This window comes from Microtus oregoni, unplaced genomic scaffold, assembly GCF_018167655.1.
Source record: "Microtus oregoni isolate MIOR12 unplaced genomic scaffold, Mior012 000045F_ref0000178, whole genome shotgun sequence".
Lineage (NCBI taxonomy): Eukaryota > Metazoa > Chordata > Mammalia > Rodentia > Cricetidae > Microtus > Microtus oregoni.
Window position 1 is genome coordinate 4,927,505 of NW_024543219.1, and position 70,314 is coordinate 4,997,818.

At 42.6% G+C, this 70,314-nt stretch overlaps 5 protein-coding genes across 5 annotated transcripts in view; all 5 read left to right on the forward strand.

Moving 5' to 3' along the window:
• Window positions 1-2,377: 2,377 nt before the first annotated feature.
• On the forward strand, window positions 2,378-7,289 carry LOC121435007 (granzyme C-like). The gene is made up of 5 exons (XM_041634038.1): window positions 2,378-2,485; window positions 4,629-4,779; window positions 5,226-5,361; window positions 5,526-5,786; window positions 7,042-7,289. Exons 1-5 carry the CDS (start codon window positions 2,431-2,433, stop codon window positions 7,183-7,185), a joined length of 747 nt encoding a protein of 248 aa, XP_041489972.1. The 5' UTR covers window positions 2,378-2,430; the 3' UTR covers window positions 7,186-7,289.
• A 12,869-nt stretch (window positions 7,290-20,158) lies between these two features.
• Window positions 20,159-24,222, forward strand: LOC121435028 (granzyme C-like). Its single transcript, XM_041634077.1, has 5 exons — window positions 20,159-20,222; window positions 22,310-22,460; window positions 22,901-23,036; window positions 23,198-23,458; window positions 24,079-24,222. Exons 1-5 carry the CDS (start codon window positions 20,165-20,167, stop codon window positions 24,220-24,222), a joined length of 750 nt encoding a protein of 249 aa, XP_041490011.1. The 5' UTR covers window positions 20,159-20,164.
• Window positions 24,223-33,481: 9,259 nt separating this feature from the next.
• On the forward strand, window positions 33,482-36,497 carry LOC121435022 (granzyme C-like). Its single transcript, XM_041634065.1, has 5 exons — window positions 33,482-33,536; window positions 34,592-34,742; window positions 35,181-35,316; window positions 35,478-35,738; window positions 36,354-36,497. The coding sequence occupies exons 1-5, from the start codon at window positions 33,482-33,484 to the stop codon at window positions 36,495-36,497; spliced, it is 747 nt and encodes a 248-aa protein (XP_041489999.1).
• An 11,136-nt stretch (window positions 36,498-47,633) lies between these two features.
• Window positions 47,634-50,491, forward strand: LOC121435031 (granzyme F-like). The gene is made up of 5 exons (XM_041634082.1): window positions 47,634-47,726; window positions 48,764-48,914; window positions 49,358-49,493; window positions 49,699-49,959; window positions 50,348-50,491. Exons 1-5 carry the CDS (start codon window positions 47,672-47,674, stop codon window positions 50,489-50,491), a joined length of 747 nt encoding a protein of 248 aa, XP_041490016.1. The 5' UTR covers window positions 47,634-47,671.
• Window positions 50,492-69,791: 19,300 nt separating this feature from the next.
• LOC121434873 (cathepsin G-like) overlaps window positions 69,792-70,314 on the forward strand; it is a 2,480-nt gene continuing 1,957 nt past the window's right edge. The window contains exon 1 of the mRNA XM_041633891.1: window positions 69,792-69,846. Coding sequence (XP_041489825.1) covers window positions 69,792-69,846 — 55 coding nt within the window. The remainder of the gene's footprint in view (window positions 69,847-70,314) is intronic.

A 70,314-nucleotide genomic window follows, 5' to 3' on the forward strand; every position in this document is an offset into this window, starting at 1 on the left:
GTGTGTGTGTGTGTGTGTGTGTGTGTGTGGTGTGCGTGTGCGTGTGCGTGTGTGTGTCTGTCATTACCACAAGCCAATGTCTCCCCAGAGGAGGCACCCACTTTTGTCAATGTTCTGGTCCTCCATGCTCATATCAAGTCCATTCACCTGTCCCCATGTTCTTAACAATAGCCTGGAGCTGAGAGTCCCACACATATTCATAGGGAGTGGATCACAGTGGAGAAAGGGCGGAGGCCGGGCTCAGGAGGGAGGTGAAGCAGTAACCCTGACCAAAATCAGAGTGGGAAGCCCAGGGGTCACAGGCCTGCCCTCCAATCTCCCACAAACGAGTGCACAAGTCATACTCATCATTTCAACTTAGTCCCTGTGGTCTCTCTTTATTCACAGGGGGATTCTGGAGGGCCTCTCCTGTGTAACAGTGTGCTTGCAGGCATTATCTCCTATGAGAATAAAGATGGTTATGCACCAGGAGTCTTCACCAGTGTAAAAAAGGGTTGGGGAAACCTGGGAGGATCTAGAGGTATGGATATATAATAATTTTTCTACTAACTTGTGCTAAGTATACTAACAGAAAAATTAAAACCAAAATATTTAGTTCCATCTTAGAAATTCACTGAGACCGCAGCTCTGTCCCTCAAGCCAGTCGTGTCCAACAAGTCCACTGTTTCTCAAAAGCTATGTCCAATAGCTCACAAAGGTCATGTTGTTCTCATTCATTCACTATTTTTGTTTGTTTTTTTTTCTGAGACAGAGTTTCTCTGTGTAGCTTTGAGTGTCCTAGAACTCACTCTGTAGTCTAGTCTGGCCCTGAACTCACAGAGATATGTCTGTCTCCAGAGTACAGGGATTAAAGTGGCATACCACAACTGCTCTCCCTACTTTTAGGATGAAAGCACACTAAAAGAAATCCTACTATTTAGAGGTGTTCAATTTCTTTATTAGATATCACTAAATTGGAGCTTGATCCATGGTTTTTAAAGATTCCCTCCAAATGGGAACCATATAATTAAGATCATTGTATTCTAAGGATTTTGTTGCTTAACTGTATGTGCAGATATTGTATCATTTATATATGGTTCCTTTTCAGAGAGGAATTATCAATCTTCATTATGGTTTATATAGTAGTGTGCAGTCCCAAACAGTTATCCCTGTGGCCCAGAAATGCCAAATGGTTACAACCAATAAACAGGATGATTAATTTTGATACAATTAATATCAGGACTGCAATTCACAGCAATGATATGAAAGCTTCTATGGAAACAAAATATGAAAGGAGAAAATTTAAAAATATTTAAAAAACCTTAAGCTGTGGGAGTTCAGCAGAACCTTGGTTGCTCTGTCGTTATCTGCATGTACATGCTTACACACACACACACACACACACACACACACACACACACACACCTTGTTCTTAAGCCAAGACCATCCTGTCTCACCTCCTAGAGTTGATCTCACACAGCTCTAACAGCGTTGTGCTCTCAACTCAGATCCTCAGCCCACTCCTGTCAATATCAGCCTTTTCAAGGCTGGAACCCTGTCTGTCCTACTTCTGAATCTAGCCCTCTAAATAGACATTCAGGATCTTACCAAGGTCTTTGTTTATATACAGTAAATCCTAGGCAATGCTGTAGAAATTACCACGACAGTACTCCCTCAGCAGGGAAGCCAGTTATGACCTTAACTTATTAAACTTTAAATTCAGTCCTGAATCTCTGGTTTAGAGATAAATGCCAATACATAATAAACAAGTAAACGATGCATGTCATTTGTGATTCGTTATTGTGCTTAAGTATATATGACGGTAAGACATGATCGTTGGCCACAGGGAAAACATTGAGATTTCCATGGGACACCCTAGCAGTTTAAGAGAGTCAGAGTGAGTTAAGATTAAATCATCAAATGACTCCAACAGATGATTCCTCAGTATGATCAGAAGTCTAAGAGGTTAATGAGAAGATGTACTGAAACTCCACCTAGCCAAATATGGCTCTGCAAAACTCTCACTAAATACTGTATAACTTTGTCTGTGTATTTGTAGTGCTATAACTGTTGAGTGGTAAATTGATTGTCTGTATTATTTAAAACAGAAAGAAAGAAATCAAAAAAGAACTTACCAGAATACAAAAGGATGTAAGAGATAAAAAGGACACACTTTGGCTCAGTGCTGTTACCGTAGGTTTCCTGTGGTCTCAGGACCCCAACCACAACCTCCACACCCTCTGCTCTCTTGGTTTTTATCCCAGCTTAGCTTATGTCAGTGCGGTGATACTGACATTTTACCCAAACCAGAAAATGTCCTTAAGGACTGTAGCCAATCAGAGCAGAGGTGCACAGGTTTAAAAGGCCTGTGAGGTCACTGAGCGCTCACCTCCTTCTTCCTTCAAGGGCTGTGTCCACTCTGCCCTCCAACCTGAGAGCCTTCCTGGCAAGATGGCAGCAGTCCTGATTCTCCTGACTTTTCTTCTCCCGCTTGGAGCTGATGCAGGTGAGTGAACCCCCCTGTCCCAGAGAGATTCCATCCCATAATACCTCTGTGGAGTCTCTGCCCAGCTCTAGTCAGGAACTTCCTGCACTGAACCAGGAGCTTCCTGAGCCTCAGGTCCCAGGTCAATCCAGACCTGGAAGACTGTCACTGGCTAGATCCTTAACAAGGTCTGAAAAAGGGCGATGTCCTCATACGACATGGTGGGCACTAGCTTCTCCCTGCTCTTTGTGCCACCTGGGGAATGGATCATCTCATAAAAGAAAAGTAGCAATGTCCTTTATTTATGGCTAGAAACCAAATATGAGTGAGTACATCCCATGTTCCTCTTTTTGGGTCTGGCTTACTTCACTCAGGATAGTGTTTTCTATTTCCATCCATTTGTATGCAAAATTCAAGAAGTCCTTGTTTTTTACTTCTGAGTAGTACTCTAATATGTATATATTCCATACTTTCTTCATCCATTCTTCCATTGAAGGGCATCTAGGTTGTTTCCAGGTTCTGGCTATTACAAACAATGCTGCTATGAACATAGTTGAGCATATACTTTTGTTGTATGATAGGGCCTTTCTTGGGTATATTCCCAAGAGTGGTATTGCTGGTTTCTAGCCATAAATAAAGGACATTGCTACTTTTCTTTTATGAGATGATCCATTCCCCAGGTGACACAAAGAGCAGGGAGAAGCTAGTGCCCACCATGTCATCTGAGGACACAGCCCTTCTTCAGACCTTTTTCCTAGAGAAGCTAAATAAGAAGGTGAATCCAAAGACAAACATATAGGCATCCTCCTGAATATTAACCTTCATCAGGCGATGAAAGGAGACAGAGACAGAGACCCACATTGGAGCACCGGACTGAAATCTCAAGGTCCAAATCAGGAGCAGAAGGAGAGAGAGGATGAGCAAGGAACTCAGGACCGCGAGGGGTGCACCCACACACTGAGACAATGGGGATGTTCTATCAGGAACTCACCAAGGCCAGCTGGCCTGTGTCTGAAAAAGCATGGGATAAAACTGGACTTGCTGAACATAGCGGACAATGAGGACTACTGAGAACTCAAGAACAATGGCAATGGGTTTTTGATCCTACTGCACGTACTGGCTTTGGGAGAGCCTAGGCAGTTTGGATGCTCACCTTACTAGACCTGGATGGAGGTGGGTGGTCCTTGGACTTCCCACAGGTCAGGGAACCCTGATTGCTCTTCGAGTTGATGATGGAGGGGGACTTGATCGGGGAAGGGGGAGGGAAATGGGAGGCGGTGGCGGGGAGGAGGCAGAAATCTTTAATAAATAAATTAAAAAAATTAAAAAAAAAGAAATAAAGAAACATGCAGGAAAATCATGAAAAAAAAAAGAAAAAAAGTAGCAGAGAACGAAATAAAACTAAAAGGTACATCATTAAACTTATCTGAGCCCAGACCAAGGACAGCTTTAATGACCATCCTGCCATGGAGTATGCCATCAGCTCAAGAATATTAGCATTATTTAGTAACCTGTACCCTCAGGTTGCTGAAGAAAGAGGCTCATGATGAAAGATGCCAGCATTTCACACTCCACTAGCTTTGAAGTCCAGTTTTGGTTGGCTTCTCCACTTCTTTCTTCAGGTCAACAACTATTCCCTTTATGCCAGCACACTCCTCCACTGTCCCCTAGGCTCTGAATCCCATGAGCTCTGAACCACCAGTCCTCTAGCTAAGTAGAAATCATTCTTCCAAGCAGGCTAAGCATTTCCTGGGAACCTTGGATATGATGGGCAGGAGAACTTTAGAAAATCCCTCTCTAAAGAGCTTGGAATAAAAGGTGACAAATTGGCAGAAATCAAGACATGAGAGGTCTCCAGAGACTCACTAACAGAGAAAGACTAACATGAGCCACCCAGCATCCCCTTGGTCTCTAGCATCATGAAGAAAGAAGTTTGTTCCTCCATGTTTTTGTAAAGCAGGGGCTGGAGGACAAGTCCCACCCACCCCTTCTCAGAACAGAGCACTGAGGCTTCAGCCTCAGCAAAGATCAAACTATGTGCAAGAAATTCTGTCCACAACAGTCTTGGGGAACTGTAGATCTCAGCCCATCACCCCTCCCTATATCTTCTCTCCTATCTCATCTGCTGCTCCCAGACACTTCATATTCTAGCCTTTTCTCTCAGAGGAGATCATCGGGGGCCATGAGGTCAATATCCACCACCGCCGGTACATGGCATTTATTAAATCTGTGAAAGATGATGGCAGAAGTTATAGATGCGGAGGCTTCCTGGTAAAAGACAACTTCGTGCTGACAGCTGCTCACTGCATGGGAAGGTGAGAAGGAGCTAGGCCCATGATTTCTGAGACCCCAACAGGAGTTTCCATCCTCTACTTTTGGTCAATCCTCTGAGAGCTCACTAGAGGGCAGGACTGTGACAATGGAAGTCTAACAACAGGGAAACTGAGTTCAAAGGGTGAGAGGTCAGAGCTAGAAGCATACTTGGGTTGAAAGCAACTACACTGGTCAGACTAAAGCAGTAGCTGAGGTTGAAAGGGTGCATTCAGAGTCACTGCAAACTTTGTGTATTGCCTAGAAGCAAAAGGAACCCTCAGGAGTCTAGTGTTCTTGTAACGGAAGAGCAGTAGGTCACACCCTGAGGCCCTTCTGTCCCCTCAGTCCCCCTCAGCTAGAGCCACACCCTGCCCACCCAGCCTCTTACAGCTCCTGCACTGCGTCCTCTCTCACTCCACATCTCCCATCTGCACTCTGCTCTCTACAGCTCAATGAAAGTCATTCTAGGAGCCCACAACATCAGCTTCCAGGAGGAGACCCAGCAGACCATCCCTGTGGCAGTACACATCCCACACCCAGACTACAATCCTAAGGATGGCTCCAATGACATTATGCTCTTAAAGGTGAGAACTGCCCCCACAGTTCTCTGTGCTCTGCTTGCTGCAGGGATTGCCCCTCCCCTCCTGCTCTCATTCTGTTCCTTCCCTACCTGCCATTGGGATTCTCAAAGGGTCCCAGGCCAACAGGCTTATGGTTGAGATGCTCTCTCTTGCTTCTTCACTCACAGCTGGAGAGGAAGGCCAAGAGGACTAAAGCTGTGAGACCTCTCAACCTGCCCAGGAGCAAGGTCCTTGTGAATCCAGGGGATGTGTGCTATGTGGCTGGTTGGGGAAAGTTGGCTCCGAAGGGTAACCTCTCAGATACATTGCAAGAGGTATTGCTGACAGTCCAGAAGGATCAGGAGTGTGAGTCCCGCTTTCCACATCGTTACAACAAAACCATTCAGATCTGCGTGGGGGACCCAAAGATCAATCGTACTGCTTCTAAGGTAAGTTGAATTGTCCTCCTCTCTGGGTTGCATGGGAGGGAAAAAGCAATCTGGGACCTTCAGACCAAACATCAAAATATTCCGTTGCCCACTGGTTATGATTTTACTCCCTGGGAGCAGCAGTCACAGTAAATAGCTAGGGTTTCAGAGCTGACAAGGAGCCTTCGTGAAGGCAGCTGGTACAAAGCAGGATTTGCACAGCCCTCCGGACTCCCAGGCCCAGGCTTTAGAAAGCAGAGCTCCCTCTGTGTGTCGTCATTATAAGCAGGGGTCTCCTCAGAGCAGGCACCCACATTTGTCAATGGACTGCTCCTCCATGCTCACATCGGGTTCACTCACCTGTCCCCATGTTCTTTAATAATAGCCTGGAGCTAAGGGTCCCACACACCTTCATAGGGAGTGGATCACAGTGGAGAAAGGGCAGAGGCCAGGCTCAGGAGGGAGATGAAGCAGTAACCATGTCCATAATCAGAGTGAGAAACCCAGGGACCCCAGGCCTGTCCTCTGATCTCCCACAAGCAGAGCTCACAATTCATGCACTTTGAAGAGGAGCCTTGACGTGAGAGGGAGGCTGGGACTACGGTGAACTGCTCAGTCCCTGTTGTAGTGGCATTTTAATTATATTTTAATAAATAAAGACTGCCTGAAGAGCTGAGAGTGAAACATTTCCACTGGTCAGCCTTACAGACAGGGTAACACACACCTTTAATCCCAGTAGCCACAAGAACATGCACCTTTAATCCCAGTCCTAGAGAGGAATATAAAACGGGAGGAGACAGCTCTCAGAGGCAGTCTCCTTCTGAGATTCCAGGAGGTAGGATCTCCATTTCAGACAGAGGTTGAGGTAAGAGCCTGTGGCTGGCTTCTTTCCTTTTTGGATCTTCAGGTTGAACTCAAATTTCTGAGTCTGTGTTCTTAATAATCATGCATTGAGAAGCAGGTTTGGCTGTTGGCTTAGTAGAGAGAATAAAGCCAAATCCAAGCCGAGATATAGAGTGAAAGTCGGCAGAGTCAGGGAGATACCATGTAGCTGCCACAGGAGAAAGATGGCAGCCACCAGTAGGCCACAACCTCATGGTCATACAAAGATCAATAGAAATGGGTTACTTTAAGATATATGTGTAGCTAGAAATACACCTAAGCTATTGGCCAAAGAGTGTTGTAATTAATATAGTTTCTGTGTTATTATGTGGGTCTGGGCGGCCAGGAAATGAATGGTCTCCACTTACACCCTGTGACCCTTCTCGTTTCACAGGGGGATTCTGGAGGGCCTCTCGTGTGTAAAAAAGCAGCTGCAGGCATTGTCTCACTTGGGGATAAAAATGGTTCAGCTCCATGTGTCTTCACCAGAGTGTCAAGTTTCCTATCCTGGATAAAGAAAATGATGAAACACAACTAACTACAGAGCAAACCAGATCTCTCCCTGACTCACCATCTTCCCTAAGGCAGAGTCCAGGATTGTCCTAGGACAGAAGTCAGCATCTCAATAAAGGTCTCTTTGCAGAATCAAAAAACTGGTTTCATTTCACGGGGATTATCTCTGTGCTTAGCCAGCCAATGTCACACTTTTGCTCTTTGCTCACCCTAACTCCATACACACACCTTGCCCAAAGCTCAGGCGAGGCCACTGAGCAGCTCCTTTTAACTTGTCTCACTGTGCAGTGCCTGCCCTTGTGACTGGCTCAAAGCTGAGCGTGGGTTTCTCTTGTCTTGCGTCTCAGGGCGAACTCTTTTCCTCCTCTGTGTCATATGGAAGAAAGGTGAGGGAAAGAACCATGGGTACTGAAGAAGGGAGCCTGATCTGAGCCTAGGATTTCTTGAGCAAGTGACCTCAATGACATCTAATCTCCAAACAGTACTTGGTGGCATCTCATACAAAAGATGAGCCCATGTTCAGACTCCCCCTGGAGAGAAACCCTTGGGCTCCTCCCACAGCTGCACGGTGAAGGTGTTCAAAATCCCCCTGCTTTGCTCCCTTGAGCACATATTGGAGTAGAATCAGAGGCAGTAAATGCCTTAAACACAGACTGCTTTAGATTCCTCTAATCTATGGAGGTATCTCCCACCCCTTACTGTTTCCATAGAGCTTACTGGGCTCCCTAACATCTGTACTGATGTTCAGTATCTGGGAAAGGAAGTGCTTCAATTCAACAAGATTCAACTTCTCTGCTTCTCCAGGACATTGCTTTCCACCAAGCCCCGAAAAACACAGACCAGACACAAGAACACAAGGTCTTCTTGTTCGTGTTGGGGAATCCTACTGGTATTCCTCCATTGTCCTGTACTATGTCAGACATCTGCCATCACCATTCTCTGTGGACTTAGGGAATATAGAGTTTCTGTTCTGTATTTGTGTCCCATGCCACCTTTCTGTGGTGGTTTTTAGTGACTATGTCCCCTCTAGGCTCATGTATTTGAGCACCTGGTTCCTGGTTGATGATGTTGTTTGGGGATGTTAGGAAATATGGCTTTGATGGAGCAAGTCCATTGCTAGGGAAGGAATTGACTCACACCACTACCAATCTTCTCTCTCTGCTATTATTCCGTGTGTGTGTGTGTGTGTGTGTGTGTGTGTGCATGTGTGTGTGTGTGTGCATGTGTGTGTGTGTGTAACTATATTTTATAGCTCTTGAGCATGAAGTTTGTTGATGACAACATGTTCCAGTACTGTGCAAAATGAATATGTGTGTGTTCTTGGAGTTGTGAAACATGCCTGACTGCAGTGTGATGCTGCCAGTGTTTTATCTTCCAAGTGAAGACAGTCAAACTGGCACCACCCTATTTTCACGTGCTCCTGGTGACTTAGCAAAGCAAAGAGATGTTATCAATGAAATTTTAATCTACATGGCAGAATGGGTTTTTAATGGTATTTGGAAAACAAGTAAGCATTCCTTTGATCATTAAGACACACACACCACAATCTTGCCTCACACACCACCATCCAGCCACCGTTTTACAGTCAGCTCTCACTCTGCATTGCATCCGCAGCTGATGTGTAGAAATACTCAAATCTTTCTATTTTCTTTTCAATTTTCATAATAAAAATAAATATAGTTCCTTATCTATTATTATTTTTAATTGCAGCATGGTTTCTATACCATGATAGAACATAATACAACTCAAAAAAGAGAGAAGAACACTCAACTGAAAGGGGGCAGACAGCTACTTCTTGTCAGGTAAATACAACACTCTGTCAAACCTTTCAGAATTTGCGAGTGTTCATAAAGGTGATAACAGAGAAGGCATTACATGCAAACCGTGCTACCTGACATAGCAGCTGTCAAGGATGGTGACACAAGGACAAAGCAGTGGAACTGAGAAGAGACTTCTTCTCAATAACAACAAACACTTAAAGTTTTATTTTAGGATGGTGAGGATATGGTTCAGTGGGTGTGAGCACTATCTGAACAAGCAGGAGAATCTGAGTTCAGATGCCAGCACCAGCATAAAGATGCTGAGTGCGGTGGATGCACCTGCATCCTAGTGTAGACACAGGAAGACTGCTGATGCTTGCTGCTAGCAGCCTCAACCAAACAGTCTGTTCCAGGTTCAGGGAGAGACCCCATCTCAAAGGACTAAGATGGAAAACAGTAGAGGACCCTGACATCTTTCTCTGTACTCATACAGGCACGAGACACATACTCTGACATACATGTGTACACAAAGCACCACACATTTAAAGAGATAGTCACACCTGGTCTAGTTATGTTCTGGTACTCTGATAAAAACACTTTCCCAAAGTGCTTGGCCAGGAGAGGGTTGATTTGACTCACATGTCCCACCTACACTCCATCACTGATGGAAGTCAGGCCAGGCAGGCTTTCAAGAAGGAGCAGAGGCAGGAACCTCAGAGGAAAGCTGCCTGCTGGTTCAGCTTGCTTTCTTACCCAATCCAGGACCTCATGCCCATGGATGGCACTGCCCACCGTGGGCTAGTCCCAGTTCCATCCATTAGCAACCAAAAAGTACCCCACAAACATGCCCACAGTCAATCTAATGGACACAATCCTCAATTGAGGGCTCCTCTTCCGGTGTTTCTAGTTTATGTCGAGTTGACAGAAAGTACCCAGCACAGCTGGTTAGATAGGCTCTGTGGTAAAAAGCTAGACATGTGGTTATGTGGTTATATTTAAAATAATAAAACAAAACAAACTGTGAAAACCGTTTCATGATAGTGAGTGCACTGAGAGGTGAACAAATAGTATTCCAATTCTGATATGCCCTAAGGAGTGAGGAATATTTATTAATAAACTCATTGGGGTTCACCAGACTACAACCAAGAGATAGAACAAACTGAGAAAAAATTCCACCAAAGAACTTTGGAGACCAGAATTACTCATGTTAAATCTTATTCTTTGGGGATGGATTGCAGTGCTGATGTTAAGAACAGCCCAACATGACGTTTTGGTTCCAGATAGTAATAAGGGAGCTAAAGTCATCGAAGAAATAACACCATTGAAAGAAACTAATAAATTTTTTTTTGTATGGGGCAGTGGAAATTATATCGAAGTTGTTTTCTTTGTCCATAATCAACCTAACTTGTACAGCTACTGCTGATGCCCAGCGATGGTGCTTTAAAGAGACAGACCAGCCTGGCAGTGGTGGAGAAAACTTTAATCCCAGCACTGGAGAGTAGAGACAGCTGGGTCTCTGAGGTAAAGCACAGCCTGGTCTACAGAAAAATTTCCACAACAGCCAGCGATACATAGAGAAACCCTGTCTCAAAAATAAGTAAAGGAATGAACAAATCAAATAAATTAAAAATGTAAATCAAAAGAAAATAAGAGGAACTTGTAAAGCAACAGAAGACAGTGCAATTACCACTTGTTACTCATGATTAATGATGTGTCCTTGCAGATGTCATCAAGAAAATTTATGAAAAAGGAAGAAGGTCTCAGTGGGAATTGTGCGGGATGAGAGGGGATGAATTTGAGCAAAAATGACTAAAAACATTGGACACATATATAAAATTGTCAAAGAAGACAAGCTAAGTTCTTTTTTTTTCTTTTTTAAATTTATTTATTTATTAAGGATTTCTGCCTCGTCCCCACAACCGCTTCCCATTTCCCTCCCCCTCCCCCCGATCAAGTCCCCCCCCCCTCATCTGCTCGAAGAGCAATCAGGGTTCCCTGACCTGTGGGAAGCCCAAGGACTGCCCACCTCTATCCAGGTCTCGTAAGGTGAGCATTCAAACTGCCTAGGCTCCCACAAAGCCAGTACGTGCAGTAGGATCAAAAGCCCACTGCAATTGTTCTTGAATTCTCAGTATTCCTCATTGTCCGCTATGTTCAGCTAGTCCGGATTTATCCCATGCTTTTTCAGACCTAGGCCAGCTGGCCTTGGTGAGATCCCAATAGAACATCCCCATTGTCTTAGTGTGTGGGTGCACCCCTTGTGGTCCTGAGTTCCTTGCTCGTGCTCCGTCTCCTTCTGCTCCTGATTTGGACCTTGAGATTTCTGTCCGGTGCTCCCGTGTGGGTCTCTGTCTCTGTCTCCTTTCATCGCCTGATGAAGGTTAATATTCCTGAGGATGCCTATGTGTTTGTCTTTGGATTCGCCTTATTTAGCTTCTCTAGGAGCATGAATTATAAGCTCAATGTCCTTTATTTATGGCTAGAAACCAAATATGAGTGAGTACATCCCATGTTCCTCTTTTTGGGTCTGGCTTACCTCACTCAGGATAGTGTTTTCTATTTCCATCCATTTGTATGCAAAATTCAAGAAGTCCTTGTTTTTTACTGCTGAGTAATACTCTAATATGTATATATTCCATACTTTCTTCATCCATTCTTCCGTTGAAGGGCATCTAGGTTGTTTCCAGGTTCTGGCTATTACAAACAATGCTGCCATGAACATAGTTGAGCATATACTTTTGTTGTATGATAGGGCCTCTCTTGGGTATATTCCCAAGAGTGGTATTGCTGGATCCAGGGGTAGGTTGATCCCGAATTTCCTGAGAAACCGAAACACTGCTTTCCAGAGTGGTTGCACAAGTTTGCATTCCCACCAGCAATGGGTGAGTGTACCCCTTTCTCCACAACCTCTCCAGCAAAGGCTATCATTGGTGTTTTTTATTTTAGCCATTCTGACAGGTGTAAGGTGGTATCTTAAAGTTGTCTTGATTTGCATTTCCCTGATCGCTAAGGAAGTTGAGCATGACCTTAAGTATCTTTTGGCCCTTTGAAGTTCTTCTGTTGAGAATTCTCTGTTCAGCTCAGTGCCCCATTTTATAATTGGGTTGATTAGCCTTTTACGGTCTAGTTTCTTGAGTTCTTTATATATTTTGGAGATCAAACCTTTGTCAGTTGCAGGGTTGGTGAAGATCTTCTCCCAGTCAGTGGGTTGTCTTTTTGTCTTAGTGACAGTGTCCTTTGCTTTACAGAAGCTTCTCAGCTTCAGGAAGTCCCATTTATTCAATGATGCCCTTAGTGTCTGTGCTGCTGGGGTTATACATAGGAAGTGGTCTCCTGTGCCCATGTGCTGTAGAGTACTTCCCACTTTCTCCTCTATCAGGTTCAGTGTGTTCGGACTGATATTGAGGTCTTTAATCCATTTGGATTTGAGTTTTGTGCATGGTGATAGATATGGATCAATTTTCATTCTTCTACAGATTGACATCCAGTTTTGCCAGCACCATTTGTTGAAGATGCTCTCTTTTTTCCATTGTATACTTTTAGCTCCTTTATCGAAGATCAGGTGTTCATAGGTTTGTGGGTTAATGTCAGGGTCTTCTATTCGATTCCATTGGTCGACTTCTCTGTTTTTATGCCAATACCAAGCTGTTTTCAATACTGTAGCTCTGTAATAGAGTTTGAAGTCAGGGATGGTAATGCCTCCAGACAATCCTTTATTGTATAAGATTGTTTTGGCTATCCTGGGTTTTTTGTTTTTCCATATAAAGTTAATTATTGTCTTCTCCAGATCTGTGAAGAATTTTGATGGGATTTTGATGGGGATTGCATTGAATCTATAGATTGCTTTTGGTAGAATTGCCATTTTTACTATGTTGATCCTCCCGATCCAAGAGCAAGGGAGGTCTTTCCATTTTTTGGTGTCTTCTTCAATTTCTTTCTTCAAAGACTTATAGTTCTTGTCAAGTAGATCTTTCACTTCCTTGGTCAGGGTTACCCCAAGGTATTTTATGCTATTTGTGGCTATCGTGAAAGGTGATGCTTCTCTGATTTCCCTCTCTGCTTCCTTATCCTTAGTGTATAGGAAGGCAACTGATTTTTTGGAGTTGATCTTGTATCCTGCCACATTACTAAAGCTGTTTATCAGCTGTAGGAGTTCTTTGGTAGAATTTTTGGGGTCGCTTATGTACACTATCATGTCATCTGCAAATAATGAAAGCTTAACTTCTTCCTTTCCAATACGAATCCCCTTGATCTCCTTATGTTGTCTTATTGCTATTGCTAGAATTTCAAGCACTATATTGAAGAGGTATGGAGAGAGTGGACATCCTTGTCGTGTTCCTGATTTTAGTGGGATGGCTTTGAGTTTTTCTCCGTTTAATTTAATGTTAGCTGTTGGCTTGCTGTAAATAGCTTTTATTATATTTAGGTAGGACCCTTGTATCCCTATTCTCTCCAAGACCTTTATCATAAAGGGGTGTTGAATTTTGTCGAATGCTTTTTCAGCATCTAGTGAAATGATCATATGGTTTTTTTCTTTCAGTTTATTTATATGGTGGATTACATTGATAGATTTGCGTATGTTGAACCAGCCCTGCATCTCTGGGATGAAGCCTACTTGATCATAATGGATAATTTTTCTTATGTGTTCTTGGATTCGGTTTGCCAGTATTTTATTGAAAATTTTTGCGTCGATGTTCATGAGTGAGATCGGTCTGTAATTCTCTTTCTTGGTTGGGTCTTTTTGTGGTTTTGGTATCAGGGTAACTGTAGCTTCATAAAAGGAATTTGGCAATGACTCTTCTGATTCTATATTGTGCAATACATTAAGGAGTATAGGTATTAGTTCTTCTTGGAAGTTCTGGTAGAATTCTGCATTGAAACCACCTGGTCCTGGGCTTTTTTTCGAAGGGAGATTTTTGATAACCATTTCTAATTCTTCGCGAGAAACCAGTCTATTTAGATCATTCACCTGGTCTTGGTTTAGCTTTGGTATATGATACTTATTTAAAAAAATGTCCATTTCTTTTGTATTTTCCAGTTTTGTGGCATACAGGCTTTTGTAGTAAGATCTAATGATTCTCTGAATTTCCTCTGTGTCTGTGGTTATGTCCCCCTTTTCATTTCTGATCTTATTTATTTGCGTGTTCTCTCTCTGTCGTTTAATTAGTTTGGATAGGGGTTTGTCGATCTTGTTGATTTTCTCCAAGAACCAGCTTTTTGTTTCATTGATTCTTTGGACTGTTTTCTGTGTTTCTATTTTGTTGATTTCAGCCCTCAGTTTTATTATTTCCAGTCTTCTACTTCTCCTGGGCGCGTCTGCTTCTTTTTTTTCTAGAGCTTTCAGGTGTGTTTTTAAGTCCCCAATGTATGCATTCTCCGTTTTCTTTAAGTGGGCACTTAGTGCTATGAACTTTCCTCTTAGCACTGCTTTCATTGTGTCCCATAGGTTTGAGTATGTTGTCCCTTTATTTTCATTAAATTCAAGGAAGACTTTAATTTCTTTCTTGATTTCTCCCTTGACCCAGGTGTGGTTCAGTAGTTGACTGTTCAGTTTCCATGAGTTTGTCGGTTTTTTGGGGGCAGCGTGGTTGTTGCCTTCTAACTTTAATCCGTGATGATCTGATAAGACACAGGTGGACACTGATATTTTTTTGTATCTGTGGAGGTTTCCTTTGTTACCAAGTATGTGGTCAATTTTTGAGAAGGTTCCATGAGCTGCAGAGAAGAAGGTATATTCTTTCCTATTTGGGTGGAATGTTCTATAGATGTCTGTTAAGTCCATTTGCTTCATTACCTCCAATAATTCTCTTAATTCTCTATTAGGTTTCTGTCTGATTGACCTGTCCCTTGGAGAGAGAGGTGTGTTGAAGTCTCCTACTACTAGTGTGTGTGGTTTGATGTCTGCCTTGAGTTCTAGTAATATTTCTTTTACATAAGTAGGTGCTTTTATATTGGGGGCGTATATATTCAGGATTGAGACGTCCTCCTGATGAATTGTTCCTGTTATGAGTATAAAGTGACCGTCTCGGTCTCTTCTGATTGATTTTAGTTTGAAGTCAGTTTTGTTAGAAATTAGTATGGCCACACCTGCTTTTTTCTTAGGACCATTTGCTTGAAACACCTTTTCCCAACCCTTTACTCTGAGTAGGTGCCTGTCTTTGTGGTTGAGATGTGTTTCTTGCAAACAGCAGAATGTTGGATCCTGTTTTCGTATCCAATCTTTTAGCCTGTGCCTTTTTATAGGTGAATTGAGCCCATTAATATTAAGTGATATTAATGACCAGTGGTTGTTTACTCCGGTTATTCTTATTGCTTTTGGTAGTAGAGATTGTGTGTCTCCCTTCTTTGAGATGTGCTCGTGAGGGGTCATTAGATGCCTGGGTTATTGTAGGCAGTGTTGGCAGTGTTGGATTCCTTGGGTTGCGATTTTCCTTCTATTACTTTCTGCAGGGCTGGATTTGTGGCTACGTATTGTTTAAATTTGTTCTTATCCTGGAATGTCTTGTTTTCTCCGTTGATAGTGAACGATAGCTTGGCTGGGTATAGTAGTTTGGGTTTGCATCCATGGTCTCTTAGTTTCTGCAGAACCTCTATCCAGGACCTTCTGGCTTTCATAGTTTCCATCGAGAAGTCAGGTGTAAGTCTGATCGGTTTTCCTTTATAAGTTACTTGCCATTTTTCTTTTGCAGCTCTTAATATTCTTTCTTTAACCTGTATATTTTGTGTTTTGATTATTATATGGCGAGGAGATGTTTTTCTTTGATCCAGTCTGTTTGGTGTTCTGTATGCTTCTTGAATATTTAAATGAATATCTTTCTTTAAGTTGGGAAAGTTTTCTTCCATAATTTTGTTGAAAATATTTTCTGGGCCTTTGAGCTGTGACTCTTCTCCTTCTTCTATTCCTATTATTCTTAGGTTTGGTTTTTTTATTGTGTCCCATAGTTCCTGAATGTTTTGTGTTGAGAATTTGTTGGCTTTGCTGTTTTCTTTGATCTGTTCGTTTATTTTCTCTATGGTGTCCTCAGCATCTGAGAGTCTTTCTTCTAGCTCTTGTATTCTATTGATTATGCTTGTTTCTGTAGACTCTGCTCGTTGGCCTAGATTTTCCATATCCAGCTGGTCCTCAGTTTGTATTTTCTTCTTTGCCTTCATTTCAGTTTTCAATTCTTGAACTGTTTCCATTACCTGCTTGATGGTTTTTTCTTGGTTTCCCAGGGTATCATGTACGTATTTACTCATTTCTTCAAACTTTTTGTTATACTTCTCATCCATTTCTATAAGGGCATTTTTTACATGTTGTTTAAGGGACTCTATTATCTTCATAAAGTCGATTTTTTCCACTTCTTCTGTGTTAGGTTGTTCAAATACTTCTGTTGTAAGATCATTGGGTTCTGATGTTCTCATGTTGTTTTTCGGATTATTGGGTGAATTCTTGCCTTGGCGCCTGCCCATTTCCTCCTATTGATCCTATCCAATGGGTCCTTTAAAAGCCGGATCAGGTTTCCCTGCTGGCCAAGGGCTCCGCTTACAAAATGCCCTCACTCTCTTTCGTGGTTCCTGCTGCAGGCCAAGAACCCTCTCACCCCTCCGAAGGATCTTCAGGACAGGACCAGGCTCCCCTTGTGCCAGTGACCTGGCCAACCAAAAGCCTACCTCTTTGATTCAATTGTAGTAGGGCAAACTGCTCTCCTTATTGCACGCCTGTCTCCGCCGCTTGGGTCTGCAGCTGCGCCGGTCCCCGAAAGCCTCTTCCTGTATGCGGTGTTGCTCCGCCGCGTCTGGCCGCCGCGCCGCTCCGCTCCGCCGCGTCTGGCCGCCGTGCCGCTCCGCTCCGCGCTGCTCCGCCTCTGCGCGTCTGGCCGCCGCGCCGCTCCGCCTCTGCCGACAAGCTAAGTTCTAAAAGGAAATTTAATGCTAAATCATTATAAACTGGGTAATCTCTCCAGTACTGAGTTTCATAAGCGACAAGGGATTAAATCATCTCCAATGCCAGGAATTGATGAAAAGTGTTCATGGTAACTCTGATGAAATCATTTTCATTTTCGAAGTAAGGTGGCCATTCTCTGGACATTACCAAAACATTATTAGGTTACTTACAACCTTGTAAACAGTGTTTATGCCAGAATTTGGGAATGAAAAACTCACTTACAGATTGACCTTTTAGTGGATTTGACTGTTTGCTTCAACTTTCATGGAAAAAACAACCTATCAATACCATGTTTTATACCCTAAGTGCTCCAGGAGAAGGTGGAATTACGGTAAGCTCAATTTAAGACAAATAATTGCATTTCAATGCAGCTCATTACTGGTTTGTAAACAGTGACCTTGCTATTACATTTGACAGAAAATCTGAACACAGATATCATGATTTCCAGAAATAATATAACTATTTGGTATAATCACAAGTTCATTTTCATCAGCATACATATTATCTGCCAAAGTTCCCTTCTGAGTTTCAGTTAAAAATCCCTAGATCTGCAACCCTGCCTTCAACCCAAAACTATTTTCATTCATGTTCGTTCTCGACATTTATGGGACTTTCATAGGATCTTCTCTGTATTCATGGGTCTCTTACAGGACCTTCTCAGAGACAGGAGCTCACCCTCACCGTCACACTGGATTCACACCATCAGCTTTTCATAGCACCTACACTTGTGAGTCACAGGTCTCAGGAACTGAGCATACTGGCCTGGAGAAAAGGCTCAGAGGTCTTAATGGTAGAGACTGCTCTTGCAGAGGGCCCAAGTTTAGCTCTGAGCACCCATGTTGAATGTCTCATAACACTGTAACCTCAGCTCCTCTGGCCTCTAAGAGCGTGTGTACTCACATGCACATGCCCCCATCTGGAACACAGACACATACACATAATCCATCGTTAAAATCCTTGATGTAGATATATGTTAGACATGATGAGGGAACTAAACCAGTGAAATTCAGCAATATGACTGCTTAAATAGGATCTGAACAATGCCAACACCAGTAGACCTTCCAAAGTGGTTGGGGAAATACCAGTGGGCCCCATCCCAAGATGAAGAGCCACAAACTATAAAGTGCTCAGAGAGGGAGAAATGGTCTTCCCCAAAGATGAGCCCTTTAATTGTTATCCTATCCCAAGTGGTCAGACCTAAAATAAATTAGAATTCAAGCAATAATAAACTGACTCTGTAAGCTGGATTTATATTTTCATCACTGTGAATATTGAGAGAAAGAGAGAGAGAATGGTAATTAAAGAATAAGAGGCCTTGAATCTGAATGGGATGGAGCAACCTGATGGCATACTTATATTTTAATTTTTCAATAATTCCAAATGATAACAGTAAAATTAGAACCAAAATATCTCACCCCATCTCAGGAATTCACTGAGATTGGAGCTCTGTCCATCAAGCCAGTTGTGTTTAACAAATCCATTTGTTTTTCCAAAGCAATGTCAAATGGCCCACAAAGTTTGTGTTGTCCTCATTCACTATTTTTGTTTGTTTGCTCTTTCTTTTTTTTTCTTCTATCTATCCTGAAACAGGGTTTCTATGTGTGTCCCTGTGCATGCTGGAACTCACTATGTGGAGCAGGTTGGCCTTGAACTCACAGAGATGTGTCTGCCTCTTCTGCCGAGTGCTGGCATTAAAGGGTTTGCCAACACTGCTCTCCTTTTTCTAGGATGAAATCACACTAAAATAAATACTACTACTTAGCCGTGTTCACTTTAGTTATTGGATATCACTAAATTGGAGCTCGTTCCATGGTTTTAAAAGATTCCCTCAACATGGATACAATATAATTAAGATTATTATATTCTGTAAGGATTTTATTGCATATCTGTATGTGCATGTAATGTATTGTTCATACATGGTTTCTTTTCAGGGAGGAATTACCAATTTTTATTATAGCTTATAGACTAATGTGTGACACAGAAGAGTTTTGCCTTGTTTGTGACCCGAAAATGACACAGAGTTTCAACCCCTGGACTGGATGATTAATTTAGATCCAATTAATATCTGGACTGTAGTTAACAGCTGGGACAAGAAAGCTTCTACAGATAACAAGTAGGAAAGGAGGAAATTCAATAAGCTCTGAAAAGCATAAATTTGTGGAGAAAACAGGACCCAGGGTGCTCTGGAGTTGTACTTGGTGTGCATGCTTAAACACACAGTCACACACAAACACACACATACAAACACACACACACACACACACACACACACACACACACACACACACACCTCTGTTCCTATGGCAAGGCCAGCCTGTCTCAACTCCTAGAGCTGATCTCACACAGCTCTCCTCATCACATGCCCTAGGCTCAGATGCTCAGCTCACTCCAGTCATTATCAGCTTCTTCAAGAGCTGGATCCCTGTCTCTCTCACTCCTGGATCTAGTCCACTAAACAACCACTCAAGACTAATCAAGGTTCTTGTTTATCTATTAAAGATCCAAAGCAACACTGTAGGAAATCCGCTGAAGTCCTCAGCAGGGAAGCCTGTGCTGATCTAATTTTACTGAGCTCCTGAAAGATGAATGCCAATACAAAGTAAACAGGTAACCAATACAAGCTATTGTGATTTGTTAGTGTACTTAATTATACAAGACAGTAGACACGATCATTGGTCACTAGGTTTCACTTGCTTTAGGATTTCTCTGTGACACCCTAGCAGTTTGGGAGAGTCAGAGTGAGTGAAGATTAATTCATCAGACTGTTCCAACAGATGTTCCTCAGTATGATCAGAAGTCTCAGAGGTGAATGAGAAGATGTACTGAAACTCTGCCTCTCCAGATAGGACAAGTATCAGCTTTTAATAAGTACTGTATAACTGTGTCTGTGTATAAGTAGTGCCACAGCTGTTTTGTGGTAAATTGGGTGTCAGCATTATTTTTTCAAAAAAAAAGGGAGAAAGAAAAAAAAAACAAAAGTAAAAAACATCTTACCACAATGGAAAAAAATGTAAGAGGTAACAAAAGCCACACTTTTGTCTCAGTGCAGGCACAGTGGACTTCCTGGGGTCTCAGGCCCTCCTCAACCACAACATTAACACTCTCTTTTGCTGGTTTTTATCCAGGATTAGCTCAGAGGATGCCATGTGGTGAGAGTGACATTTTTACCCAAACCAGGAAACTGCCTTAGCTACTAAAGCCAACCAGAGCAGAGGTGCACAGGTTTAAAAGGCCTGTGAGGTCACTGAGCGCTCACCTCCTCATCCTTCAAGGGCTGAGTCCACTCTGCCCTCCTCCAACCTAAGAGCCTTCCTGGGATGATGGCTCCAGTCCTGATTCTCCTGACCTTTCTTCTGCTGCTTGGAGCTGCTGCAGGTGAGTGAACCCCCTGTCCCAGAAAGATTCCATCCCATAATACCTCTGTGTAGTCTCTGCCTACTCTAGTAAGGAACTTCCTGCACTGAACCAGGAGCTTCCTGAACCTCAGGTGCTAGACCAACCTAGACCTGAAAGCTTTTCACTGGCTAGATCGTCAACAAGGTCTGAAGAAGAGCGGTGTTCTCAGAGGACATGGTGGGCACTAGCTTCTCCCTGCTCTTTGTGTCCCCTAGAGAGTGGATCATCCCCCAAAAGAGATGAAGCAGAGAATGCAAAGTTACTAAATGTATACCAATAACTCTACCTGAGCCCAGTCTCAGGGCAGCTCTTATGACCAGTCAGCAATGACATAAGCCCACCAGCTGAAGAATATGAGCAGTATTTATTAATCTCCACCCTCAGGCTACTAAATCTAGAGGCCCAGGGTGACAAGATGCCTGTTCTGTACAATCCATTACCTTTGCAGTCTAGTTTTGCTTGGCCCTCCACTTCTTTCTGTAGGTCCCCACCTACTGCCATTACACCAGCTGAATCCTACAATATCCCCTAGGCTCTGAATCCCTTGAGCTCTGAGCCTCTAGCCCTCCAGCTCAGTAAAAAACATTCTTCCATGCAACTAATTCATTTACTGAGAACCTAGGATATGATGAGAGCACCAGAAAAGGAGAACTTTAGAAAATCCCTCTCTCCAAAAAGATGAACATGGGATGTACTCACTCATAATTGGTTTCTAGCCATAAACAAGGGTCACGGAGTCTACACTTGGTGATCCCAAAGAAGCTAAGTAAGAAGGTGAACCAAAGGAAAAGCATATAGTTGTCCTCTTGGCTATGGGAAGTAGACAAAATTGCCGGGGAGAAAATTGAGATCTTGGGGGTGGGGTGGGATGGGGGTAAGGGGAGATGGGGAGAGAGGGGGGAGAGGGGGAGAATGTGGGGGAGCTTGGGAAAGGGGGAGGATTGGGATGAAGGAAGGTTGGATGGGGGAGCACGGAAGCACGGTTCTTAGTTAAGGGAGCCACCTTAGGGTTGGCAAGAGACTTGAACCTAGAGTGGCTCCCAGATACCCAAGCCGAGGACCCCCGTTAGTTCCTTGGGCAGCTGAGGATGGGGAACCTGAAATGACCCTATCCTATAGCAATACTGACGAATATCTTGCATATCATCATAGAACCTTCATCTGGTGATGGATGGAGACAGAGACAGAGACCCACACTGGAGCACTGGACTGAGCTCCCAAGGTCCCGATGAGGAGCAGAAGGTGGGAGAACATGAGCAAAGAAGTCGGGACCACGAGGGGAGCACCCACCCACTGAGACAGTGGAGCTGATCTATTGGGAGCTCACCAAGGCCAGCTGGACTGTGACTGAAAAAGCATGAGATAAAACTGGACTCTCTGAGCATGGCCAACAATGAGGGCTGATGAGAACCCAAGGACAATGGCACGGGGTTTTGAACCTACGTAATGTGCTGGCTTTGTGGGAGCCTAGCCAGTTTGGATGTTCACCTTCCTAGAAATGCACGGAGGGGGGAGGACCTAGGACTTACCACAGGGCAGGGAAATCTGACTGCTCTTTGGGCTGGAGAGGGAGGGGGAGAGGAGTGGGAGGAGGGGGAGAAGGGTGGGAGGAGGGGGAGGGAAATGGGAGGCTGGGAGGAGGAGGAAATTTCTTTTTTTTTTCTCTTTTCTCAATAAAAAAAAAAAGTTAAAAAAAAAAAAAAGAAAATCCCTCTCTAAAGACCTTGGGGTAAAAGGTAATGAAATTAGCAGAAATCAAGACAGGAAAGATGTCCTGAGAGAGACTAACATGAGCCACTCAGGATCCCCTCGTCTCTAGAACCATGAAGAAAGAAGTTTGTCCCTCCATGTATTCGTAAAGCAGGGGCTGGATTACAAGTCCTACTCACCCCTTCTCAGATAGGGCACTGAGGCTTCGGACTCAGCAAAGATCATTCTATGTGCAAGGAATTTTGTCTACAAAAGTCTTGGGGAACTGCAGATATCACTGTTCACCTCTCCCTAGATCTTCCCTCTTACCTCATCTTCTGCTCCCAGACACCTCATATTCTAGCCTTTTCTATCAGAGGAGATCATCGGGGGCCATGAGGTCAAGCTCCACTCCCGCCCCTACATGGCATTTATTGAATATGTGAATGATAAGGGCAAAAATTATAACTGCGGAGGCTTCCTGGTAAAAGACAACTTCGTGCTGACAGCTGCTCACTGCATGGGAAGGTGAGGAGAAAAAGCTATGCTTCCCCAAGACTAGTTTCCATCTCCTATTCGTGGATTCTCCTCTGAGAGCTCACTGCAGGGCAGAGCTATGACAATGGAAGTCTGTCATCATGGAAACTTTGAGGTCAAAGGGTGAGAGTTCAGAGGCAGCAGCACAGTTGAGTTGAAAGCAACTACACTGGTCAGATTACAGCAGTGGCTGAGGTTGAAAGTGCACATTCAGAGTCATTGCAAACTTAGGAATATTGCCTGGAAACAAGAGCAAGTTCCCAGGAGTCTAGTGTTCTTGTAAAGGGAAGAGCAATGGTTCACACCCTGAGGCCCTTCTGTCTCCTCAGTCCCCTCAGCTAGAGCCACACCCTGCCCACACAGCCTCTTACAGCTCCTGCACTGCGTCCTCTCTCACTCCACATCTTGTATCTGCACTCTGCTCTCTGCAGCTCAATGAGAGTCACTCTAGGAGCCCACAACATCAGCTTCCAGGAGGAGACCCAGCAGACCATCCCTGTGGCTAAAGCCTTCCCACACCCAGACTACAATTTTAAGGATGACTCCAGTGACATCATGCTCTTAAAGGTGAGAACTCTCAGCACAGCTCTCTGTGCTCTGCTTGCTGCAGGGATTGCCCCTCCGCTCCTCCTCTCATCTGTTCTTTTTTTCCCTGACATCCTGGCTTTCATTGGGTCCAGGAACCAGGCTCCTGGCTGAGCTGCTCTCTCATTCTTCTTCCCCCACAGCTGGAGAGGAGGGCAAAGAGGACTAATGCTGTGAGGCCCCTCAGGCTGCCCAGGAGTAATGCCCATGTGAAGCCAGGGGACGTGTGCTATGTGGCTGGTTGGGGAATGGTGGATCCAAATGGTAAACTCCTAGATACTTTGCAAGCGGTAGAGCTTACAGTCCAGAAGGATGAGGAGTGTGAGTCCCGCTTTCCACATCGTTACAACAAAGCTACTGCGATCTGTGTGGGGGACCCAAAGATCAACCGACCTTCTGCCTACGTAAGTTGGATTGTCCTTCTCTCTGGGCTCCATGGGAGGAGAAGAGCAATCTGGCACCTAGTGACCAAACATCAAGGGACTCTTTTCCCCATTGGCCATTATCTTATTCCCTGGGAACACAGGTCACAGTAAATAATTAGGCCCTCAGACCTGACAAAGAGCCTTGATGAAGGCAGCTGGCGTAAAGCAGAATTTGCACAGCCCTCCTGACTCCCGGGCCCAGGCTTTAGAAAGCAGAGCTCCATCTGTGTGTCGGCTTCATAAACAGGGGTCTCCTCAGAGCAGGCACCCACATTTGTCAACAGACTAATTCTCCATGCTCGCATCAGGCTCACTCACCTGTCCCCATGTTTTTGAATATGGCCTGGAGCTGAGGGTCCCACATACCTTCATAGGATGTAGATCATCACAGTGGAGAAAGGGCAGAGTATGAGCTCAGGAGAGAGGTGAAGCCCTAATCCTGTCCACAATCACAATGGGAACCCCAGGGACCCCAGGCATGCCCTCCATTTCTCTCAACACACATTTCATACACCTTGGAAGGGAGTCCTGACATGAGAGGGAGGCTGGGACTAGGCTGAACAAAAGCTCAGTCCTCTCTGATTCTTCTCCATTCACAGGGGGATTCTGGAGGGCATATCGTTTGTAAAAACAGAGCTGTAGGCATTGTGTCCTTGGTCGATAAAAATGGTTCAGCACCAGGAACCTATACCAGAGTGTCAAGTTTCCTATCCTGGATACAGAAAATGATAAAACATAGCTAACTACAGAGCAAACCAGGCCCCTCCCTGACTCACCGTCTTCTCTACAGCTGAGTCCAGGACTGTCCTAGGACAGAAGCCACCAAATCAATAAACGTCACTTTGCAGCATTGAAAGACTGTCTTCCTGCTCATTCACAGGGGCCAACTCTGTGCTTAGCAGACCAATGTCCTACTTTTCTTCTCTACTCACTCCAAAACATCCTCTCTCCAAATCTCAGGCATGGCCATTGCACACCGTGTTTGTACAGGTCTCACTTTGCAGTCCTGGTCCTTCTGACAGGCCCAAAGTTGTGCTTGGGTGTCTCTTTTCATGGTGCTCCGGGTGAACATTTGTCCTTCTCTGTGTTATATGGAAGAAAAGAGAGGAAAAGCTCCATTGGTCCTGGAGATATGAAGACAGAGCTGAGGTCACTGTCAATGGTCATTCCCGGATAGGTTATATCTGTCCCACAGCTTCATCCTTAAAGTAACAGCAATTTCAGAAAGGTCTGTTTTACATCTAGAATTTATTTTGGTATCCTCTTCTGGAAACAGGGCCAAGTTTCCTCCAGCCCCTTCTTTTTTTGCCACCTCCTATGAATTAGCAGCTTCTATGCTTAAAGTCCAAGCTAATCTGAACATGTCCCTACTTTTTATCCCCTTTCTAGGACACCCAGATCCATTTGTGATCCAATTCATTAGAGTCTCATACCTGTGGGGTCAGCCTAAATTATGACCCGTCAGGGAGGGGGCTCACAAATATCCAGACCAGAAGTGTCATCATAGAGGTTCCATGCAGGCCAGGGCTCTCAAAGTCTGTCCAACACATTTTACCCCACCTCCCACAAGCTCAGATCTAGGGAAGCTCTTCACAGTCAGCTCACTCACACCCACAACCTCCTCCTGTGCTCAGCATCCATAGCAGGGGAGTCTCTCAGCAGCACGATCTCCTCTGACCTTGTTCATCTCAATCGTTGCAGCCTTTTAGGCTATGGTGCCCTGCAGTCAGTCTTTGACATCCCCGAGGCAAAAGAACGAAAATCTCTACTTTTCCATCAGTCAACACTGAAGTGTATGAGGTTTACAAATGGCCTTAGGCAGTTAGCTTCTATGGGAAATTATTCAGAAAATCAGCATCCACCCCATCAGGAGTTGGCAGTAACTAGAGAATAACCCAACTAAGACGGCCTGTTTGTATTTATTCGAAAGGTAGCAGATAACAGAATCAGTATGCAGATTTAAATCCTATGAGATGCACATATACAGAAACATATTTCAGAAACAGAATTAAATAGGAATCAGGAGGCCATGAAAGAGAAATAAAAAAAATGGTGTGGAGAAGTTCCTGGGATTTTTTTGACATTCTTGGTTACTGCTGCATCCATAATTCCTAAGTCTCATTGTTAGGCAGTTCTTGGCATGAGACTGTAGCAAGAATGTTTGGCTTTTTCTTAAATGAAAGTCTCCCTATGTTGGACTCACCGAAGCTTCTAGTCATGAATGCTCTTGCCTTAATCCAGGACTGGGGAGGCAGAGACAGGGAGATGGCTGACTCCAAGGCTATAAGTGAGAGACTCTGTCTCAAACAAACAAATAAGAATTCTTAAATTAATTTAATAATCAGAAAATTCAAAGCAGCCTTGGCTCAGGGTCCTGTCCTGTCAGTCATTTAACATATAATATGAATGGTAGGTACTGCTTAATGCCTGCTTAACCCAAACAGACAGAGCGTCACATTCTTATGGGAAATGGAAGAAAATCTCCATTTGTATCAGGTAACTTTCAAACTCAAGCTTTTATTTAGGAAGAAATGTAGGTGGCACACATCTTCTGACAGAGAACGGGAACATAAACCCTGCTCTGGAGACAGACTAAGGATCCAGCTTCTTTGGAGACAACAAATACAAAGAAGAGTGCAGAATCAAAGAAAATGCATGTTAAATTTCATATGGTCACATGCATATTCAGCTTAGATGTCATATTTACATTGAGGAAAAGGTTCTATAGCTTAAAATAACTTTGAAAACCATTATTGTTTATGCTTTAGAGAGGAGATAAAATAGTTTTCTACCAAAAGGTAGTTAACTCATCCAACAAACAGCATCAAAGATGTTGGGATGGAGGCTGAATTGAGCCTAGGATTCCTTGAGCAAATGACCTCAATGATATCTAATCTGTGGTCAATAACTTTCTGAGATTCCACACAGAGATGAGCCCATGCTTAGACTCCTTCTGGAGAGAAACTCCTGGGCTCCTCCCACTACTGTATGGTGAAGGGGTCAAAGCCACAATGCTTTGACCCGCCCAGCAGGTCCTAAGTTATTCCTGGGTCTTGAAGACGCACTATTTGAAAGACATGGGGCGGGGGGGGGGGGGGGAGAGAAATGGATGCCAAGGCGTATTCCTTGTCAAGGCATCCTGTTTATTGAAGCAAGTTTTATGTCTTATATACTCCTCAGTGAGGAGCTCCGGCAGGGGGGAACTGAGGAAGGGGGAAAGGGAGGAAGGAAAGGAGGGGCTCGGCAGCTAGGCAGCTAAGCTGGGCAGTTGCAAGGTCAGTGGCTAGAGCACCTGCTGTTAGTGATAAGCAGCAAACAAAGAAGACACTCTGAGATGCCCTCTGAAGCTTGAATCTCCAAGCTCAGCATACAAGGTCTTAGTTAACTTTGTAAGTTTTGTGTCTCAAGATTTCCACCTCAAGGCCCTGTGAGAAGTAAGAAAGGAAAAGCCTGAAATGGCTCCTGACAATGCTTTGCTCCCTTGAGCACACATTAGAGTGGATTCAGAGGCTGTAAATGTCGTAGATACAAACTGCTTCAGATTCCTCTAGTATGTGGATGTGTCTCCCAGTCCTCACCATTTGCAGAGAGTTTATTCAGCTCCCCTAACATCTGTACTGATGTTCTACACCTGGGAAAGAAAATGCTTCAACTCATCAAGACCCGACTTCTCTGTTCCCCCAGACCATTGCAATCCAGCAAGCCAGAGAGCATAAGACTCCCCTGAAGGACACAGAACAGACACAAGAACACCAGTCTTCTCAATTGTGCTGGGGAATACATACCGTTATACCTGCATTGTTCTGTCCAATGTCATATTTCTGCAAGCACCATTTTCTGTGGACTTAGAGAATATAGAGTTTCTGTTTCATATTTGTGTCCCATGCCACCATCCTTTGGTGGTTTTTAGTAACTATGTTCCTGTTAGGCTCATGTATTTGAGCACTTGGTTCTCAGTTGATGCTGCTGCTTGGGGATATTAGAAAATATGGCCTTGGTGTAGAAATTCCATTGCTGTGGCAGGCTTTGACTCACACCATTACCAGTTCTCTCTCTCTCTCTCTACTATGGTTATCTCTCTCTCCCTCTCTCTCTCTCTCTCTCTCTCTCTCTCTCTGTGTGTGTGTGTGTGTGTGTGTGTGTGTTTGCACACGCATGTGTTTATGTGTGTGTAACTGTATTGTATGGTTCTTGAGAATGCAGTTCTCATCCTGTGTTAATATCAATATTTGTGTGCTCTTCAAGTTGTTAACCATGCCTGACTGCAGTGTGATGCTGCCAGTGTTTTATCTTCCAAGTGAGGACAGTCAAACTGGCACCATCATATTTTCATGGAGACGTAGCAAACCAACAGAGGTTATCAGTGATATTTTAATCTACATAGCCAAATGGGTTTTTAATGGTATTTGGAAAACAAGTAAGAATTTCTTTTTGATTATTAAGAACACACTCACCAGAACCTTGCCTCACACACCACAACCCAGCTACCATTCTTACAATAGGCTCTCACTCTGCACTGCATCCGCAGCTGAGATGCTGAAACACTCAGATCTTGTTTTCTATTTTCTTTTCAATTTTCATAGTAGAAATAATTATAGTTCCTTATCTCTTATTATTTCTAATTGCAGTATGGCTTCTATACCATGATAGAATATAATACTACTCAAAAAAGAGAGAAGATCTTTCAAGTGAAAGGGGGCATGCAGCTACTTTTTGTCAGGTAAATACAAGACTCTGTTAAAACTTTCAGAATTTGTAAGTGTTCATAAAAGTAATAACAGAGAAGGCATTACATGCAAACCATGCTACCTGACATAGTAGCTTTCAAGGATGGCAACACAGGACAAAGCAATGGAACTGAGAAGAGACATATTCTCAAAAACAACAAACACTTAAAGTTTTATTTTAGGATGGTGAGGATATGGTTCAGTGGGTGTGAGCACTATCTGAACAAACAGGAGAATCTGAGTTCAGATGCCAGCACCAGCATAAAGATGTTGAGTGGGGTTGATGTGCCTGCATCCTAGTGTAGACACAGGAAGACTGCTGATGCTTGCTGCTAGCAGCCTCAACCAAACAGTCTGTTCCAGGTTCAGGGAGAGACCCTATCTCAAAGGACTAAGATGGAAAGCAGTAGAGGACCCTGACATCTTTCTTTGTACTCATACAGGCACGAGACACATACTCTGACATACATGTGTACACAAAGCACCACACATTTAAAGAGATAGTCACACCTGGTCTAGTTATGTTCTGGTACTCTGATAAAAACACTTTCCCAAAGTGCTTGGCCAGGAGAGGGTTGATTTGGCTCACATGTCCCACCTACACTCCATCACTGATGGAAGTCAGGCCAGGCAGGCTTTCAAGAAGGAGCAGAGGCAGGAACCTCAGAGGAAAGCTGCCTGCTGGTTCAGCTTGCTTTCTTACCCAATCCAGGACCTCATGCCCATGGATGGCACTGCCCACAGTGGGCTAGTCCCAGTTCCATCCATTAGCAACCAAAAAGATCCCCACAAACATGCCCACAGTCAATCTAATGGACACAATCCTCAATTGAGGGCTCCTCTTCCGGTGTTTCTAGTTTATGTCGAGTTGACAGAAAGTACCCAGCACAGCTGGTTAGACAGGCTCTGTGGTAAAAAGCTAGACATGTGGTTATGTGGTTATATTTAAAATAATAAAACAAAACGAACTGTGAAAACCATTTCATGATAGTGAGTGCACTGAGAGGTGAACAAATAGTATTCCAATTCTGACATGCCCTAAGGAGTGAGGGATATTTATTAATAAACTCATTGGGGTTCACCAGACTACAACCAAGAGAACAGAACAAACTGAGAAAAATTCTATTTAAAGAATTTTGGAGACCAGAATTACTCATGTTATATCTTATTCTTTGGGGATGGATTGCGGTGCTGATGCTAAGAACAGCTCAACCTGATATTTGGTTCCAGGTAGTAATAATGGAGCTAACGTCATTGAAGAGATAACACCATTGAAGTCGTGAAATAAATATTTTTTTTTTTGTATGGGGCAGTGGAAAATATATCGAAGTTGTTTTCTTTGTCCATACTCAACCTAACTAGTACAGCTGCTGTCGATGCCCAGAGATGGCAGTTTAAAGAGACAGACCCAGCCTGACAGTGGTGGAGAAAGCCTTTAATCCCAGGTCTGGGGAGCAGAGGCAGCTGGATCTCTGAGGTAAAGCACAGCCTGGTCTTCAGAGAAATTTCCACAACAGCCAGGGACACACAGAGAAACCCTGTCTCAAAAATACATAAATGAATGAACAAATCAAATAAATTAAAAATGTAAATCAATGGAAAATAAGAGGAACTTGTAAAATTAAGAGAAGACAGTGCAATTACCACATGTTACTCATGATTAATGATGTGTCCTTGCAGATGTCATCAAGAAAATTTATGAAAAAGGAAAAAGGTCTCAGTGGGAATTTTGGGGGAGGAGAGGGGATGAATTGGAGAAAAAAGGCCAATAAACATTGGACACATATATAATATTGTCAAAGAAGACAAGCTAAGTTCTAAAAGGAAATTTAATGCCAAATCGTTAAAGACTGGGTAATTTCTGCAGTACTCAGTTTCATAAGGGACAAGGGATTTAATCGTCTCCAATGCCAGGAATTCCTGAAAAGTGTTCATTGTAACTATGATGAAATCATTTACATTTTAGAAGTAAGATGGCCATTCGGTGGACATTACCAAAACATTATTAGGTTACTTACAATGTTGTAAGCAGTATTTATGCCAGAATTTGGGAATGAAATTCAATTACAGATTGACCTTTTAGTAGATTTGACTGTTTATTTCATCTTTAACAGGAAAACCAACCTCTCAACACCATGTTTTATACCTAAGTACTCCAGGAGAAAGTTACGGTATTATGGTAAGCTCAATTTAATGCAAAAATTGCATTTCAATGCAGCTCAATATCGGTTTGTAAACAGTGACATAACCTTGCTATTATATTTGACAGAAAAACTGAAAACAGATACCAAGATTTCCAGAAATAATATCCCTATTTGGTATTATTACAAGTTCATTTTCATCAGCATACACATTATCTGCCAAAGTTCCCTGCTGAATTTCAATTGGAAATACCTTGATCTGCAATCATTCTTTCAACCAAAAGATAGTTTCAATCATGTTCGTTCTCTGCATTCATGGGCCTCTTACAGGACCTTCTCTGAAACAGGAGCTCACCCTCAGAGTCACACTGGATTCACGCCGTCAGCTTTTCATAGAACCTACATTTGTGAGTCACAGATACTGGGAATTCATCATGCAGGCCTGGGGAGATGACTCAGAAGTCTTAATGGTAGAGACTGCTCTTGCAGAAGACCTACGTTCAGTTCTGAGCACCCATGTTGAATGTCTCATAACACTTGTAACTTAGGCTCCTCCGGCCTCCAAGGGCATGTGTACTCACATGCACATGCCCCAACCGGAACACAGAAACATACACATAATCCATAGTTAAAATCCTTGATGTAGATATCCTCTAGACATGATGAGGGAACTACACCTGTGAAATTTCAGCAATATGACCGCTAAAATAAGATCTGGACAATGTCAACACCAGTAGATCTTCCAAAGTGGTTGGGGAAATACTAAGGGTCCCATCCCAAGATGAAAAGCAACAAACTATAAAGTGCTGAGAAAGGGAGAAATAGTCGTCCCCAAAGATGAGCCCTCTAATGGTTATCCAATCCTAAGTGGTCAGACCTAAACGAAATAAGAATTCAAGCAATAATAAATTGACTCTGTATGCTTTAGTTATATTTCATCACTGTGTATGTTAACAGAGGGAAGGAGAGGGAGAGAGAGAGAGAGAGAGAGAGAGAGAGAGAGAGAGAATGATAACTAAAGAATAATAGACCTTGAATCTGAAGGGGATGGAGCACCAGAAAGGAGTTAGAGGGATAATGGCTGATAGCATGCTTATATTTTAATTTTTCAATAATTCCGAATGGTAAGCACACTAAGAGTAAAATTAGAACCAAAATATCTCACCCCATCTCAGGAATTCACTGAGATTGGAGCTCTGTCCATCAAGCCAGTTGTGTTTAACAAGTCCATTTGTTTTTCCAAAACAATGTCAAATGGCCCACAAAGTTTGTGTTGTCCTCATTCACTATTTTTGTTTGTTTGCTCTTTCTTTTTTTTCTTCTATCTATCCTGAAACAGGGTTTCTATGTGTGTCCCTGTGCATGCTGGAACTCACTATGTGGAGCAGGTTGGCCTTGAACTCACAGAGATGTGTCTGCCTCTTCTGCCGAGTGCTGGCATTAAAGGGTTTGCCAACACTGCTCTCCTTTTTCTAGGATGAAATCACACTAAAATAAATACTATTACTTAGCCGTGTTCACTTTAGATATTGGATATCACTAAATTGGAGTTGGTTGCATGATTTTAAAAGATTCCCTCAACATGGATACCATATAATTAAGATATTATATTCTGTAAGGATTTCATTGCATACCTGTATTGCAGATAACGTATCATTTATATACATGGTTTATTTTTAGGGAGAAATTATCAATTTTTATTATAGCTTGTATACTAATGTGTATCCCAAAACAGTTGTCCCTTTATTGTGGCCCAAAACTGACACAGAGTTCCATCCCATGGACTGGATAATTAATTTAGATCCAATTAATAGCCAGATTGCAGTTTACAACTAAAACAAGAAAGCATCTATGTACACCAAGTATGAAAGGAGGAAATTATAAAATCTCTGAAAAAGCTGTGGAGATAAAACAGGACCCAGGGTGTTCTGGGGTTGTTCTGGATGTGTGTGCTTAAACACACACACACACACACACACACACACACACACACACACACACGAACACTCACACATGCACACACCCACGCATGCAGGCACGCACACATTTGCACACGCGCATATGAGCACAACACACACACACACACACACACACACACACACACACACACCTCTGTTCTTAGGGCAAGGCCAGCCTGTCTCAACTCCTAGAGCTGATCTCATACAGCTCTCCTCATCACATGCCCTAGGCTCAGATGCTCAGCTCACTCCAGTCATTATCAGCCTCTTCAAGAGCTGGATCCCTGTCTCTCTCACTCCTGGATCTAGTCCACTAAGCAACCACTCAAGACTAATCAAGGTTCTTGTTTATCTATTAAAGATCCAAAGCAACACTGTAGGAAATCCGCTGAAGTCCTCAGCAGGGAAGCCTGTGCTGATCTAATTTTACTGAGCTCCTGAGAGATGAATGCCAATACAAAGTAAACAGGTAACCAACACATGCTATTGTGATTTGTTAGTGTACTTAATTATACAAGACAGTAGACACGATCATTGCCCACTAGTTTCACTTGCTTTAGGATTTCTCTGTGACACCCTAGCAGTTTGGGAGAGTCAGAGTGAGTGAAGATTAATTCATCAGACTGTTCCAACAGATGTTCCTCAGTATGATCAGAAGTCTCAGAGGTGAATGAGAAGATGTACTGAAACTCTGCCTCTCCAGATAGGACACAGTATCAGCTTTAATAATATTGTATAACTGTGTCTGTGTATAAGTAGTGCCACAGCTGTTTCGTGGTAAATTGGTTGTAACCAATATTTTTTCTAAAAAAAGTAAAGGGAGAAAGAATAAACCAAAGAAATAAAAAACATCTTACCACAATGGAAAAAAATGTAAGAGATAAGAAAAGCTACACTTTTGTCTCAGTGCAGGCACAGTGGACTTCCTGGGGTCTCAGGCCCTCCTCAACCACAACCTTAACACCCTCTTTTGCTGGTCTTTATCCAGGATTAGCTCAGAGGATGTCAATGTGGTGACAATGTCATTTTTAGACAACGTCCTGAGCTAATAAAGCCAATCAGAGCAGAGGTGCACAGGTTTAAAAGGCCTGTGAGGTCACTGAGCGCTCACCTCCTTCATCCTTCAAGGGCTGAGTCCACTCCGCCCTCCTCCAACCTGAGAAGCCTCCTAAGAACATGGTAGCAATCCTGATTCTCCTGACTTTTCTTCTGCCGCTTGGAGCCGATGCAGGTGAGTGAACCCCCCTGTCCCAGAAAGATTCCATCCCATAATACCTCTGTGTAGTCTCTGCCTACTCTAGTAAGGAACTTCCTGCACTGAACCAGGAGCTTCCTGAACTTCAGGTCCCAGACCAACCCAAACCTGAAAGCTTGTCACTGGCTAGATCGCCAACAAGGTCTGAAGAAGAGCGATGTCCTCAGTGGACATGGTGGGCACTAGCTTCTCCCTGCTCTTCATGTTTCCTAGACAGTGGATCATCCCCAAAAGGAGATGAAGCAGAGAATGCAAAGTTACTAAATGTATACCAATAACTCTACCTGAGCCCAGTCTCAGGGCAGCTCTTATGACCAGTCAGCAATGACATAAGCCCACCAGCTGAAGAATATGAGCAGTATTTATTAATCTCCACCCTCAGGCTACTAAATCTAGAGGCCCAGGGTGACAAGATGCCTGTTCTTAACACTCCATTACCTTTGCAGTCTGGTTTTGCTTGGCCCTCCACTTCTTTCTGTAGGTCCCCAGGGACCGATATTATACCAGCTGAATCCTACAATATCCCCTAGGCTCTTAATCCCTTGAGCTCTGAGCCTCTAGCCCTCCAGCAAAGTAAAAATCATTCTTCCATGAAACTAATTCATTTGCTGAGAACCTAGGATATGATGAGAGCACCAGAAGAGGAGAACTTTAGAAAATCCCTCTCTAAAGACCTTGGGGTAAAAGGTGATGAAATTAGCAGAAATCAAGACAGGAGAGATGTCCGGACACCATTACCTGAGAAAGACTAACATGAGCCACTCAGGATGCCCTTGGTCTCTAGCATCATGAAGAAAGAAGTTTGTCCCTCCATGTATTCGTAAAGCAGGGGCTGGATTACAAGTCTTACTCATCCCTTCTCAGACAGGGCACTGAGGCTTCGGACTCAGCAAAGATCATTCTATGTGCAAGGAATTTTGTCTACAAAAGTCTTGGGGAACTGCAGATATCACTGTTCACCTCTCCCTAGATCTTCCCTCTTACCTCATCTTCTGCTCCCAGACACCTCATATTCTAGCCTTTTCTTTCAGAGGAGATCATCGGGGGCCACGAGGTCAAGCCCCACTCCCGCCCCTACATGGCATTTATTGAATGTGTGAATGATGATGGCAGAACTTATAGATGCGGAGGCTTCCTGGTAAAAGACAACTTCGTGCTGACAGCTGCTCACTGCATGCGAAGGTGAGAAGAAGGAGCTATGCTTCCCCAAGTCTAGTTTCCATCTCCTACTCGTGGATTCTCCTCTGAGAGCTTACTGCAGGGCAGGGCTGTGACAATGGAAGCCTGTCATCAGGGAAAATTTGAGGTCAAAGGGTGAGAGACCAGAGGCAGCAGCACAGTTGAGTTGAAAGCAACTACACTGGTCAGACTACAGCAGTGGCTGAGGTTGAAAGTGCACATTCAGAGTCAATGCAAACATGGAATATTGCCTGGAAACAAGAGCAAGTTCCCAGGAGTCTAGTGTTCTTTTAAAAGAAGAGCGGTGGTTCGCTCCCTGAGCCCCTTCTGTCTCCTCAGTCCCCTCAGCTAGAGCCCCACCCTGCCCACACAGCCTCTTACAGCTCCTGCACTGTGTCCTCTCTCACTCCACATCTTGTATCTGCACTCTGCTCTCTGCAGCTCAATGAGAGTCACTCTAGGAGCCCACAACATCAGCTTCCAGGAGGAGACCCAGCAGACCATCCCTGTGGCTAAAGCCTTCCCACACCCAGACTACAATTTTAAGGATGACTCCAGTGACATCATGCTCTTAAAGGTGAGAACTCTCAGCACAGCTCTCTGTGCTCTGCTTGCTGCAGGGATTGCCCCTCCGCTCCTCCTCTCATCTGTTCTTTTTTTCCCTGACATCCTGGCTTTCATTGGGTCCAGGAACCAGGCTCCTGGCTGAGCTGCTCTCTCATTCTTCTTCCCCCACAGCTGGAGAGGAGGGCAAAGAGGCCTAAAGCTGTGAGGCCCCTCAGGCTGCCCAGGCGTAATGTCCATGTGAAGCCAGGGGACGTGTGCTATGTGGCTGGTTGGGGACAGTTGGGTCCGAATGGTAAATTCTCAGATACGTTGCAAGAGGTAGAGCTGACAGTCCAGAAGGATCAGGAGTGTGAATCCCACTTTTCTCGTCATTACAATAAAGCTACTGCGATCTGTGTGGGGGATCCAAAGATCAAGCGAGGTTCCTTTAAGGTAAGTTGGATTGTCCTCTCAGGCCTCTATGAAGGGAGAAGAGCAATCTGGAACCTAGTATCCAAACATCAAGGGACTCTTTTCCCCATTGGCCATTATTTTATTCCCTGGGAACACCTGTCACAGTAATTAACTTGAGCCTCAGAGCTGACAAGGAGCCTTGGTGAAGGCAGCTGACATAAAGCAGGATTTGCACAGCCCTCCTGACTCCTGGGCCCAGGCTTTAGAAAGCAGAGCTCCATCTGTGTGTTATCATCCTAAGCAGGGGTCTCCTCAGAGCAGGCACCCACATTTGTCAATGGACTGGTCCTCCATGCTCACATAAGGCTCATTCACCTGTCCCCATGTTCTTAAACAATAGCCTGGAGCTGAGGGTCCCACACACCTTCTTAGGGAGTGGATCACAGTGGAGAACGGGCAGAGGCCAGGCTCGGGAGGGACGTGAAGCCCTAATCCTGTCCACAATCAGAATGGGAACACTTGGGACCCCAGGCGTGCCCTCCATTTCTCTCAATACATATTTCACACACCTTGGGGAGGAGCCTTGACATGAGAGGGAGGCTGGGACTAGGTTGAACAACAGCTCAGTTGTCTGTGACTCTTCTCCATTCACAGGGGGATTCTGGAGGGCCTCTCGTGTGTAAAAACAGAGCTGCAGGCATTGTTTCCTTGGTCTGTAAGGATGGTTCAGCACCAGGAACCTACACCAGAGTCTCAAGTTTCCTATCCTGGATAAAGATAATGATAAAACATAGCTAACTACAGAGCAAATCAGACCCCTCCCTGACTCACCATGTTCCCTACAGCTGAGTCCAGGACTCTCCTAGGACACCAGCAAATCAATAAATGTCACTTTGCACAATGGAAAGACTGGCTTCCTGCTCATTCACAGGGACAAACTCTGTGCTTAGCAGACCAATGTCCTACTTTTCTTCTCTGCTCACTCCAACACCATACACATGCTTGCTCCAAATCTCAGGCATGGCCACTGCACACCGTGTTTGTACTAGTCTCACTTTTCAGTGCCCACCCTTCTGACCAGCCCAAAGTTGAGCTAGGGTGTTTCTTTTCATGGGACTCAGTATGGACATTTGTCCTCCTCTGTGTCATATGGAAGAAAGGAGAGGAAAAGCACCATTGGCCGTGGAGATATGAAGATAGAGCTGAGGTCACTGTCAATGGTCCTTTCCGGATACAGAACAGACACAAGAACACCAGTCTTCTCAATTGTGCTGGGGAACACATACCATTATACCTGCATTGTTCTGTCCAATGTCATACTTCTGCAAGCACCATTTTCTGTGGACTTAGAGAATATAGAGTTTCTGTTTCATATTTGTGTCCCATGCCACCTTCCTTTGGTGTTGTAAGGAGCTGCGGGCCTCTTCCCACAGCCCGGCTTCTGGCTACTTGGCTAGCTTATACCCCGAAATAACAACACACAAATTGTATTCTTTTAAACACTGCTTGGCCCACTAGCTCTAGCCTCTTACAGGCTAATTCTCATATTTTGCCTAACCCATTTTTAGTAATCTGTGTAGCACCAGTCTTACCGGGAAAGATTCAGTGTGTCTGACCTGGCTGCTTGCTTCATGGCATCTGCCTGGGAGAGGGGAGCATGGCCTCTGAGCTCACTTCCTCTTCCTCCCAGCATTCTGTTCTGTTTACTCCGCCTACCTAATTTTTAACCTATCAGGGCCAAGGTAGATTCTTTATTTAACCAATGACCTTCCTCCATCATTTCCCTCTTTTCTGTCTAAACAAAAAGGAAGGAAGGCTTTAACTTTAACCTAGCAAAATTACATATAACAAAACAGTTATCAAGTAAGAATTACAATATTTATATCTATTTTATCTTTATCATAACTAAGGAAAACTATAACCAACTATTCTTCAACTCCATCAAAGACTCCAGAAAGATACAATATTACCTAAGCAAACAAGAAATAAACAACTTTCAAACTCTAGAAATGACAGAGACATCTCGCTGCCTGGACAGTCACCCAAAGTTTCTCTGTCCGTTAGGGCATCCATCTTCGGCCTACAGGCCCATAGTATCCAGAGACATTTCCATGAAGCAGGAAATTTCAAAGTCAGTTCAGTCACTATCTGTTGTGTCCTGCAGAATGTCTCACAGACTCTTTCATGAATCAGGAACCCCGATAGATCATCTCACCTTTTGGCAAGTTCAGCAGTCCTCTCTCTGCGGGTTCCAGTTTATTCAACAGTCCAGGCAAGAGCAGTTTCTTGCCCAAATGGCTATCAAACTCCATAAGGATCCACTTCGATGCCCATCTTCCTCTTGAAGTAGATTGGTGCTGCCAGGAGCAGAATGTCTCATTGTCATGAAAAGCCCTAAGTTATTAAAACATTAAATAGCATATTCTGTAGTCTTTGAAAGATATGAAGAATGCCGATCTAACTGAAATATATATCTATATATCTAGAAAATCTAACTAACATGACTACAAACTTTATTATTATTAATGGTTATCCATTAACAATCTATATTCATTACATTTTTAAATGAACTACACAATCACAATACCTTAATCAAGATCAGAAACACATATACATATAACAAAATTGACCTTAAATTTAAATCACTAAAGCAAAATCCATATCAATGTAAATTATTCATACCTATATCATATCTCCCTTTAAATGTAAAAGACCATTTATAAACAATATTTGGGAATATGGGCACAGTTATTTCTCTCCAAACTGCTTCCTGCTGTATGGGGGCGCTGTTATTCGGGTCTATGGTATAACATGTGTGCTAGATTCATCTCAGTCAGCAGTCGAGTGAAGTAATTTTTTGAAGGTGTTCACAGCAACCCTTCAGGAGGGTGTGGTCCATCATACCATATTGGAATAGAAGAAATCCACAGGGTCTCATCCTCTGTGAAAACAAAATAAGAAACTCCTTTCCAAAGTATCATGTCCTTAGATCCAAATTCCGAAGTCAAGGTATTTTCAAAATATCTATGTTGGATTAGTTCAGCAGCATTTATAAACAAATATCTTTTAGCAGCTGTTGCTCCTTCCTCAGCATTCAAACAACTCAAAGAGAGCATAATAGCATACAGTATCAAAATTCTCTGTGTATTTTCCATCTTTGTATGGCTTTATTTTGACCTCTATTTTATTTATTTTTACTTTTATTTTATATTCTCTGTATATCTTTGACCTGGAATAACTCTGTAGACCAGGCTGTCCTTGAACTCTCAGAGATCCTTCTGTCTCTGCCTTCCAGGCATTGGGATTAAAGGTGTGTCCTACCACACCTTGAAGTCACAGAGTTCAACTCTGAGGTCAATCTACCTCTGTCTCCCAAGTGTTGGGATTCAAAGTGTGTACTACCACACCTAACTACTCTCTTTCTTCCACTTTGTACTTTTAAGAACTTTAACTTTTAGCTTGCATATATTTTTAACACACTGTAAATCATTTAAACATTTTCTTTGACTTTGAATCTTTCTTTTACTGTATAAGTCTCTTTTTTGACCACATGAGTCTTTAATTTACCAAGCAATATTGGTAGGACTAAAGCTGTGGCTTTGGCAGCTGGATCCATTCCTTAGCTTTCCAGCCTCATGGCGGAGATACAGGCTGTTGCCATGTTTATCGCCACAACTCTATGGCATTTCAAGGTCCCTGCCATCAAGCAAGCTGCAACAGACAACACTCAAGTCCTTTCTCTGTAGCCGGCCTTTTGCCTCAAAGAATCAGAGTTTGCACTGGCAGGACAGCTCAGAATGCTGGCATTTTAAAACAGCACAACTTTTTTCCTGCTACAGCTGAAAACAAACAGGCATGCAGTCAGCTCTTATCAACACCATTTAAGTGTTTCGTGGCAGGACCTCTTAAAAGAGAGCTGCAAGCTTTGCAGCTAAAGCTGAGTCAGGAAGCCTCTCTTAGATGAGAGCACTTGCTTGCCTCTATCAAGCAGAGCAGAACTGAGAAATTGCTGCTACCAAGAAAACATGCTTTACTCTATTCTTTCCCAAGCTTTCTCAGGCTTTCTGTGGATGCAGTTGCCCACGTCTGGGTGCCATTCTGTTGAATGAGCTGTGGGTTGCATTCCGCCACCCAGCTCCCGCCACCGGGGCCCCATAACAACAAGTCCACCTCGTTGATATGACGTCATGATACTGATAGCACTACTACAAGACCTGTTTTGGGTACCAGCTGCACAAGACGTTCCCAATTTGGTTAGCTGAAACGGTGCACATCTTATACAACATTCTGGCCAGACCTGCACAAAATTACTCAGAGACTATTTGCGATTTTAAAAGGCATTGATCTTGAAATTTAACCATCATTTTACGTTCACAGGATCCCCCAGAAAGAACGTCGCCCCCATGACAGCTGGAAGTAATTCTAGAGGACGACATCCCCTCTCCCAGTAAAGTTTGCCCTTGGGTTTAGGGACATCATTTAGGGGTTGGGAGGTTGGGGGAGGAATTTTATAAGCTCAGGGATCATTTTGAAAAAAAAAGAGGGATGATGGGATAATAGATTTGTAATTGTGAGTTACTGTTTTTAGACAAATATATTGGTATTGATTCTTGTATATTGATACAAAGTTAAATTATATTGACTATTGTATGCATGCATGTTTCTACCTCTGTTTAAAACATTTTTTATGTATTGACATATATTGTATTGATATATATATATTATATATTAACCATATTGCAGTGTACATTTCTACCTCTGATTAAGATACTTATATATTGTTTGTGTATTGATACATATTTACCATACTGCAATGTATATTTGTACATTGTTTATATTTGGAGGTCATTGTCCTCATTTGTTTCACAGTCATTTATTGTCTTAGTCTTTAAGTTAGATAGATATTGAGAATTATATAGATTAATAGTCATCTAAGTTTGTCATTTATAATTAGACTAATCAGGTTCTTTAGATATATAGAGATTATACTCAGTATAGATAGATAATCTTCAACCTCTTCAAAGAGCTGTGGAAAATGGCCTTTAATCTAACTCAGAGTTTTGTGGTAGTGAGACACAATTGTTCCTGGCAACACCGCTCTATTCCTGAGAGAATGTTGAGCACCAAAGACACTCCACCTGGAGCCTTTCTTTTTGGCAGAACTGGTCTTTGGGCAAAGAAATGCCCATACCTCAACCACTGACAGAGATACAGAGCGTGCATCAATGGATAAAACAGGACTGTCATATCCTGCCAAGACAGGGTAAGATAGTTTTGAAAAGTTGCTTGCGTTTGAAAATGGTATGTCAGTCATGTTAGGCCTTAGCCAAAGTTGGTAGCTTCAACACTGCTAATGTGACTTTGGGTGATTGCCCAGGTAGCTAGTTGTCTCTGTGATTTGTTGCATGTTTTGGAAGTGTTTTACTGAACTTTCTAATTACCCAGATAACATTATTTCCCTTCTAGGATCTTCGATGGGGTTGAAGACTATATAAATGTAGTTACTTTTCTCTCATGACTTGGCCAAGTTATTTATTATACAAGACTTAAGCTAGTTAGAATAGGATATTTGTACATATTGTATATAATTTCGTAGTAGGTTTAGAACTCTCTTACTAAAACAAAAGGGGGAGGTGTTGCGGGAAGTCCTTCCGCTCCTCCAGCCAATAGCCGCTGAGATACCAGCCCATTGGGGCGTGGGCTCTCTCCCTTTAAAAAAGTGGCTACTTCCCTTCTCGCTCTCTTTGCTTCCTGCTCCGGTTCTGGCGACTAGACTTCTTCCTGATTGAGCAGAGGGCTGCTGTCTTGGACGGTTATCTGTAAGTTTTTTCCCCTTTAAATAAATACCACCCTATTAATCATAATTCCAAACTGGTGTGGCATTGTTTGTGACTTATGCCTTCACTTTGGTGGTTTTTAGTGACTATGTCCCTGTTAGGCTCATGTATTTGATAACCTGTTTCCCAGTTGATGCTGCTGCTTGGGGATATTAGAAAATATGGCCTTGGTGTAACAGTTCCATTGCTGTGGCAGGCTTTGACTCACACCGTTACCAGTTCTCTCTCTCTCTCTGCTATGGTTCGCTCTCTCTCTCTCTCTTTCTCTCTCTCTCTCTCTCTCTCTCTCTTTCTCTCTGTTCTTCTCTCTCTGTGTTTGCACACGCATGTGTTTATGTGTGTGTAACTGTATTGTATGGTTCTTGAGAATGCAGTTCTCATCCTGTGTTAATATCAATATTTGTGTGCTCTTCAAGTTGTTAACCATGCCTGACTGCAGTGTGATGCTGCCAGTGTTTTATCTTCCAAGTGAGGACAGTCAAACTGGCACCATCATATTTTCATGGAGACGTAGCAAACCAACAGAGGTTATCAGTGATATTTTAATCTACATAGCCAAATGGGTTTTTAATGGTATTTGGAAAACAAGTAAGAATTTCTTTTTGATTATTAAGAACACACTCACCAGAACCTTGCCTCACACACCACAACCCAGCTACCATTCTTACAATAGGCTCTCACTCTGCACTGCATCCGCAGCTGAGATGCTGAAATACTCAGATCTTGCTTTCTATTTTCTTTTCAATTTTCATAGTAGAAATAATTATAGTTCCTTATCTCTTATTATTTCTAATTGCAGTATGGCTTCTATACCATGATAGAATATAATACTACTCAAAAAAGAGAGAAGATCTTTCAAGTGAAAGGGGGCATGCAGCTACTTTTTGTCAGGTAAATACAAGACTCTGTTAAAACTTTCAGAATTTTTAAGTGTTCATAAAAGTAATAACAGAGAAGGCATTACATGCAAACCCATGCTACCTGACATAGTAGCTTTCAAGGATGGCAACACAGGACAAAGCAATGGAACTGAGAAGAGACATATTCTCAATAACAACAAACACTTAAAGTTTCATTTTAGGATGGTGAGGTGATGGATAGGTTCAGTGGGTGTGAGCACTATCTGAACAAGCAGGAGAATCTGAGTTCAGATGCCAGCACCAGCATAAAGATGCTGAGTGCGGTGGATGCACCTGCATCCTAGTGTAGACACAGGAAAACTGCTGATGCTTGCTGTTAGCAGCCTCAACCAAACAGTCTGTTCCAGGTTCAGGGAGAGACCCCATCTCAAAGGACTAAGATAGAAAACAGTAGAGGACCCTGACATCTTTCTCTGTACTCATACAGGCACGAGACACATACTCTGACATACATGTGTACACAAAGCACCACACATTTAAAGAGATAGTCACACCTGGTCTAGTTATGTTCTTTATTCTGATAAAAAACACTTTCCCAAAGCGCTTGGCCAGGAGAGGGTTGATTTGGCTCACATGTCCCACCTACACTCCATCACTGATGGAAGTCAGGGCAGGCTGGTGCTCTAGCAGGAGCAAAGGCAGGAACCTCAGAGGAAAGCTGCCTGCTGGTTCAGCTTGCTTTCTTACCCAACCCAGGACCTCATGCTCATGGATTCACTACCCACCGTGGGCTAGTCCCAGTTCCATCCATTAGCAACCAAAAAGAACCCCCCCCCCAAACATGCTCACAGTCAATCTAATGGACACAATCCTCAATTGAGGGCTCCTCTTCCGGTGTTTTTAGTTTATGTCTAGTTGACCGAAAGTACCCAGCACAGCTGGTTAGATAGGTTCTGTGGTAAAAAGCTAGATATGTGGTTATGTGGTTATATTTAAATAATAATTCAAAACAAACCATTCGGACCATTTTGTGTTAGTGACTCCATTGAGAGGTGAACAAATAGTAATCCAATTCTGATATGCCTTAAGGAGTGAGGGATATTTATTAATAAACTCATTGGGTTTCACCAGACTACAACCAAGAGAACAGACAAACTGAGAAAAAAATTCTACCAAAGAACTTTGGAGACCAGAAGTACTCATGTTAAATCTTATTCTTTGGGAATGATGTCAGTGCTGATGCTAAGAACAGCCCAACCTGACATTTTGGTTCCAAGTAATAAGGGAGCTAAAGTCATTGAAGAAATAATGCCATTAAAAATACACTAATAAATATTTTTTTATATGGGGCAGTGGAAAATATATCGAAGTTGTTTTCTTTGCCCATAATCAACCTAACTAGTACAGCTGCTGCTGATGCCCAGCGATGGTGGTTTAAAGAGACAGACCCATCCTGACAGTGGTGGAGAAAACTTTAATCCCAGCACTGGGGAGCAGACGAGCTGGGTCTCTGAGGTAAAGCACAACCTGGTCTACAGAGAAAGTTCCACAACAGCCAGGGACACACAGTGAAACCCTGTCTCAAAAATATGTAAATGAATGAGCAAATAAAATAAATTAAATATGTAAATTAAAAGAAATTAAGAGAACTTGTAAAGCAACAGAAGACAGTGCAATTACCACATGATACTCATGATTAATGATGTGTCCTTGCAGATGTCATCAAGAAAATTTATGAATAAAGAAGGTCTCAGTGGGAATTGTGCGGGATGAGAGGGGATGAATTTGAGCAAAAATGACTAAAAACATTGGATACATATATAAAATTGTTAAAGAAGACAAGCTAAGTTCTAAAAGGAAATTTAATGCTAAATCATTATAAACTGGGTAATCTCTCCAGTACTGAGTTTCATAAGGGACAAGGGATTAAATCATAACCAATGCCAGGAATTCATGAAAAGTATTCATGGTAACTCTGATGAAATCATTTACATTTTAGAAGTAAGGTGGCCATTCTCTGGACATTACCAAAATACTATTAGGTCACTTACAATGTTGCAAGCAGTATTTATGCCAGAATTTGGAAATGAAAACTCAATTACAGATTGACCTTTTAGTGGATTTGACTATTTGCTTCAACTTTAATGGAAAAAACAACCTCTCAATACCATGTTTTATACCCTAAGTGCTCCAGGAGAAGTGGAATTATGGTAAGCTCAATTTAAGACAAATAATTGCATTTCAATGCAGCTCAATACTGGTTTGTAAACAGTGACCTTGCTATTACATTTGATCGGAAATCTGAAAACAGATATCAAGATTTCCAGAAATAATATCACTACTTGGTATAATCACAAGGTCATTTTTATCAATATATAAATATTATCTGCCAAAGTTCCCTGCTGAGTTTCAATTAAAAATGCCTATATCTGCAGTCCTGCCTTCAACCTAAAAATATCTTCTCTCATGTTCGTTCTCGACATTTATGGGTCTCTTACAGGACCTTCTCGACATTCATGGGTCTCTTACAGGACCTTTTCTGAAACAAGAGCTCACCCTCAGAGTCACACTGGATTCACGCCGTCAGCTTTTGATAGCACCTACACTTGTGAGTCACAGGTCTCAGGAACTGAGCATGCTGGCCTGGAGAAGTGGCTCAGACATATTAATGGTAGAGACTGCTCTTGCAGAGGACCCTAGTTCAGTTCTGAGCACCCATGCTGAATGACTCATAACACTGTAACCTCAGCTCCTCTGGGCTCAAAGGGCGTGTGTGCTCACATGCACATGCCCCCATCTGGAACACAGACACATACACATAATCCATAGATAAATCCTTGATGTAGATATACTCTAGACACGAGGAGGCCACTACACCTGTGAAATTTAAGCAATATGACTGCTTAAATAGGATCTGAACAATGACAACACCAGTACACCTTCAAAGCGGTTGGGGAAATACCAGGGGACCCCATCCGAAGATGAAGAGCAACAAACTATAAAGTACAGAGAGGGAGAAAAAGTCTTCCCCTAAGATGAGCCCCCCACCCAATGGTTATACAATCCTAAGTTGTCAGACCTAAAATAAATTAGAATTCAAGCAATAATAATCTGACTCTGTAAACTGGATTTATATTTTCATCACTGTGAATGTTGAGAGAAAGAGAGAGAATGGTAATTAAAGAATAAGAGGCCTTGAATCTGAAGGGGATGGAGCAACCTGTTAGGAGTTAGAAGGATAATGGCTGATGGCATGCTTATGTTTTAATTTTTCAATAATTCCAAATGATAACAGTAAAATTAGAACCAAAATATCTCACCCCATCTCAGGAATTCACTGAGATTGGAGCTCTGTCCATCAAGCCAGTTGTGTTTAACAAGTCCATTTGTTTTTCCAAAGCAATGTCAAATGGCCCACAAAGTTTGTGTTGCCCTCATTCACTATTTTTGTTTGTTTGCTCTTTCTTTTGTTATTTTTTTCTATCCTGAAACAGGGTTTCTATGTGTGTCCCTGTGCATGCTGGAACTCACTATGTGGAGCAGGTTGGCCTTGAACTCACAGAGATGTGTCTGCCTCTTCTGCCGAGTGCTGGCTTTAAAGGGTCTGCCAACACTGCTCTCCTTTTTCTAGGATGAACTCACACTAAAATAAATACTACTACTTAGCTGTGTTCACTTTAGTTATTCGATATCACTAAATTGGAGCCCGTTCCATGGTTAAAATAATTCCCTTAACTGGATACCATATAATTAAGATTATTGTGTTCTGTAAGGATTTTATTGCATACCTGTATGTGCAGATAATGTATCGTTTATACATGGTTTCTCTTCAGTGACAACTTAGCAATTTTTGTTATAACATACACAGACACACATGTATATATAAAATATAGTATGGTAATTTGTATCCCCAAACAGCTGTCTTTTATTGTGGCCCAAAATGACACAGAGTGTCAAACCCTGGACTGGATGATTAATTTAGATCCAATTAATATCTGGACTGCAGCTAACAGCTGGGATAAAAAAGCCTCTATGGATACAAATATGAAAAAGGAAATTCAAAAATCTCTGAAAAACATAAAGTTGTGGAGATAAACAAGACCCCTGGTGCTCTGGGCTTGTTCTGGATGCGCATGCTTAGACACACACACACACACACACACACATAGACTGGCAGACAGACAGACACACATGCATTCATGCACACACGCACATGCGCATATGAACACAACACACACACATATACACCCCTCTGTTCTTAGGAAAAGGCCAGCCTGTCTCAACTCCTAGAGCTGATCTCACACAGCTCTCCTCATCACATGCCCTAGGCTCAGATCCTCAGCTCACTCCAGTCATTATCAGCCTCTTCAAGAGCTGGATCCCTGTCTCTCTCACTCCTGGATCTAGTCCACTAAACAACCACTCAAGACTAATCAAGGTTCTTGTTTATCTATTAAATATCCAAAGCAACACTGTAGGAAATCCGCTGAAGTCCTCAGCAGAGAAGTCAATGCTGATCTAATCCTACTGAGCTCTTGAGAGATGAACGCCAATACAAAGTAAACAGGTAACCAATACATGCTTTTGTGATTTGTTTGTATACTTAATTATACAAGACAGTAGACACGATCATTGCCCACTAGGTTTCACTTGCTTTAGGATTTCTTTGTGACACCCTAGCAGTTTGGGAGAGTCAGAGTGAGTGAAGATTAATTCATCAGACTGTTCCAACAGATGTTCCTCAGTATGATGAGAAGTCTCAGAGCTTAATGAGAAGATGTACTGAAACTCTGCCTCGCCAAATATGATGCAGTATCAGCTTTAATAAGTACTGTATAACTTTTTCTGTGTATAAATAATACTATAGCAGTTTTGTGGTAAATTGGGTGTCAGCATTATTTTTTTTTAAAGAAAAGGGAGAAAGAAAAAGCCAAAGAAATTAAAAAAAGATCTACCACAATGGAAAAAAATGTAAGAGGTAAGAAAAGCCACAGTTTTATCTCAGACAGAGTAGACTTCCTGGGGTCTCAGGCCCTCCTCAACCACAACCTTAACACCCTCTTTTCCTGGTCTTTATCCAGGATTAGCTCAGAGGATGTCAATGTGGTGATCGTGTCATTTTTACCCAAACCAGAAAACTGCCTTAGCTACTAAAGCCAATCAGAGCAGAGGTGCACAGGTTTAAAAGGCCTGTGAGGTCACTGAGAGCTCACCTCCTTCATCCTTCAAGGGCTGTGTCCACTCTGACCTCCAGCCTGAGCAGCCTCCTAAGAAGATGGCAGCAGCCCTGATTCTCCTGACCTTTCTTCTGCCGCTTGGACCTGGTGCAGGTGAGTGAACACCTCTGTTTCAGAGGTGCCATCCCATAATACCTCTGTGGAGTCTCTGTCCAGCTCTAGTCAGGAACTTCCTGCACTGAACCAGGAGATTCCTCAATCTCAGGTTCCAGACCAACCCAGACCTGAAGCCTGTCACTGGCTAGATCCTCAACAAGGTCTGAAGAAGTCGGTGTCCTCAGAAGACATGGTGGGCACTAGCTTCTCCCTGATCTTTGTGTCACCTGGGGAGTGGATCATCCCCAAAGAGAGAAGTAGCAGAGAACGTAAGCTTACTAAACAATACATCATTGACCTCACCTGAACCCAGACCAAGGGCAGGTTTAACCATCAGCCAGCAATGATGTAAGGCAACCAGCTGATGAATATTATCATTAGTTATTAATCTCCACCCTCAGGCTGCTAAATCTACAGGTCCAGGTTGACAATATGCCTGTTCATTGCTCTATTTTCAGTTTTGTCTTGGTTGGCCAGTCCATTTCTTTCTGCAGTCACCAGTCACCAACTATTCTCTTTATGCCAGTGGAATCCTCCAGTATCCCCTAGGCTATGATTCCAATGAGCTCTGATCCACCATCCCTCCAGCTAAGTAAAAATCATTCTTCCATGTAGCTAATTCTTTTATTGAGAACCTAGGATATGATAGGCACCAGAACAGGAGAACTTTAGAAAATCCCTCTCCAAAGAGCATGGAATAAAAGGCGACAAATTGGCAGAAATCAAGACAGGAGAGGCGTCAGGAGACCCATTTACCGAGAAAGACTAATATGAGCCACCCAGCATTCCCTTGGTCTCTAGCATCATGAAGAAAGAAGTTTGTCCCTCCATGTATTTGTAAAGCAGGGGCTGGAGGACAAGTCCCACCCACCCCTACTCAGAACAGGGCACTGAGGTGTCAGACGCAGCAAAGATCATTCCATGTACAAGGAATTCGGTCCACAGCAGTCTTGGGGAACTGTAGATCTCACTGTTCACCTCTTTCTCTCTCATCTGCTGCTCCCAGACACCTCATATTCTGCCTTTTCTTTCAGAGGAGATCATCGGGGGCCATGAGGTCAAGCCCCACTCCTGCCCCTACATGGCATATATCACATCTTTTCATGATGATGGGAAAAGACATTGCTGTGGAGGCTTCCTGGTAAAAGACAACTTTGTGCTGACAGCTGCTCACTGCATGGGAAGGTGAGGAGAAGCAGCTAGGCCATGCTTTCTGAGACCCCAACAGGAGTTTCCATCCTCTACTTGTGTCTGCTCCTCTGAGAGCTCACTACAGGGCAGGGCTGTGACAATGGAAGGATGACAACAGGGAAACTTTGAGGTCAAACTGTGAGAGCCCAGAGGCAGCAGCACTGTTGAGTTGAAAGCAAATACACTGGTCAGACTACAGCAGTGTCCGAGGTTGAAAGTACATATTAAGAGTCAATGCAAATGTGTAATGTTTTCTAAAAACCAGAGGAAGTCTTCTGGAACCACTATCCTCACAAACAAAAGAGCAGTGGTTCACACCCTGAGCCCCTTCTGTCTCCTCAGTCCCCTCAGCTAGAGCCACACCCTGCCCACCCAGCCTCTTACAGATCCTGCACTGTGTCCTCTCTCACTCCACATCTCCCATCTGCACTCTGCAGCTCAATGAACGTCACTCTAGGAGCCCACGCCATCAGGATCCAGGAGGAGACCCGGCAGTTCATCCCTGTGGCAGAAGTCATCCCACACCCAGCCTATAATTCTCAGGATAGCTCCAATGACATCATGCTCCTAAAGGTGAGACTTGCCACCCCATCCACACACCTCTTCCCATCCCCTACTCAACCACCACTCCTGGTGCCTGTGTTCTGTTTGTTGCAGGGCTTGCCCCTCCCATTTTGCTCTCATCTTGTTCCCTCCCTCCCTCCTACTCATTCTTTCAAAGGGTCCCAGGCCAGCAGGCTCCTGGCTGAGCTCTTCTCTCCTGCTTCTTCTCCCACAGCTGGAAAGGAAGGCCAAGAGGACTAACGCTGTGAGGCCCCTCCCCCTGCCCAGGGCCAATGCCCAGGTGAGGGCTGGGAAAGTATGCTACCTGATTGGCTGGGGGAGAAAGTCCTTTCATGACACCAAAGAAACTAAAATCCTACAAGAGGCTGTATTGATCATCCAGGATGACCAGAAATGTAAAAAACTCTTCCACCGCTATTCCAAAACCATGCAGATTTGTGCTGGAGACCCGAAGAAAGTAGAGGCTGCTTTCAAGGTTTGTTCAAGCATTTGGCAGACAAAATGCAGGGAGAGAGGAACCTGGGAGAGGGCTATTTATGATAATGGCCAAACCTTCAAGAGTCAGCTTATAGAAGGGACATCCCAAAAGCAGGTTTGAGTCCCTCTGTGGGTTAGCAAGAGAGAAAGATGGGGAAACATTGGCCCTCCCAAAGCAGCATAAATTGTTTCTGAGTGTTCCTAAGGACTTCGGGGGAAACCTTGGATTGAGCTAGAAGGAAGAGTGTGCCCTCCTTGGAGCTGTGGTACTGAGGGAGTTTAAAAACCTGTTCTGGCCCTGACCTAACAGCTAACCTTCCCAGGAGGAGGTAGGGAGGGCAGAGTCAGGGGAAGGAGGCTCAGTTCTTCCTTGGCCTGTCCAACAGGGCGACTCTGGGGGACCCCTCGTGTGTAACAACAGAGCTTATGGAGTTTTATCCTATGGAAAGAACCAGACCATCTCTTCAGGAATCTTCACTAAGGTTGTGTCCTTCCTGCCATGGATCAAAAGAAGCATGAAGCCTCTCTAACAGGTGGTTGAAGCCAGCTGTGCCTGACTAGCTTGTCCGGATACAGGCGAGACCCACATGGAGTGGGTAGCAAAGGCTGAAAACTCATAATAAATTGATCTGCACATTGAATACAACTGAAGTCCTGTACTATCTGAGTCACCCGTGTGCACTTCAATGGTCCTCGTTGCAGTCTCATGTCAGTTCTGAGCTTTTCTTCCTCCTTCTTCCCCAGCCCCTCCCCTAACTGGAACTTCAGGCTAGATAATTCCCACATATTTATCACTCACACATACATGGTGGTGGTTAGGGGGTTGTTGGTTTGTTTTTAATTTTTGACATAGGAACTCTAGGCTGGCCTGGAGTTTGTTTTGTAGATAAGCCTGACCTTAAACTCACCAAGGTCTACCTGCCTCTGCTTCCCCAGGGCTGGGATTAAAGATTTGTGCCATGACATCCAACCTTACACCTATTTTACTACCCAGCTGTCCAAGGTTGACTTTCTTACATCACAAACATGAGTCTATAGCACCACTGAGGTGTCGTATACTCAGTCATTTCTCTTCACCCTTAGTCTCCAGAGGCCTAGAAAATCCCTAACATCTCTTGGTCACCTTCATTAAGCCCCAACATTTGCTAGTGAATCAACAAAGCACTGGGGTGAAGGGACATTTGACTCTGGGAATTCTGAAGGCCAGGGGTCATGCTACTGGATAAATTTCCTGTTCCAAGACCTCCCACCTCTGGGGGGAACCTCAGTTCTATGCTTTTATTTTTTGCTTTAGATTTGTTTGTTGAGAGAGAAAGAGAGAGAGAGAGAGAGAGAGAGAGAGAGAGAGAGAGAGAAGTTTAGTGGGTAGGGAAAGAATATGAAAATATGAAAAAGGGGAAAATATGGTTGGAAAAATTAAAGGAATTAGCAATGATACAATAAACTTTTATAATTAAAATATAAATGTATTTATTGTTAAGAATAATAACAGGAAGCATATGAAAACTGCTCTTCCTCCTTTCTTCCACCAAGCCCTGGAAATGAAATTTTGACCCTTGAGATATGGACAATGGTAAAAGGGTATTGGGAGGAAGCTGCTGGGAGCTTCCTGCTCCTGTGTGGAGATGAACTAGTTTCCAGCCTAGTCTAGTCTCTGCCTAGAATCTTATGGAACAAAGACCACAAACATGGTGTCTATGAATGAAGCTGCTGCTGCTGTTAATCCTCCTGCTCTTCCTTCTCCTCCTCCCTTCCTCCTCCTCCCCTCCTTGTCCTCCTCCTCGTCCTCCTCCTCGTCCTCCTCCTCCTCCTCCTCTCTTCTTCTTCTTCTTCTTCTTCTTCTTCTTCTTCTTCTTCTTCTTCTTCTTCTTCATACAGCAGTTATCCTATGCTTAACAGTAAAGACAGTACACTATTCTAGGGTTTTAAGGCCAGTTACTGCTCTATTTGCAATCTGTATGTATGTGTTTGACATTGTCACACTTTTTTCTGCAAATATTGACTTCTGTTTCTTGTCTTCAGTCCAAATTAATATTTAAATCTTATTTCTCATTATAACATAGATAAATGTATTGTTGGATGTTTTCTAATGACTTTTGGAACTTTACTGCTATATTAGCTTAGTATGTTAGCTTATACAGGAGATGACCTTTAGCTTCTCTCTCCCTCTCTCCCTCCTTCCCTCCCTCTCTCTCATTTTCTCTTTGTTTCTCTTTCTTTCTTCCTTCTATTGATAATAGATTTTCCTTCCCATAATATAACTTGATTATAGTTTCACTTTTTTCTATTTCTTCTCCCCCTTTCACTCCTGTATAGATCCATTCCCTTTCTGTCTCTTGTTATAACATAAACAGGCATCTAAGGGATTATATAAGATAAATAAAAAATAATGCATCAGAATTGAACAATACAAATGGAGAGAACAGAGTCCAAGGGAAGGTACAAGAATCAGAGACCCACTCATTGGAACACTCAGGAATCTGCTGCAGGAGGATGTGATGATGACTGAGCAAGGCATTGATATATGAGCATAACAGAATGTCATTAGGATTCATTTTATTGCTACCTTTTACTTTTGTGTTTGTTTGTTTGTTGAGAACAGTAGTATTTGGCTTTACCCTAGGTCCCTGAGCTATCTAGTCTCAGGTTCTAGGCCATCCAAGTAGTGTCAGGTGTGGTTTCCAACTCGGGAAGTGAGCCTTAAGTCAAATCAGATTATTTGTTGATTATTCCGACAAGCTTCGTGCCACCATAGAGACAGGAGAAACAGCATTGTAGATAAAGGTTTTGTGGTTGGGTTGGTGTTTATGTTTGATAGCATGCAGAGTAACTTACTGTACTAAAGACTCTAGAATTTAGGGGTGAAGGCTCTATGTCTGCACCAGCTTGACCTCTTCATACTCAGTGAGTTGAGTAGGGGCCTTGCTGTCAGTTTGTGGAGAGCCATCTATAGTCATGGCAACAGCCTGGGTTGCTTGGGGATTCCCATGGGAACCCTTTAGCCAACAACTCAGTTAGATACAACCCAGCCCTGGTACTGGAAACTTCATTTAATGACAAGAGATGTCCAGTTAGGGATCTGTCTCCCCATCCGAGGAAACTGCCTGACTCCATTTTGAAGGCAGGAGCCATTATGCTGTATTGTTTAAAATGTTTCCATTTACTGTAAGAGCTGAGTTACTGTTTTTAAGGCTGTTTCCTGGAGCCTGACCTGTCCCAGTCCATGACCTTGACTTGTTTTTGAGAACACCTTAACCCTCTCTGATCTTCGATAATCAGAAGGTGACCACATTGTGTTTTTTGATTTTTTTTTTTGAGAATTTTGAGAGTTTTCTGTACTTCTTAATTGCTGTTTTGTATCTCTTCTGGAATCCTGCTTTGCAACTACTCATGATTTTACTCCTTAAAAGGGGCCCAAGAAATGGACTGTTCTCTTTAACCTGATTTAGGAGACACTTACTAGCCAGTTCTTGGGTACACCCCAACAAAAATCAAGCTTGCTTCAAATTTAACTCAAAATTGTGGTAGTGGTCTTATTCTTGCCTGGTAGGATTAACACTATTTGGTGATTTCATTTAGATCAATTTCATATATGTATATATTTTAGGAATCTTCTATTGTATTAGGTTTCCACACTACCCCTCAAATGGTCCTTAATTTTAACTGCCTCTCCCCATATTTCCTCCCTGGTCCTACTCCCTCTCCCCACTACTCTTTTTCCAGCCCCCTCATTCATCCATAACTATCTATTCTCTTTTCTCTTTCTAACAATATCTATCTGTATCCCACCCCATCCCTTACTCTATACCCAACCTCTGTGTTTATACAATAGTAACTTAGCTATCATTGACTTAAGAGCTAATATACACATGTAAGTTAGCACATACCATGTTTACCTTTCTGTGTCTGTGTTACCTCACTCAGGATGATTTTTTTCTAGTTCCACCCATTTACCTGAGACTTTTATTATTTTTAACATCTCAGTAATACTCCCTTATGCAAATGTACCAATTTTCTTTATTCTTTCTTCTGTTGAAGGATATCAATGTTGTTTCCAGTTTCTGGACATCATGAATAAAGCAGCAACAAACATGGCTGAGTCAGTATCACTGTGGTAGGGTGGAGCATTCTTTGAGTATATGCTCAAGAATGATATAGCTGGATCTTGAGGGTAATCAATTCCCACCTTCCTGAGGAACCACCACACTGATGCCCATAGTGGCTGTAAAAGTTTGCACTCCCACAAGCAATGGACAAGTGTTTCCCTAAATCCACATCCTCAATAACACGAGGGGTTATAAGCCTGCTTAAACTGATTGTCTGATGTTGATTTAGCTTTAGTAAGTGATATGTATCTAAAAAAAATTTTATTTCTTTAAATTTCCAATGTTGTGGAGTACAGGTTTGTGAAGTGTAACCTAATGATTTCCTTAGTGTCATTATGTCTCCTTTTCATTTTTAATTTTATTAATTTACATATTCTTTCTCTACATTTTAATTCAGTTGGATAAGGGTTTGTTGCTCTTATTGATTTTCTTAATGAACCAAACTTTTTTTCATTGATTTTTTTGTTGTTTCTATTCTATTAATTTTAGTCTCCAGTTTGGTTATTTCTTGTCATTTACTCCTTTGGGTATGACTGCTTCTTTTTGTTCTAGAGATTTCAGTAATACTATAAAGTTACTGAAATCTCTCCACGTATTATATCTCCATTTTCTTTTAAATATAGGTACTTAGTGCTATGAGTTTGTCTTTTACAACTGCCATCATTGTGTCCCATAAGTTTGGTTATGCTGTGTATTCATTGTCATCCAATTCTATGAAGTCTGAATTTCTTTTTTTTTCTTTTTTTATTGGGAAAAGAAGAAAAAAAAACATAAACAAAAAAAACAAGTTTCCACCTCCTCCCAGCCTCCCATTTCCCTTCCCCTTCTCCCACCCTTCTCCCCCTCCTTCCACCCTTCTCCCCCTCCTCCCACCCTTCTCCCCCTCCCCCCACTCCTCCCCCCCTCCCTCTCCAGTAAACAGAGCAGTCCGGGTTCCCTGCCCTGTGTTAAGTCCAAGGTCCTCCCTCCTCCCCCCTCGTCCATCCAGGTCTAGGAAGGTGAGCATCCAAACTGGCTAGGCTCCCACAAAGCCAGCACATTAAGTAGGATCAAAACCCCCTGCCATTGTCCTTGGTGTCTGATCAGCCCTCATTGTTCGCCATGTTCAGAGAGTCCGGTTTTATCCCATGCTTTTTCGGTCACAGTCCAGCTGGCCTTGGTGAGCTCCCCGTAGATCAGCTCCACTGTCTCAGTGGGTGGATGCGTGCCTCGTGGTCCCGAATTCTTTGCTCATGTTCTCCATCCTTCTGCTCCTCCTTGGGACCTTGGGAGCTCAGTCCAGTGCTCCCGTGTGGGTCTCTGTCTCTAACTCTATCCATCACCAGATGAAGATTCTATGATGATATGCAAGATATTCGTCAGTATTGCTCTAGGATAGGGTCATTTCAGGTTCCCAATCCTCAGCTGCCCAAGGAACTAACTGGGGACCTCATCTTGGGCACTAGGGAGCCCCTCTAGGGTCAAGTCTCTTGCCCACCCTAAAGTGGCTCCCTTAACTAAGAATTGTGGTTCCGTGCTCCCCTATCCACCTTTCCTTTATCCCAATTCTCCTGTTTCCCCAGGTCCCCCCTCCTTCCCTTCTACCTTTTCTCTCCCCATCTCCCCTTATCCCCATCCCACCCCACCCCCAAGATACCATTTTCTCCCCGGAAATTTGGTCTACTTCCCTTAGCCAAGATGATAACTATATGTTTTTCCTTGGGTTCACCTTCTTACTTCGCTTCTTTAGGTTCACCTATTGTAGACTCCGTGGTCCTTATTTATGGCTAGAAATCAATTATGAGTGAGTACATCCCATATTCATCTTTTTGGGTCTGGGACACCTCACTCAGGATAGTGTTTTCTATTTCCATCCATTTGCATGCAAAATTCGAGAAGTCATTGTTTTTTACCGCAGCGTAGTACTCTAGCGTGTATATATTCCATACTTTCTTCATCCATTCTTCCATTGAAGGGCATCTAGGTTGTTTCCAGGTTCTGGCTATTACAAATAATACTGCTATGAACATAGTTGAACAAATGCTTTTGTCATTTGATAGAGCATCTCTTGGGTATATTCCCAAGAGTGGTATTGCTGGGTCCAGGGGTAAGTTGATCTCGAATTTCCTGAGAAACCGAAACACTGACTTCCACAGTGGTTGCACAAGATTGCATTCCCACCAGCAATGGATGAGGGTACCCATTCCTCCACAGCCTCTCCAGCAAAGGTTATCCTTGGTGTTTTTGACTTTAGCCATTCTGACAGGTGTAAGATGATATCTCAAAGTTGTTTTGATTTGCATTTCCCTGATTGCTGAGGAAGTTGAGCACGACCTTAAGTGTCTTTTGGCCATTTGAACTTCTTCTGTTGAGATTTCTCTGTTCAGTTCAGTGGCCCATTTTTTAATTGGGTTAATTAGCATTTTAAAGTCTAGTTTCTTGAGTTCTCTATATATTTTGGAGATCAGACCTTTGTCTGTTGCGGGGTTGGTGAAGATCTTCTCCCAGTCAGTAGGTTGCCTTTGTGTCTTAATGACCATGCCCTTTGCTTTACAGAAGCTTCTCAGTTTAAGTAGGTCCCATTTATTCAATGTTGCCCTTAATGTCTGTGCTTCTGGGGTTATACATAGGAAGCGATCTCCTGTGCCCATCTGTTGTAGGGTATTTCCCACTTTCTCTTCTATCAGGTTCAGTGTGTTCGGGCTGATATTGAGGTCTTTAATCCATTTGGACTTGAGTTTTGTGCACGGTGAGAGATATGGGTCTATTTTCATTTCTACAGGTTGACATCCAGTTGTGCCAGCACCATTTGTTGAAGATGCTTTCTTTCTTCCATTGTATACTTTTAGCTCCTTTATCGAAAATGAGGTGTTCATAGGTTTGTGGGATAAAATCCGGGTCTTCTATACGATTCCATTGGTCGACTTCTCTGTTTTTATGCCAGTACCACACTGTTTTCATTACTGTAGCTCTGTAATAGAGTTTGAAGTCAGGGATGGTAATGCCTCCAGAAGATCCTTTATTGTATAGGATTGTTTTGGCTATCCTGGGTTTTTTGTTTTTCCATACAAAGTTGATTATTGTCTTCTCCAGATCTGTGAAGAATTTTGATGGGATCTTGATGGGGATTGCATTGAATCTATAAATTGCCTTTGGTAGAATTGCCATTTTTACTATGTTGATCCTCCCAATCCAAGAGCAAGGGAGGTCCATCCATTTTTTGGTATCCTCTTCAATTTCTTTCTTCAATGCCATAAAGTTCTTGTCCAATAGATCTTTCACTTCCTTGGTTAGATTTACCCCAAGATATTTTATGCTGTTTGTGGCTATTGTGAATGGTGAAGCTTCTCTGATTTCCCTCTCTGCTTCCATATCCTTGTGTATAAGAGGGCGACTGATTTTTTGGAGTTGATCTTGTATCCTGCCACATTACTAAAGCTGTTTATCAGCTGTATAAGTTCTTTGGTGGAGTTTTGGGGGTCGCTTATGTACACTATCATATCATCTGCAAATAACGAAAGTTTAACTTCTTCCTTTCCAATTCGAATCCCCTTGATCCCATTATGTTGTCTTATTGCTATTGCTAGAACTTCAAGCACTATATTGAAGAGGTATGGCGAGAGTGGACAGCCTTGCCGGTTCCTGAGTTAAGTGGGATGGCTTTGAGTTTCTCTCCGTTTAATTTGATGTTAGCTGTCTGCTTGCTGTATATAGCTTTTATTATATTTATGTATGACCCTTGTATCCTTAATCTCTCCAAGACTTTTAACATAAATGGATGTTGAATTTTGTCAAATGCTTTTTCAGCATCTAATGAAATGATCATATGGTTTTTTCTTTCAGTTTATTTATATGCTGGATTACATTGATAGATTTTCGTATGTTGAACCAGCCCTGCATCTCAGGAATGAAGCCTACTTGATCATAATGGATAATTTTTCGGATGTGTTCTTGGATTCGATTTGCCAATATTTTGTTGAGGATTTTTGCGTCGATGTTCATGAGTGAGATTGGCCTGTAGTTCTCTTTCCTGGTGGAGTCTTTGAGTGGTTTTGGTATCAGAGTAATTGTGGCTTCATAAAAGGAATTTGGTAATGACCCTTCTGTTTCTATATTGTGGAATACATTAAGGAGTATAGGTATTAGGTCTTCTTGGAAGTTCTGGTAGAATTCTGCATTGAAACCATCTGGTCCTGGGCTTTTTTTGGTAGGGAGGTTTTTGATAAAAGCTTCTAATTCTTCGCGACTTACAGGTCTGTTTAGATTGTTCACCTGGTCCTGGTTTAGTTTTGGTAAATGGTATTTATCTAAAAAAGCGTCCATTTCTTTTACATTTTCCAGTTTTGTGGCATACAGGCTTTTGTAGTAAGATCTAATGACTCTCTGAATTTCCTCTGTGTCTGTGGTTATGTCCCCCTTTTCATTTCTGATCTTATTAATTTGCGTGTTCTCTCTCTGTCGTTTGATTAGTTTGGATAGGGGTTTATCAATCTTGTTGATTTTCTCCAGGAACCAGCTTTTTGTTTCATTGATTCTTTGGATTGTTTTCTGTGTTTCTATTATGTTGATTTCAGCCCTCAGTTTGATTATTTCCAGTCTTCTACTCCTCCTAGGTGAGTCTGCTTCTTTTTTTTCTAGAGCTTTCAAGTGGGCTGTTAAGTCTCCAATATGTGCTTTCTCTGTTTTCTTTAGGTGGGCACTTAGTGCTATGAACTTTCCTCTCAGGGCTGCTTTCATAGTGTCCCATAAGTTCGAGTATGTTGTTTCTTTATTTTCATTGAATTCAAGGAAGACTTTAATTTCTTTCTTTATTTCTTCCTTAATCCAGGTATGGTTCAGTAGTTGACTGTTCAGTTTCCATGAGTTTGTAGGCTTTCTGGGGGTAGCATTGTTGTTGAATTCTAACTTTAATCCATGGTGATCTGATAAGACACAGGTAGTTACTAATATTTTTTTGTAACTGTGTAAGTTAGCTTTTCACCGAGTATGTGGTCAATTTTCGAGAAGGTTCCATGAGCTGCAGAGGAGAAGGTATATTCTTTCCTCTTTGGGTGGAATAATCTATAGATGTCTGTTAAGTCCATTTGCTTCATTACCTCCATTAATTCTCTAATTCTCTGTTAGGTTTCTGTCTGATTGACCTGTCCATTGGTGAGAGAGGTGTGTTGAAGTCTCCTACTATTAGTGTGTGCGGTTTGATGGCTGCCTTGAGTTTTAGTAATGTTTCTTTTACGTACGTGGGTGCTTTTATATTAGGGGCATAGATATTCAGGTTGAGACTTCTTCCTGATGAATTGTTCCTGTTATGAGTATAAAGTGACCATCTCGGTCTCTTCTGATTGATTTTAGTTTGAAGTCAACTTTGTTAGAAATTAGTATGGCCACACCTGCTTGTTTCTTAGGTCCATTTGCTTGATAAGCCTTTTCCCAGCCCTTTAGTCTGAGTAGGTGCCTGTCTTTGTGGCTGAGGTGTGTTTCTTGTAGACAGCAGAATGTTGGATCCTGTTTTCTTATCCAATCTCTTATCCTGTGCCTTTTTATAGGTGAGTTGAGCCCATTGATATTAAGTGATATTAATGACCAGTGGTTGTTAACTCCGGTCACTTTTTTAGTAGTAGGGTTTGTGTGTTTTCCTTCTTTGATTTGCGCTGGTGAAGAGTCTCTAGATGTCTGAGTTATTGTATGCATTGTTGGACTCCTTGGTTAGTGATTTTCCTTCTATTATTTTCTGTAAGGCTGGATTTGTGGCTACATATTGTTTAAATTTGTTTTTATCCTGGAAAATTTTGTTTTCTCCATTTATAGTGAATGAAAGCTTGGCTGGATATAGTAGTCTGGGCTTGCATCCGTGGTCTCTTAGTTTTTGGAGAACATCTATCCAGGACCTTCTGACTTTCATGGTTTCCATAGAGAAGTCAGGTGTAAGTCTGATAGGTTTACCTTTATAAGTAACTTGGCCTTTTTCCTTTGCGGCTCTTAATATTCTTTCTTTATTCTGTATATTTTGTGTTTTGATTATTATATGGCGAGGGGATATTTTCTTTTGATCCAGCCTATTTGGTGTTCTGTATGCTTCTTGAACCTTCATAGGTACATCTGTCTTCAGGTTGGGAAAGTTTTCTTCTATAATTTTATTAAGTATATTTTCTGTACCATTGAGCTGCACTTCTTCTCCTTCTACTCCAATTATTCTTAGGTTTGGTCTTTTTATTGTGTCTCATATTTCCTGAATGTTTTGTGATGAGAGTTTGTTGGACTTGCTGTTTTCTTTGATCAGAGTGTTTATTTTCTCTATGTTATCCTCAGAATCTGAGATTCTTTCTTCTATCTCTTGTATTCTGCTGGTTATACTTGATTCTGTAGACTCTATTCGTTTACCTAGATTTTCCATGTCCAGCCGGCCCTCTGTTTGTGTTTTCTTCTTTGTCTCCATTTCAGTTTTCAAGTCATGAACTGTTTCCTTTATCTGCTTGATTGTTTTTCCTTGGTTTCCTAGGGTATCATTCACTGATTTACTCAATTCCTCGAACTTTCTATTATACTTCTCATCCATTTCTATAAGGGCGTTTTTTTATATGCTGTTTAAGGGTGTCAATCACTTTCATGAAGTCAGTTTTTTCTACTTCTTCTTGATTAAGGTGTTCATGTCCTCCTGTTGTGGGGTCACTGGCTTCTGGTGGTTTCGTGTTGTTTTTCAGATTGTTGGGAGAATTCCTGCATTGGCGTCTGCCCATCTCTTCCTCCCAATACTCCCCTTTGGATCTTCTTTTACAGGATCAGGTCTTCTTGCCGACTGATGTACCTTCCCAGTGATGTCACTCCCCAGAGATGTTTCTCCACGATGATGTTTCACTCGGTGCCCAGATCGAAACTCCACGCTGCTTGGTTAGCTCATGAACAAAGGGCCCACCCTGCTCGCTGCGGGCAGGCTATGGGAACAAAGGAGCTGCAGGCCACCCCTTTGTCCTCCCAGTTCGGATTTGGTCCCAGCGTCCTAGCAGGCTGTGCAGGGAGGCGCTATGCCCCAAAGGAGGGAGGGAGGGAGGGAGACAGGGGGTGTGGGGATCTGGATGTAAGCTGAATGGGATAGGAAGAGAGAGGCGGTTTGGGCAGTATAGCCCCTGTAGGATGGCCAGGAAGTGTGGGCGGGCTGAGGTATGTTCCCAGCTGCCGCAGCACTCACTCACCACAATGATGTTTCACTCGGTGCCCAGATCGAAACTCTGTGCTGCTTGGTTAGCTCGCGAACAAAGGGCCCACCCCGCTCGCTGTGGGCAGGCTATGGGAACAAAGGAGCTACTGGCCACCCCTTTGTCCTCCCAGTTCGGGTTCGGTCCCAGCACCCTAGCAGGCTGAGCAGGGAGGTCAAGTCTGAATTTCTTTACTTCTGTCTTGACCCATTTTTCATTCAGTAGTGAGGTTTACAGTTCCCATGAGTTTGTTAGCCTTCTGTTGGTGTTACTAATATCCAGCTTTCATCCCTGGTGACTGGGTATGATGCAGGGTGCAATTTCAATTTTCTTATAGCTAGTGAGACTTACATTGTGTACAAGTATGTAGTCAATTTCGGAGAAAGTTCTATGAGATGCAGAAAAAAAGATGTATTCGTTTGTGTTTGAATGAAATGTTCTGCAGATGTCAGGTTCCTTTGGTCTATAACTTCTGTTTGCTCCAGCATTTCTCTGTTAAGGTTTTGTCTGAGTGACTGCTGGAGAAAGTGAGATAGTGAGGTCTTTACACTGTCAGTGTGTGAAGGTCAATATGTGGGTTAAGCTGTAGCAGTGTTTCTTTTACAAACTTGGGTACCATTGTGCTTGGCACATAAATATTAAATTTCAAACGTTCTCTTGGTGAATTTTTACTTTGATGAGTATGCAGTATCCTTCCCTATCTCTTCTGATTAGTTTTAGATTGAAGTCTATTTTGTCAGATATTAAAATGTCTACACCAGTTTGCTTCTTAGGACCATCTGTTTGGAATTGTTTTTTATCCTTTTGCCCTGAGGTAATGTCTCTTATTGATGTTAAAGTGTGTTTCTTAGAAGCAGTAGAAGGATGGATCCTGTTTTCATATCCATTTTGTTAGTCTGTATCTTTTTATTGAGGAATTGAGACCATTGATATTAAGAGATATCAATGAGCAGTGTTTGTTTATTCCTATTATTTTGTTGCTGTTGTGGTGGTGGTATTTTATGTGTATGTTTCTCCTCTTTTGATCACCTATCTGAGATTACTTATTTTCTGCATTTTCTTGTATGTAATTAACCTCTCCAGATTGGAATTTTCCTTCCAGTGCTTTCTGTAGGGCCAGGTTTGTGTAAATAGATATTGCTTAAACTTGACTTTAACATGGAATATCTTCTTTTCTCCATTTATTGTGTTTTAACGTTTTGCTGGTTATAATTGCCTGGGTTGGCATCTGTGGTCTGTTAGAGTCTGTAAAACATCTGTCCAGGCCCTTCTGGCTTCTTGAGTCTCCATTGAGAAGTCAGGTGTAAATCTAATAGGTCTGACTTTGTATGTTAGTTGGTCTTTTTCCCTTGCAGCTTTTAATATTCTTTCTTGTTCTGTACAGTTAATATTTTGATTATTATGTTCCAAGGGGATCTTTTTTTTCTATTCTAGTCTATTTAGTGCTCTGTATGCTTCTTGTACTTTGGTAGGCATCTCCTTCTTTAGTTAGGTACATTTTCTTCTATGATTTTGTTGAAAACATTTCTGTGCCTTTGACCTGGGTCTCTTCTCCTTCCTTTATTCCTATTATTCTTAGATTTGGTCTTTTCATGGTATTTCAGATTTTCTGGATGTTTTGATCCAGGAGTTTTTTAGGTTTAGAATTTTCTTTGACTAATGTGTCTATTCTTCTACCATGTCTTCAATGCCTGAGATTCTCTCTTTCATCTCTTATAGTCTACAGGTGGGGTTTATGTCCAAGGTTTCTCTTTGAGTTTCTAAGTTTTTCATTTCCAGATTCTATCACTTGAACTGTTTTACTCATTTTCTTTTCATGTTTGATTTTTCAAATATTTCTTTAATGGATTTATTCACTTCCTTTGTCAGGACCTCTATCGTATTTATAAAGGCCATTTTAAGGTCCTTCACTTGTGCTTTAGCCATGTTGCAGTACTCAGAGAGACTGCCATGGTAGGGTCTTTGGGCTGTAGCGGTGACATATTGTCCTAGTTATTATTGTTCACAATTTTTTACGGTGGCATTTAGGCATCTGGGTTTAGGAAGATTGAAATCCTAGGTGCTGATGTTGGATTTTGTCTGTTTTGGGTGAGTGTCTTATTCCTTGGTTTCTGTTGCCCTCTCTGCTTGTTAGGAGGCTGTGATGACTGTGTGTTTCCTGATAGAATTCTGATAGGTGTGGGCACTGTGTTTCCAGGCCAGATGCATTTCTAGGGTTGGGAGCTAACTTGTAGGAATGGGAATAGCCTAGGAGGAGGGTGCTGAGGTCCACATAGGGGTGGAAAGCAGGGTGTTCCACCAGGATCTGCTTAGTCCCTTGGGAATGGAGGCAGAGACTGAGAAGAGGCCACAGCAGATCTGCTACAGAGCTACAGTTGAGCCTTGGAGTAGTGGAAGGAGAGGAAAAGGAAGAGCTGCAGTTAACCTTCCAGCTGGCTGGAGTGACCTGCAGCTTCTCAGTGGGAGCCTGCTGGGGTAGGGGCTGGGATAAAGCAATGAGTGGGGGGAGGAGAGTTAGAAGAGGAAGATCTGTGTGGTCCACTGGTGATGGGTACAGAGGAGGAAGGAAGGCCACAGGATGTGGTCTACACCGGAAATGAGCCTAGGGGTTTGGTTTTGGAGGAACTGAGGGAGAGTTTAAGAGCTGCAGTTCCCTACCTGCGTGTTCCCCTCACCCCCTGCTGAAGTGGCTGCCGATTGATAAACTTTTTACAAAGAGAAAATTAATAACAAACCAAAAACATGGCTATGAACATACAACATGCAGCACATCGAATAATAGGGGAAAACAGTCAGAGCTATGCTTCACAGTAAACTGTTCCGAAAGTTCTCGTGACAGCACACAGAGGAGTCAGATGCATTATAGAGATAAGCAGGTGGGCAGTAGAGGGAGCCGCTCCAGGGTCACTCAGCAGAATCATGGAGAGCTCAGAGAGCCAGCCACGGAGAGAGTCCCAGAGTGTAAGCCGGAGACCATGGCATAGTGAAGAGGGTTCTGCCACCAAAGGTAAGAGCGCATCTTGTAGGTCAGCGTCTGACAGGTCAGTCCTACTCCTTATATCCGATAGCACAGACCGAGCCACTCTAGATGAGGCTGGATTCTCACAACAGTTTCTAAGTAAGCAGATACTCTCTCTCTCTATCCCTCTCCTCCCCAGCTGCCCCCACTCCCTCTCGCTCCTCCCTGGAGCTTTCATGTTCCCCTCATAGTGATTGTGCATGTTATGGTTTAAATATGAAATAGCCTTCCAAAAGTCTCCTTTTGAAGGTTCGGCCCCCAGCTGGTGGTGCCCCTGAACTACAAGAGTGCTAACTTAATGGGTTGATCCGTGGATGAGTTCAGACTGGATGGGCCCTTAGGAAATGAGGCCTGATTGAAAGGAGGAAGTCCGACTGTGACTCCGAAGGGTAGGTGTACCTTGTTGTTAACCCCTTTCTATCTGGCCCCTGCTTCCTATAGTTCCGTGTGCAGCTCTGTCCCATGTTGCCCATTCGACATGAGCTCATCAATGGATCAATCCATTGGATAAAGTTAGGGCTCTCATGATTTATTACAGTAATAAAAAAACTAATGTATCACATGTGATGAAGTGGGGGGGGGGGGTTAGCAGATATCTGGGAGAGCATTGATCTTCATTTTAGTATTATCTAATCCCAAATTAGAATATGTATTAATGTTCTAATGGAGAAATAGGCACATTCATCTTAGGCATTGCGCAGCCTTTGCACATCTATATTACCTTCCATTACAGAGAACTAGGGTTAAGAATATTAACAGGCAAGTTATTTTTAAAGTACTAGAAAATATTTATAAAAAATTAAAGGCTCACTACTCCATTCCAATATTTGGGAAGTGAAAGTTCAAGGTTGTCCTCAGCTACATACAAAGTTCAAGGTCAGCCTGGGCTACAAGACATCTGAAAAAATACTTAAAAACTTTTAAATTATATTTTCTAAAATAAAAAAATCAGCTCATTAACTCATTCGTACAAGTAAAAACATTAGTAAATTTGTGTTAGTCTGATTTGGAAAAACAATGACATTCAGACTTGGTGAGGACATTGAGAAAGATGGCATTTTTATTTCTTTGTACTTGGAAGGTTGCAATAAGAGGACCACTTGAGGCCAGGGGTTTGTGACCAGCCCAGGCAGCATCGTGAGACACAGCCCAAACAAACAAACAAATAAAAAATCAAAACCAAACCAAGGGCAGAGATGTGTGCCAGTTACCACACATCTGCCCAGCATAAATAAGGCCCCAGAATGATCTCTACCACACTACCAAGAGGAACCCAAGGGTTTTTGATCGACCTAGCAGTCTTTGTCCACACCAAAAAGATGAAACAAGATTACATATTAGTTTTGTTATACATTTGACCCATGAGAATGGTTGACAGGTATGTGTAAGACAAAAGCAAATTATAAGTCAGTATTTACTATAGCTAAATGTTTTTGTATGCATATTTTCCTGGTAGAATTTTTTCTTTATACATATTTATTTCCATAATTTTACAAATTATGTCATTTAGATATTTCAATGGCCAGATCATTAAACACAAATGACATTCTAAAATGATATAGACTAACAAAATCTTAACAAAATAAAGGGAAATGTTGACTAATTGAACATATAAGCTTCAAACTGAACATTACATTTGAGATTGCAAAGTAAACATACATAAGGGAAAAAATGTCTAGATGAAAAAACATCTTCCTGGTTGGGTGGCACACACAATTAATCCTAGAACTCTTGCGACAGAGGGAGAGGGGCCTCTGTGAGTTGGAGGCCAGGTTAGACTACATGAGTTCCCAAACTGACTATATATATATATATATATATATATATAGAGAGAGAGAGAGAGAGAGAGACAGAGAGAGAGACAGAGACAGAGAGAGACAGACAGAGAGAGACAGAGACAGAGAGACACAGAGAGAGATAGAGAGAGACAGAGAGAGAGAGAGAGAGAGAAGGAGAGAGAGAGATTTAATTTCCATAGTGGCCATTTGGATAGGGGAATTAAAACTGACATATTTCTATGTCCAGTTGTTTATTTACAATTTTAACCTTAAATTACTAAAATAATATTATTCCTGGAACTATTTCAGGTCATGAGCCAGAGGTAAGTTGGTGATGTTTAATAATGCAAACTGTTCCAATAGATAGCCTTCAGTTTGTTTCTTGCTCACACACGCTCCAAAATGAATATTCCCATTGCAGTTTTGTTCCATTTTACTCTTTTTGCTAACCTGCTTAGTTCATCGAGATTACAGCGCTTAATACTGTTTGCTGTTTAAGAGGACATATGGGCCCTACTTTAGTTTTTTCTTCCTCTTCCATCTTATTTTATTATTATATATTAACTTTACAAAGTGGTGAGTTTCATTTGGAAACTTCTTCCATGCATATAGTACATTTTGGTCATATACACCTTCTCCTTACTCTTTCCCTCCCACTCCAGTCATATTTCCTTTCATATTTCTGACAGCCCCCTCTACTCCCATGTCTCCCTGTCTCCAAAGTCCACACTTGAGAGAAAGCATGTGGTATTTGTCTTTCTGAGTCTGGTTTATTTCTTTTCTCCTGATGACCCCCACTTCCATCCGTTTCCCTGTAAACAATGTCATTTTCTCTTCTTATAAAACTAGTACATTTCAGCTTGCTCTGGCATGGTGGCACATGCCTGTAATACCAGCACTAGAGACAGGGAAGAGGATTAAGAATCCAGGGCCATCCTTAGCAACGTAGAGAGTTAGAGTCCACCACGCGCTACCTGCAATTCTGACTAAAAAAAAGTAAATAAAAATAATGCATTTCCATTATTTGCAAAAATAATATGCAAATAAGGTAACATAAAATTGCCCTTCTTTCTGGCTATTGCCCTTTCCCCCTCACAAAATTAAAATTAAATTATACTACTAATAATATAGTTATTATAATCTCTCCACTCACTGTAAGAGAATACAATCTTCTGCATTCCACTAAGTAGAAGTTTAGAATAAACTTTTCTTACTGGGAAGACAGCACATCATTCCATGCCTATATCTGACCTACATTGTTGAAGATTTGGGTGGTCTAGGAGGTTTGCCAAAAGGGTCTCTTATTAGCTCCTTCCTAACATTAGGAATAAACCTTTCTGCTGGCACGCTCAGGACCTGTGACACCCAAGTGTGTCTTTTCCTCTAAATTCTCGATCTGGAAGGTTTTGTGTAGGTGTCAGCAAGCCTATTATTTGCAACCCTGTCCTTCAGGATCCTTGGAGCTTCAGTCTCTCCTCTGTCATTTGCTGCTCATACATGGAGAGCAGCAAGCACACAGTTCAATCCTTGGTTAAAGGATCTGGCTGCCTGCAGACACTTTTGTTAAAAGGGCCGGCTGTGATACTGCCTTCTCCCACTAACGAAATATCCACACTCAGTGGAGACATCTGAGATGCTCTCAAAACACCCTTTCAGGAGGGACACTAAGACAGAACAGAGGTGCTGAGGTCTGTATAGCCCTGGTCTTCTACAAAGTCAAGAACAACTAAATTGGTTTCTCAATTGGGAGTGGGGGTGTCTCTGGGACAGCTGTAGCTGGTCACTGCCTCCCCAGAGGATCGGTATAAGGAACTTATGCAGCCCAGGAAGGAGATGGGAAATACCCAATATTAATGTCTCAATACTCCAGAGGAGAAAAAAAATGTAACTGACAGAAATGAACAGTCACAAACAGATGCACAAACTGCCCATAGATATTGTGAAATATATCAACAGTCTTGCTTCTTCAAACCACAATTTTTGTTAAAATTAAAATGTTTTAAAGATATGTACTTTGATCTATTAGACTAGTCTCCTCTTTACTCAAATGTTCTCTCCAACACCACACACACACACATTCACACACACACACACACACACACACACACACATTGGGAAGTCTACAGAGTCTATGCATACCATTGAAAGAATACTTAGGAGGCGATTACTGCATTTTATGTCAGGAGGTGAAGCCATTTTCTAGAAACCCTCTATGATTCTCCCCTCCAACCCTAGAAAAGTCACCATTCTGACTTGATGCAGCTTTCCTGCTCTTGTATGTTCTTTTCTCTTGTGTGTAAACTTCTAGACATAAAGTCACACATTGTGCTAAAATTGAGCTTTATATAAACATGATCATACTAAGTGTTTTCTTCTTGGGCCCTTTCTAACGTTTTCTACATACGTGGAAGAGACAAATGTTCAGTTATATTTGTAGCTGTCCTAATATAGAACATCCCACGAGTTACTGTTCCCAAGTCTTCCTAGGCTGAGGCTGTCCCAATACTGCTGCTCAGAGAGATGCAGCTGTGCCCTCCTTGGATGTGAGCTTCCTTTGGGTTTATATCTATGGATGGGTGGTGATGCTGGTATCTTAGACATCAGTAGCTTCCGTCTAGACTCTTACTTCAGTTTGGGCCTGAAGATAGCTCCTGCACAGTGAGTTCTCAGGCTTTTCCATTTTGGGGACATGTTAAACAGCTATGCTTCTTGTTGTTTTCGGTTGACATGAAATCTCTTGCTACTGGTATAAAATGACCAGTGTACACCTTTATTTACATAACTGGGTGTGTGACTTTGATGCCTCTTTTTTCTGTGTATACAGGCTTTTTATCCTTTTTAAAAAAAATCCAAAGAACATTTCTAAAACAAATAAAATGTTGAGACATCACTAAAATGAAATATCCCAATACAAAGGTAAGGATCTAGAAAGAAGTGGGAGCAGTAAGGATCTCAGAGGATGAAGGCGAGCAGGCTTCATTTCTCTTCTCCCCTCTTTGACTTTTCCTTTGTCTTCGCCCATATCTCCCACCACACCCGCCATCTTTTTCTCACCCTTGGCCTTGGACATTAGTAAACACACGTGAGTAAGGAATCCAGAAAAGGGGGGCTTTAGCTCAGTTGGTAGAGTGATTGCCTACTATGCGTGAGACTGTAGGCTTGGTCCCCAACACCTCATAAAGCCGACATGGTGGTGAATTCCAGCAGTCTTGGCAGTCAGGAATAGAGCCAGGAACATCAGACATTAAAAAAAAATAAAGGTCATCCTGAACCATATAGCCATACTGAAGCCATCCTGAGCTGTTTAATACCTCCTTCCCTCCCTCCCTCTCTCCCTCCCTCCCTCCTTCCCTCCCTCCTCCCTCCCTCCCTATTTGTTCTCTGAATACATATATGAATTGACAGTCATTGAATGTCAATTGTAACTCTAACCCCACAAGGAGAGGGAGAGAAGGAAGTAGCCACTAGTTTCCCTGAATTGTTAAATGCACAGTGGACTTGGTTCCTACTTGCTGTCAGCACTGACATGGCAGCTATGTGGGATGCCACACTGGCTTGGTCGACTCCCTCTTCTCCTAGATCACTGGCAGTTGGTGTGCAAACCTCCTAGGAAGCTTTGGGTGATGAAACCTGTCACAGAAGCTGGAAAGTGGGACCGGGACTTCCCAGCACTCCTTCCTTCCTCTCCGTGGGGGATAAAAGTCTGGCAGAGAGGAGTTCAAGCAGCAACTGACTAAACAACGCATGGTTCTGGAAAGATGCAGCCACTCCTGCTCCTGTTGATTTTTATTCTACTCCAAGGAGATGAGGCAGGTGAGTGACCAGCCACACCTCAGAGATCTGATCTCATCCTATATACTAGCACTAGACTTCTGTGGCAATTTTAACTCTGTATTAGTGAGCAAGTTAACTGAACACACATTTCCTCAGTTTTCTTATCTATAAAATGTGGATAATATTAATACTGCCTCACAGCGTTGCTATGGCAGTTAAATTGGCTAATGTATGAGAGTCTTGTTATTGGCCCCCACATATAGAAAGTACTGTATAAATATTTTCTACATAAATTTATTCAGAAGCCTGTATACCAAAGCCCAGAGAAAAGAACTCAGCTGTAAAAGTCCCATCAGCTCTAGTCTAGACTCATATCTAGTCCCATGATATCAGGAGGTGCACTCTGGGACATGGGATGCTCTCTGGGGAAGATACCAGGGAACAGGGAAAGCTCATACCTTGGGGAAACATCCTTCCTCAATACCTGAGCCCAGGGCCAGACTTGTG

What these genes read in the sequence shown, in the direction of transcription:
- LOC121435007 (XM_041634038.1), top strand. Translation starts at nt 2,431, where the DNA reads ATGGCAGCAGTCCTGATTCTCCTGACTTTTCTTCTCCCGCTTGGAGCT. An exon ending in ATGACATTATGCTCTTAAAG is followed by an intron (nt 5,362 to 5,525) that starts GTGAGAACTGCC and finishes CTTCACTCACAG; the next exon opens with CTGGAGAGGAAGGCCAAGAG. An exon ending in TCAATCGTACTGCTTCTAAG is followed by an intron (nt 5,787 to 7,041) that starts GTAAGTTGAATT and finishes CTCGTTTCACAG; the next exon opens with GGGGATTCTGGAGGGCCTCT.
- LOC121435028 (XM_041634077.1), top strand. Translation starts at nt 20,165, where the DNA reads ATGATGGCTCCAGTCCTGATTCTCCTGACCTTTCTTCTGCTGCTTGGA. An exon ending in GCTGCTTGGAGCTGCTGCAG is followed by an intron (nt 20,223 to 22,309) that starts GTGAGTGAACCC and finishes CTTTTCTATCAG; the next exon opens with AGGAGATCATCGGGGGCCAT. An exon ending in TCAACCGACCTTCTGCCTAC is followed by an intron (nt 23,459 to 24,078) that starts GTAAGTTGGATT and finishes CTCCATTCACAG; the next exon opens with GGGGATTCTGGAGGGCATAT.
- LOC121435022 (XM_041634065.1), top strand. Translation starts at nt 33,482, where the DNA reads ATGGTAGCAATCCTGATTCTCCTGACTTTTCTTCTGCCGCTTGGAGCC. An exon ending in GTGACATCATGCTCTTAAAG is followed by an intron (nt 35,317 to 35,477) that starts GTGAGAACTCTC and finishes CTTCCCCCACAG; the next exon opens with CTGGAGAGGAGGGCAAAGAG. An exon ending in TCAAGCGAGGTTCCTTTAAG is followed by an intron (nt 35,739 to 36,353) that starts GTAAGTTGGATT and finishes CTCCATTCACAG; the next exon opens with GGGGATTCTGGAGGGCCTCT.
- LOC121435031 (XM_041634082.1), top strand. Translation starts at nt 47,672, where the DNA reads ATGGCAGCAGCCCTGATTCTCCTGACCTTTCTTCTGCCGCTTGGACCT. An exon ending in ATGACATCATGCTCCTAAAG is followed by an intron (nt 49,494 to 49,698) that starts GTGAGACTTGCC and finishes CTTCTCCCACAG; the next exon opens with CTGGAAAGGAAGGCCAAGAG. An exon ending in AAGTAGAGGCTGCTTTCAAG is followed by an intron (nt 49,960 to 50,347) that starts GTTTGTTCAAGC and finishes CCTGTCCAACAG; the next exon opens with GGCGACTCTGGGGGACCCCT.